Below are 64,807 nucleotides of genomic sequence, written 5' to 3'. Positions count from 1 at the left end.
AGTCTGTCTGCTAATATGTGCAGCTTCTCTGAGAACAGTGGTATAGCGCTGTAGTCCGTTCATGGAAGCTTTTACACTTTTTGTTAAACAGTTTGTGGCAGGATGTGAAGCCCTCAGCTGCTGGAGGTCCTTCATTTTATTACCTCCGCCAAGGCCGAAGGCCTAGGAAGGAGGTTATGTTTTCACCGGCGTTGGTTTGTTGGTTTGTTTGTTTGTTTATTGGTTTGTTTTTTTGTTTGTTTGTTTGTTTATTTGTTTGTTGGTTGGTTTGTTTGTTTGTTGGTTTGTTAATTGGTTTGTTGGTTTGTTTGTCTGTTGGTTTGTTGGTTTGTTAGTTGGTTGGTTTGTTTGTTTGTTGCTTTGTTGGTTTGTTTATTTGTTGGTTTGTTTGTTTGTTGGTTTGTTTGTTTGTTGGTTTGTTAATTTGTTTGTCTGTTGGTTTGTTGGTTTGTTGGTTTGTTAGTTGGTTGGTTTGTTTGTTTGTTGCTTTGTTGGTTTGTTTATTTGTTGGTTTGTTTGTTGGTTTGTTTGTTTGTTGGTTTGTTGGTTTGTTAATTGGTTTGTTGGTTTGTTTGTCTGTTGGTTTGTTGGTTTGTTGGTTTGTTGGTTTGTTGGTTTGTCCATTTGGAGGATTACTCCAAAAGTCCAGGAGGGATTTGAATGAAATGTTTTGGAGGGGTGGGGTGTGGCACAATGAACAATCCATTAGATCTTGGTGGCGATCCAGATCATGATCCAAATTCAGGAATTTTTTTAAGGATTCTGATCAGCCACAACATTAAGACCTCTGGATATAACAGATGCGCAGTGTAACTGTTGCACTGATGATCCTCTTCCTTCAGAGAGAGAGACAGAGAGAGTGGAGGGTGGAGGGAGGGGGGGACAATTATAGAATCAGCATTTTTTCACATTAAACTCTGTGAAATTACAGTTGAGTTGGACCAAAGCACACTTTGTGATTGTTGGAAAGAGTAACGACGACGGTTTAGGTGAGTTTTATTTTGTTTCTGTCCAGTTTGAATGAAGTGTTTTACGATGCTCCGCTACGTACAGCTGATCTCAACATAAACAAAAATACACTGGCCAAAGTTCAGTGTGGATGGTTACTGTTGTACATCCTGAAATGTACATTTAATAAAAAACAAACAAAAAAAAAACATCTCATCACAGATCATCTAGAGAACGAGAAGACAGAGAAATCCCATATTCATCACCTGTTCAGTGAGCGGGACTCCTCCTGACAGCTAATAGATGATCTAAGACTGCCACCTAGTGGCACAACACTGGTGGTAAAACCCTCTGCTCAATAAATAGAATCACATCAGACCCATCCAAACATGCAACCCAGGCAGGAGCTTAGCTGAAGTCTAGCCTCAAGGTCAAAGGTCATCCTGATTCTAAAGTTTAAGTCTCCTAAACCTGAAAACATGTATTGGACTCCTGCTTAGAGCAGACAGACATTTGTGCAGCATTTTTTGACTAATTTACTATTTCACATATTTCAAATGATTTGCGGCGAGAATATTTTCTGCCTGGTGCTTTGAATGTAAAACACTGTGTGCATTATACCCATTATTTCAGTAACAAATAAGCCTATTTAATGCTTTTAGTGCTGTCATTGTCTATTTACAGCCAGTTGTCATATTGAATGGTGTGGTTTGTTCTGCATAAGAAACTTGAAAGGTAAACTTTTAAGATTCACATTCCAATGTGTTTCCAAGTTTTAAGTTAGTTTTATTTACTATAAATCAGGTAGATAAAGCCAGCCAGTCTTTTCTATCTGTTAGTTTCTGTTCAGCTCGCAGACACTGTAAACCTACTGGAGCGGCCATCTAAATATCTTTGAACATCTCAAAGCTACATTTTTTAGTTGCCTGGTAACTCACTTATAATTGCGCATATTGATTGGAAAAGTTGAAATTGTGTGTATTTCTCTGTGTTTCGATACTTTCACAGTATTTATATAGAACTTAAACCTGCTTTATAATATAAAAGCCATGAAAATGTCACTTTTTATAATAAGGGACCTTTAAGTAAGAGTACAAAGTATTTTCAGCTAAATGTACTTAAAGTAGGCGGCCCGGTGGTGCAGTGGTTAGCAGTGTTGGCTCACAGCTTCTAGGCTGGAACCTGCTGGCTGTCGTTTGGCATTTATTGTCATGTCACGAGCTCCCCGACTTCTCCCACGTTAATCTATGAAGGTACCTTCCACATAGAAAATACACTAATAAGTGTTCTAGACCAGTCATTGGACAGTTATGACATTGAATTGAAAAACCCTTGCAACTCCACATATTAGATATCGTTCAACCCTGCCCTCTATGCCCCTTGATAATACTCGATAATGGGTGCTTTTTTTTTTTTTTTTTACAGCTAAACTGTTTGTTTCGGTTCCAATGAATTCTGGTGCTTTACCTGTTTGGTTTGGTTTATATCAGCTGGTGTGAAAGCTGTTAATCAATGGTGTGGAACTGTAAAGGAAGCAATCTGCTTAACTAATCTCTATACTAATTATTATTTGGTAACTATGGTTAGTGTGCTGTTGGAGTGTGAGCATTTTCCCAAATCAAAAGTGTTAAAACGTAGGTGTGTTGCCTGTGTACTACTGCATGTATTTAGCAGTTTCCCATTCAAATGTGAAATAAACGTAGCAACCAATCAGTAATTTTCCCCCCCGGAATATCATGGCAAGAGACCTCTTTAGCGTTTGCCATGACTGATGCTCACAGTGAGTTATTACCTCTGCCTAGGCCAAAGGCTGGTTTGTTTGTTGGTTTGTCCGTTTGGAGGATTACTCCATAAGTTTGCGATGGATTTAAATGAATTCTTTTGGAGGGGTGGGGTGTGGCACAATGAACAATCCATTAGATTTTGGTAGCGATCCAAAATCCAATTTTTTTTTAAGAACTCCGCTCAGCCTGTGCATTAACACCACAGGCTTTAAGACATGCACAGTGTAACTGATGACGCGTTCATGACGCGTCACCCAGCCTCTCTCCTTTTGCCAGCTTTCCTCATCAAACACGGTGACATTACAGGGAGGGGGGGGGGCTGTGTCGTACCTAAAACCTGCCTTGGCGGAGGTCTACGCTCTCCGAGTGCACTTCTAGTTTCGTCATGAGCTCTTCGTGATGTCAGCAAAAATAAATATTGACTCCGGCCCAAGCAGGAAAAGTTAACGGTTTGGTTTGTCCGTTCTGGGCTACTGTAGAAACATGGTGGAGCAAAATGGTACTATGTAGATATAAACGGCTCATTGTAAGCTAATGAAAAACACAGAAATTCTTATTTTCAGGTGATTATTCACTAAAGAAAACATAGTTATTAATATTATATTCCATTACTGCCCATAGATCCCCCTAATTCTTACACACTGGTCCTTTAAGATCTGAGGTTTTCCTCCACCGACGAACAGAGCGCTGCTGATGCACCAGCTTGTGTTGTGACATGTATGTTAGTATAAAACTTCTTTGGCTTTTGATTTTCAAATGTCTTTGCAAGATCTTCAGACTAATCACTTAGATAGAAAATTAATATTTGCTCCATGTTTCAGATCACACGAGACTATGAGAATGTTGTATTACCATATTTACTGTCAAAATCTGTGTTTGTCTCTCGGAAACCTCTCCGTGTTGTGCTGGTACCTGGGACTCACAGATGGTGCAGTCAAATTGTCTTGCAGCGGCTTGCGTCACAATGTTTCCCAAATAAACTCAACTAATTTCCCCATGTGGTGATTAAGTACGTACAATGAAATAATTTGGTGTTCCGTCGCAACCAATTATGTACACTTTGGAGTCGCGAGTGGCAACATGAGAGAGACACAAATTAGCTGCCATTTGTATCATTTATCCTTCCTGGCTATCGGAAGCCAAATCAAAGCAATTATGACCCGAGCGTGTCTACTTTGGAGTTTACCAAGTTCATTACGCAAATTAACTTCCTAATTAGCTTTTGGCTTCACACACACTTCCATCCGTTTTTTTTAGGGTGCTTTTAAGTAATGGCCGGCACACAAGAGCCCAAACAAAGCTGTGTGTAAATACAACAGGGGCAGGAGAATGGGCCACTTACAAATCAGACCTAATCAAAATCCCAGCATGAACCGAGGGACACTTGGCATGTGAGGGCTGAAATACTGTGACAAGACTCCAGGAGGTTTTCCCTCTAACAGAAATGCTGCATGTAATTGACTTCAGGCTCTAATAAACTAAAGAGCTCGGGGAAAAGTGGAGAGAAAAACAATTTTTATTTCAGGTTTTGTTTTGTATTTGCGTCGTGTGTAGGTGCGGCGAGAAGAAATGACCTCCACTTTTAGTAGTTAAGGGGATTGTTCTTCATCAAGAACTCCGCCTGGAACGAGACAAACCAAAAGAGATGAGCATGAACATAATCAAGTGAAGGCAGATGATAAGAATGAGGTAAGAATCGGTGCTGAGGGGTCATACCAGGAAGTCCACGGGGTCCTGAGGTCGGGCTGTGCAGCACTCCATCAGGCCCTGGCTCAGGGTGGGCATGACGTGCTCCATCAGGTAGTTCCTCAAAGGGACTGACTGGGCCTCCAGCAGCTCCTCCTCCTGCTGCCTCACCTCCTCCAGACCCTTTGTCTGACACACACATAATGCATCACACTTCATACACAAACAAGAATCCCATAATAACCTTTCAGCATATTGTAATTCAAGTGTTCTGAGAGACTTCTGCTCCTCCTCATGGCTCTGTTTTCAGGCTTTAGAAAATCTAGTCTGTGACGGGACACTTTGACCAATCACAGGTCATTTCAGAGAGAGAGCGTTCCTATTGGCTGTGCTCCAGCTGGTGGGCGGTGCTTGGTATTTCCTCAACTGATCTCAACATGGCTGCCGGGTTACAAACTTTCTCATTTCACAGCTAAACAGTACACTACAAGATGTTTCTGAGAACATTTGAGAAAATCGGCATTACAGTAACAGAATATTGATTCATATTTGATCAGCGCTGTCTAGTTTGACCGTTTGATCGGAGTTAGCGAGTGATTGACAGCTGCTCAGAGACGGTAAGGCTCCAGATCAGCTCTGATTGGTTGTTTTCCTCCGGTCTGTGAAATCTTGCAGATGCTGTTAGGAGCACCAAGCTCCCAGCTCTCCTCCCAGTACCTACCCACTCCTCCCAGCGTGCAGCCCTGTGTTCGGCCTCCTCTGCCTCCCTCCTCTCCTCCTCAGCTTCCTCCTGGGCCTCTTTACTCATCTTCTCCTCAGCCTTCCTCCTCTCCTCTTCCTCCACCTCCTGGCTTCTGGGGCCGTAGTTCCTGGGCCGGCCCACCGTGTCCAAGATCTTCTGCATCAGCCGCAGGCAGTCAGGTTCATCGCTGCTGGTGATCTCTGGAGAGAACGACAAGGGACACACTGAGGTTTGACCATACGATGAAAAGATCTGTGGGTTTGTCATCTCAAATGTATGCGATCAAATTTCAAGTTGGAGCCAAACTCCTTCGATTCTGGCACCCAGCAACACAGCAAGATGACATGTTTGATGTGTAACCATGTTTGATGTGCCTACTATGAGGTGATTCATATGGCAAGTCGTTTTATCATTTAATAGCTCAGCTTGACTATCCGGAATTAACATTAGAGATATCCACAACTACATTTTGACTAGTCGTAATTACATTGTGACTAGTCAGAATTATTATTCCAGATATCTATAACGTCATTGTGACTAGTCAAAAAAACAGTAAGAGATATCTGTAATTCAGTTCTGACTATCCTAAATAACAGTTACAGATGTCTCAAACCTCATTATGACTAGTCAGAGTTGTTGTCATGACGTTGCTCATCAAGGCTTCCCATTGGATATCGGTTCAACAAAGCATCTGTACAGTGTCAGCAGAAGCTTTTGCTAACTTGGATAGTTCGGTAAAGTATGAAAGATATTCACAGATTCAAACTTCCCGGATCAATAACTCATAAGAAGGTTAAAACACCAATGAGGGCTCTTTCTAACCGTAGTGAGGTAGACAACGAGCTACAAGCTCATTTTAATCACAACGAGCCTTTAGTCCTCCGAGCTGGACACATAACATCGGTCTCTATGTGCAGCCGGCTGTGAGACGAGTAGTCAGGGACAAGATAAGTAGTATAATAATAAGATTTGAAGCGCTCATCATCAAGGAATTTGTGGCGAACAAGCGTTTCGTTCGCTAGAGAGTTGTGGTAGAAATTTACAGCGTGTTGTGGATTTGATGTCTCCAGACACACTTTAAAAACCCATACGGCTGCAGCCATAGTATGCTGGAATAGCTCCATGACAATGAAAATGTAGATATCTACAATTGAGGGAAATTAAAGATATCTGGAACTGGAATTAGGAATAGTCAGAATTGTGGATATCTGTAGTGAGAAACCCCGTACACATGAACGGCAAAAGTAGTTTGAATCGTACTAGTCAAAATGTAATTACAGATATCTAGAATTAGAGTTTTGCCTAGTCAAAACGGAATTAGGGATATCTTGAATTAGACTTTTGACTAGGCAAAATGACATTGCTTGCCATAGATTTGTGTTTGCCTCCAGCTAGCAAGTCATGCTTCACGGATTACCCAGGTACAGAGGGGTGATGTCCAGCTCGTCAAAGTAGTTCACAACAGTTTCATCTTCCGTGTTGTTCTTTCTGTATCTGGCCAGTCGTCGCAGGACGTGATCCTGCTTGTAGTTGTGTTCCTGTACCAGCCTCTCCGGCAGGCTCATCACCCGATCCTTTAGGAAGGCATCTGACGCATCCAGGCACAACACAAACTCTGTGGCACACACAAGGAATCCATTAGATACTGTACAATGCTGTACACTCAGGCCTTTTTATTGATACCCCTATGGATATTTTTTGTGGTTATTGAAAGCTTGTTGCAACTTTCTCTAAATATGTCTAGCTTGTCCTTGTGATTGCTACAAGGCCTACCAGCATGCTTCCATCTCACTGCTGTGGGCTAACATTCAACATGGGGAAAATAGCACTACAGACACCTGGCATATTTGTCTTGCTGTATAAAGAAATCTGGGATGTTCCATCTTCTGATTCATGTTCTTCAGCTAAAACAGAAATAAAAAAGAAAAGTATAGTTGTTAATGTACGTATAGTATGTATCGTGTTATTCGTAGTGTTTGCAGTAGTGCAACAGGAGCTCCGTATGTGTCAGTCTCTCACCACAGAAGAGCTCTTTAGCTTGTTCATATGTCTTGGGAAAGCCGTCGAGAATGAATCCCTGGTTTCTGCACGGGTTAGACATCAGCTTATCCTTCACCACCCTCACCAGCAGCTGGTCATCCAAAAGACCTAATGGACAAAGACATTGATATTATACTTTATTATTAGGGATATTCCAAATGATTTAGTATGGCACTTCCATAAAGAAGGGTCAAAATCAAAGCAGCAGAGTGTGAGATATCCTGACCTTTAGTATGGGCAAAGCTCCAAAAACACGGGCTCCTACACTTCCCATAATGCAACTAATAATATCATAACAGCATCTCTCAATAGAACTTCCTTCCTGGTATATATACAGTATACATACATATAAGATAAGATAAGATAAGATAAGATATTCCTTTATTAGGCCCGCAGTGGGGACATTTGCAGTGTACAGCAGCAAAGGGGACAGTGCAAAAAACAAGAAGCATCAGCTAACACAGTAAAAAAAAAAGAGCTAAACAAAGTGTAACAAAATATGAACCATTTAAATAGAAGGAAGTATAAAAATAGGGGCAGAATATACAGTATTGACAATAAACATAACAGTGGAAAAATGATATTGCACAGTGAGAATGAAAGGAAAATCCTCCTGAAAATATTGCACAGTATGAATTACACCTGAGTAGTAGTAATGATATTGCACAGTCAGTATACAGTATAGTGCACTTATTGTCAGGTTTTGGTGTGTAAGTGGTCTACAGGGAGCAGTGCTGGTTGTGGTCTACTGGGAGCAGTGCTGGTTGTGGTCTATACTGGGAGCAGTGCTGGTTGGGGTCTACTGGGAGCAGTGCTGGTTGTGGTCTACTGGGAGCAGTGCTGGTTGTGGTCTACTGGGAGCAGTGCTGGTTGTGGTCTACAGGGAGCAGTGCTGGTTGTGGTCTACTGGGAGCCATGCTGGTTGTGGTCTACTGGGAGCAGTGCTGGTTGTGGTCTACAGGGAGCAGTGCTGGTTTTGGTCTACTGGGAGCAGTGCTGGTTGTGGTCTACAGGGAGCAGTGCTGGTTGTGGTCTACAGGGAGCAGTGCTGGTTGTGGTCTACTGGGAGCAGTACTGGTTGTGGTCTACAGGGAGCAGTGCTGGTTTTGGTCTACTGGGAGCAGTGCTGGTTGTGGTCTACAGGGAGCAGTGCTGGAGACCTAAACTCCGGTGTCTCCCCTGTTCCTTCTGACCGCGGTCGGCAGGCTGAAGCAGGAAAAGCCAACACTAGGATCAGCATTGATTCATGGAGAGACCTTCGTTTGGTCAGCTAACATTAGAGTGATATTGTGGTTTTAGCTGCTAATGTTGCTAACGTTAATCAACATGATGCCTGTCAATCACGTTCAGTCTTGTGTGTGTCGCCTCACTGTTTTGACCGATGCTCGCTCACGTCTACATAGTGCGAGCACAAGCGTGAGCAACAGTGCGCTGCTTTCATTGACTTAAAGGCCACAGGTGTCACTGTTAACAAGCAATTTCTGATTCTTACAGAGAGTCCCTTTAATAGGAACTATGAGTTGGATATAATCGGATCAGGCTGTGTATCGGCAGATAGCCAAGGTTAAAGGATGTGGATCAAGGCCAAAAAAACTTTGGGACATCACTAGCAGAAACCATGGTTTGTTCAGGGTTTTCCAGTCAAATAAGACTGTTCAGTTCAACTGCACTCTCCATCTGACACTGAAGATAAAGGAAGGGGATTGAATGCTGACGGGAACCAAGGACTAATCAGTGACAACTGCAGACCAAGTGTGTGTTTCTGGGGGTGTATGCCAGTGGTTCCGGGCAGGTAAACAGCTGGTTGTCACAGTGTGTACCTCCGTTCTGCTCCATACTGTTGTTCAGGCTGTTCAGCAGCTCCTTGGCCTCTGCTGTAGAGTCGTCATTCTCTGCGTCTGGATTAGCATTCTTCACAGTTTCTTCCTACAAATGGAATTGTAACGACATTAAAAGACATGTACATGTACTGTATGTCTACTGGTGTTTTGTTAACACTAACCAGTGTTAAAGGTTCAATGTGTCGGATCTGGCGGCATCTAGTGGTGAGGTTGCAGATTGCAACTACAAGGTGGCCGAAGTCAAAACGTGAATGGCCCTATTTAGAGCCAGTGTTTGGTTTGTCTGTTCCGGGCTACTGTAGAAACATGGCGAACTCTGTGAAGCAGACTCGCTCCACAGAACATATATTTCTAAGAAGAGAAAGTCAATTGTTTGTTCCATTGCAACATCAGCGCCCAGCAGCAAGTAAAACAAAATGATTTCTATTTCGTTGTTATAATTTTAATGTCTCTACTGAAACGGCCTGGGTTAAACAGTAAAAATATTTTAAATATTCATACTATTATAACTGCTTACTTACTTATTTATTCATTAAACTTTTTGCCCTGGCTGCTTCCCAGAGGAGCATGAAGTGAGCGATGGACATAAATGGAAGTTAGAAAAATCCAGCACACAGATTTTGAGAGCGATCTCAAACTTTTTTCATGTCAAGGATCCAAAATGGAGTCCAATAGACCAAGGACCATGGATGTAGAAGAGGGTCCAATAGATCAAGGACCATGGATGTAGAAGAGGGTCCAGTAGACCAAGGACCATGGATGTAGAAGAGGGTCCAATAGACCAAGGACCATGGATGTAGAAGAGGGTCCAATAGATCAAGGACCATGGATGTAGAAGAGGGTCCAGTAGACCACAGACCATGGATGTAAAATAGGGTCCACTAGACCACAGACCATGGATGTAGAAGAGGGTCCAATAGACCACAGACCATGGATGTAGAAGAGGGTCCAGTAGACCACAGACCATGTATGCAGAAGAGGGTCCAGTAGACCACAGACCATGGATGTAGAAGAGGGTCCAGTAGACCACAGACCATGGATGTAGAAGAGGGTCCAATAGACCCCAGACCATGGATGTAGAAGAGGGTCCAGTAGACCACAGATCATGGGTGCAGAAGAGGGTCCAATAGACCACAGACCATGGATGTAGAAGACGGTCCAGTAGACCACAGACCATGGATGTAGAAGAGGGTCCAATAGACCACAGACCATGGATGTAGAAGAGGGTCCAATAGACCACAGACCATGGATGTAGAAGAGGGTCCAGTAGACCACAGACCATGTATGCAGAAGAGGGTCCAGTAGACCACAGACCATGGATGTAGAAGAGGGTCCAGTAGACCACAGACCATGGATGTAGAAGAGGGTCCAATAGACCCCAGACCATGGATGTAGAAGAGGGTCCAGTAGACCACAGATCATGGGTGCAGAAGAGGGTCCAATAGACCACAGACCATGGATGTAGAAGACGGTCCAGTAGACCACAGACCATGGATGTAGAAGAGGGTCCAGTAGACCACAGACCATGAATGTAGAAGAGGGTCCAATAGACCACAGACCATGGATGTAGAAGAGGGTCCAATAGACCACAGACCATGGATGTAGAAGAGGGTCCAGTAGACCACAGACCATGAATGTAGAAGAGGGTCCAATAGACCACAGACCATGGATGTAGAAGAGGTTGTGTCCTGGTCTTTTGCACTGCGTGTTAGTAAATAGCCTAAAACTATATTAAATCCTGTTGATGTCATGCTACTAGCACTACTAGTTACTGGCCGATAGCCGGTTGTTTGGGAACAGAGACGTTGATACATCCACCACGGTACAGGCTTACAGCGTACAGCTCATTACTAACAAAGGAAATTTGGCTAAGGACTAAGACTAAATTAAAAAAATAGCTGAAAAAATTAAGAGAGAAATATTTTAACTAAAAGATTAAAGATTAAAATGTAATGACTTTTCGTTGACTAAACTCATCTAAAGACTAAAAGTAGCTGCCAAAATGAACACTGAGTGTCAGAGGCTGAGTGTTTGTGCTTTAGGAGAAGCTCACCAGTTGTGAGATGGTTTCAGAGATGGTCTCCTTCAGGGTGATGTGATGGAGGTGATAATATTCACAGATCTGTTTGGACATTGTGCTCTTCCCCACCGCAGGAGGACCCAACACACACAGACGGATGGGCTGGAGAGAACACACTCACATGGATCATCTAGTACAGCTTCATGAGAATCAAGACGACTGGCATCATATTATCTACAACTTTCAGACATATGGGGAAGTAGCATCTCTAATTCTTTGAAGTTTTGATATAGTTCAACCATTTCATTAGGATTTAAATAGTTGCTATGTTTTTGAACACTAGTGTATTCTTTGGACAGAGACAGCTTTGTGTTTACCAGTAGTCCCCTAGTCTGCTGGTATTCCTCTACCACCAGCTGGATGTTATCCACCAGACCAAACTCACACAACCAGTTGATGGAGAACAGTTCTTTAAGGAGGGCACCCTCCATGCGTAGGTTGACCAGCAAGGAATCAATTTCCATTACCTGTCAAAGGGAAATTAAACATGTCGAGGCTGTCAATAGATTAAAATATTTAATTGAGATTCATCGCCTGATTGTCCATAGTTAATCGCGATCAATCACAAATCAATCGGCCATTTTTTATCCGTTCAAAATGTACCTTAAAGGGAAATTTGTCAAGTATTTAATACTCTTATCAACATGGGAGTGGGTAAATATGCTGCTTTATGCAAATGTATGTATATATTTATTATTGGAAATAAATTAACAACACAAAACAATGACAGATATTGATCCAGAAACCCTCACAGGTACTGCATTTAGCATAAAACAATATGCTCCAATCATAACATGGCAAACTGCAGCCCAACAGGCAACAACAGCTGTCAGTGTGTCAGTGTGCTGACTTGACTATGACTTGCCCAAAACTGCATGTGATTATCATAAAGAGGGCATGGCTAAATAATACTCTGACATGGCCATTTTCAAAGGGGTCCCTTTTGCCATGTTATGATTGGAGCATATTTTTTATGCTACATGCAGTACCTGTGAGGGTTTCTGGACAATATTTGTCATTGTTTTGTGTTGTTAATTGATTTTCGATAATAAATATATACATATATTTGCATAAACAGCACATTTGTCCACTCCCACCTTTGAGGTACATTTTGAACAGATACAAAAATGTGTGATTAATTGCATATAACTATTTTAATCAATTGACAGTCCTTGTTCCAATACAAAAAATATAACTTGTAATTCTTTACATGTCCTTGTGTGTACAGATGAAACAAACCAGATATAATGTGTAAGTAGTAGCTTTAGAGTTGTTGGTGGGTGTATTTTTGAACTTTGGAACAGAGCCTGCATGTTTCCCGTTACCCTTGCTTCAAGTCTTAATGCTAAGCTAAGCTAACCACAGCCCTCCAGCTCCAGCAACACGCAGACATGACGTGTATATATATATATACACATCTTCTCATCTCACTCTCGGAAAGAAAGCAAATGAGTGCATTTCTAGAAATGTTGCACTATTTTTTTAAAGGTCCCATATTGTAAAAAGTGAGATTTTCATGTCTTTCATATTATAAAGCAGGTTTAAGTGATATATAAATACTGTGAAAGTATCAAAACACTCAATCCATGGAGAAATACACACGGCCCGTATTCAGAAACTGTGCGTTTGAAACAAACCGTTAGAATTTCTGTCCATTTGTGATGTCACAAATCTACAATATTTAGACCATTTCACGGTTTTAAACGTAAACATTCTAAATGTGTCCCAGTTTATTTCCTGTTGCAGTGTATGTGAATGACATCAGCTGACAGGAAGTAAACATGGACCCAAGCAGTTTCCTAGCAACGCAATTCCGTTGAAATGCACTAAAACGGAGCGTTTCAGAAAGTTGAATCAGGTATATTCAGACAGAGAGTATGAGGAAAATAATGTGTTTTTTGAACATTAAAGCATGTTAACATGTTCTAGTGGAAACCCAGAATACAAGTATGAACCTGAAAATGAGCATGATATAGGACCTTTAAGGCTTTGTAACATTTTGAGCTGGGCTGAAGTCAGCTTTCATTTCTAGTTCAATAGCAATACTGAAGCAAGATGGTGAATATATCCAGTGTTAGCCCTGACATAAAAACAAACTGTCCTGAGCATTGCAGTGAAATAAGTGTAATTCAAACGGGTACGACATACACTCCAGTCCTGTATGAGGAAGGCTTCCTCACATGGCCTCTTCTGGATCTTCCCAGGTCCAAGAAAAGAGGCAACTGCCTGGTGGAGAAAAAACTCACATATCATTATATCTGTATGTAGGAAGACATATCAAGCATTTCTATATATATAGCCACAAATGTAATAAAACCTGATACATTGTTTTGTTTGTGTAATACAATAAAGTTCTAAATTGGTCAGTTATTCCGTTTTTTACTCAACAGGCTTTATTACATTTTCAATCCATCGACAGGGACATGTGTCTAATTTTTGACAATAGATTTCTTGATCAGTTGCTTCACAGACCTCCACTATGTCCTCCATGGTGTTGCTGGAATCGTCCACAGCTAGCAGGTAATACGGCTCGGGCCGATGTTCAATCACGTTCTGAATCACACTTTAACACAAAGAAATCACATTGTATCAATATTTACTTTATATGTCACCAATTTAAGTCAATATAGGTCAGATTCCCTAAAGCATTTTGCAAAGCAGGGCTCTGTGCAATCTGTAATCATTGTTTAAAGGTCCCATATCGTGCTCATTTTCAGGTTGATACTTGTATTTTGTGTTTCTACTAGAACATGTATACATGCTGTAATGTTAAAAAAAAACTATATTTTCCTCATACTGTCTGCCTGAATATACCTGTATTTACCCTCTGTCTGAAACGCTCCGTTTTAGTGCATTTCAACACAATTGCAACACAATTATGTTGCTAGGCAACAGTTTGGGTCCATGTTTACTTCCTGTCAGCTGATGTTATTTACATACACTGCAACAGAAAATAAACTGGGACATAGTTAGAATGTTTACGTTTAAAACCGTTAAATGGTCTAAATATTGTATATTTGTGACATCACAAATGGACAGAAATCCTAACGGCTTGTTTCAAACGCACAATTTCTGAATACGGGCTGTGCGTATTTCTCCGTATATTGAACGTTTCAATACTTTCACAGTATTTATATAGCACTTAAAACTGCTTTATACTATAACAGACATGACAATCTCACGTTTTACAATATGGGACCTTTAAGGAAGCTATTAAACGCCAATGAATCTGTGGCTATAGATGTATAAAGATACGTCTGTAAATCAGAGGATCTTTTTTTTTTTAGGTAAATTAACTTCCCAGTAGGAACACTTAAATATCCCTCATTTAAATAATGAATTCCTAAAAGTAGTAAAATGAACAAACAGCTGAATCCAGAGTTATTTTCAGACCCATGGGACTGTACCGCCCTGCACGCTCATATGACACATCGGGTTCCACCAGCTTCCTGCTAGCTGTATGCGGCCGTAATAATGGATATATTGGCTGTAATTCATCACTTTTATTATCTTCTAATACACCCATGGGCTGTATGCTGTCAGCCTGTACCGTGGTGGATGTACTAATGTCTCTGTTCCCAAACAACCGGCTATCAGCCAGTAGCTAGTAGCGCTAGTAGCATGACATCAACAGAATTTAATGGAGTTGTAGGCTATTTACTAACACGCAGGGCAAAAGACCAGGACACAACCTCTTCTACATCCATGGTCTGTGGTCTATTGGACCCTCTTCTACACCCGTGGTCTGTGGTCTATTGGACCCTCTTCTACATCCATGGTCTGTGGTCTACTGGACCCTCTTCTACATCCAATGTCTGTGGTCTACTGGACCCTCTTCTACATCCATGGTCTGTGGTCTACTGGACCCTCTTCCACATCCATAGTCTGTGGTCTACTGGACCCTCTTCTACATCCAATGTCTGTGGTCTACTGGACCCTCTTCTACATCCAATGTCTGTGGTCTACTGGACCCTCTTCTACATCCAATGTCTGTGGTCTACTGGACCCTCTTCTACATCAATGGTCTGTGGTCTACTGGACCCTCTTCTACATCCATGGTCTGTGGTCTACTGGACCCTCTTCTACATCCATGGTCTGTGGTCTACTGGACCCTCTTCTACATCAATGGTCTGTGGTCTACTGGACCCTCTTCTACATCCATGGTCTGTGGTCTACTGGACCCTCTTCTACATCCATGGTCTGTGGTCTATTGGACTCCATTTTGGATCCTTGACATGAAAAAGTGTGAGATCGCTCTCAAAATCTGTGAGCTGGATTTTTCTAACTTCCATTTATGTCGATCACTCACTTTATGCTCCTCTGGGAAGCAGCCGGGCAAAACGTTTAATAAATAAGTAAGTAAGTAAATAGTTAATAATAATAATAATAATAATAATAATAATAATAAAAATAGCATGCATGTTTATAATATTTCTATTGTTCAACAAAGGCCATTTCAGTAGAGACATTAAATATGACAACAGAATAGAAATCATTTTGTTATAATTTAGTACGACACTTTGTAGGCGGACGTTTTACTGGCGTCCGGTAGTCGCTTTCAGTCCAAAATAGCGGAGGCGTAGCTCTGCAGCTGGGCGCTGATCTTGCAATGGAACGAACAATTGACTTTCACTTCTTGGCGATATACTGTATGTTCTTTGGCCAAATTGGCTCGACTGCCAAGTGATAAAGTACCAGGATCATCCAGCGATCTTCCGCATCCGTTGGGCCCATAGAGCAGGCGCAGTAGAGTTTCCTTTAACTCCGCCTCCCAGCCCTCGGTCCAGCCTCGGTCTGGGTCTCATTCACATGAACAGAGGAAGGAAAATAACTCTGGATTCAGCAACAACTTTTAGGACCTAAAGATTCAAATAAGGACTATCCAAGTGTTCGTACTGGTGAATTGATTTTCCTTTAAAAAAATGATCCGCTGAGTTACAGAAGTGTTTTTTTGTTCTTTAAATTACGTCACCAAACTCCCGAAGCACTTTCTCTGAGCCTTTATTGACACGTATGGATTTACATTGTAGTTACTTGAAAGCCCTGTGTGTCTCATAGACCCCTTTTCTGTTAGTTAACATGATGACGTATTGTGAGCGGAGCGTTTAGTGAAGGCAGAATAATTCCCTGAATAATTCTCTGAACACGTTAGTTAACACTGGCTAGCAAGTATTGTTTGCTTGTTTTTTTAACAATGGCTGAAGAAAATACAAGTTTCTCTCAACATGTGCTGTCACTCACTCTGCAGGATCACGAGTATTAGTTGAGAAAGTTAACATTAACCAATGGGACCAGATTAGCTGAATTTAATGCTTCATTGGTATGAATGTAATGGACAATATTGCAAAAGAATCAAGTAATAATGAGATTATAAAGACCAAGAACAAGGTACAATTCATAAAATAAGGAAAATATTAGAAAACAATTAACCCCTTGCCGTGCGTGTGTGAGTGTGTGTGTCAAACCTTGCAAGGTCACTGATGTGAATCGTGGGGACGATGCTGTTGCCGTCTCCGAAGACAGGTATTTCATGTTCTTGTCCCAGCCATGACGTCTAATAATACAGATTATTTCAATTAGTTACATGTGTGAAGAAAATTCACATGTTTCACTCTGGGGCTTGGGATTCAGACTCAAAGAAGAAAAGACGGAGGTCGCGGACAGCTCTCCATACGGTAAGAATAATCAATTACAAGATGTAAAAAAGCTATTTTACGTTGGGTATTACAACATGTGTGACCCACCTGCAATAAACACTAGCATCTGGTTGTACACTCTGATCCTTGATATATGTTACGTATATGCACAGCTATAATGGCCACATACATCAGACACACACATACCGGTAGTTCGCAAAAAGTCAAGACCACGCCCCCTTTTGGGAGAAAGAAAATCGAAGATCCCATAAACTTCAATGCAATTTGACATATGTTTGGATTGTAATTTTGACAAGTTTGTATGCATTCACCTCTTGTTCAACAAACATTTGTTTTATACGCATGTCTAATAATTATGTACCAGAGCGTTCGCGATACCTTAATAAATTAAGGTTGACCACCGTCATGTTCCTTCAGTCTTCCCCCGTCCAACACAGTGGCCGGATATTATATAGCTTGGAGCCATAAAGCTCCTCTATTATATATTTTTTAGGACATGGCAGGAACATATCAGAGATCAGCAATTTTGGATTTATTGTTGGTGCAACCAATGACACAGTAGCTCTTCAGCATAGCGTTATTACTGTTACCGGTTTGTTTAAAGTTGAAGTTTGGAGACATGTTTCAACTACTTCTGTTTACTCTGTTACCGTCTATGACCGACACGGGATTGTTTTCCCCCAAAAGGGGAAATAAACCGTGATTTTCCTTTAAAGGTCCCATATTGTAAAAAGTGAGATTTTCAGGTCTTTTATATTATAAAGCAGGTTTAAGTGCTATATAAATACTGTTAAACTATCAAAACACTCAATATACTGAGAAATACACACAGCCCGTATTCAGAAATTGTGCGTTTGAAACAAGCCGTCAGGATTTCTGTCCATTTGTGATGTCACAAATATACAATTACATTGATCATTACATGGTTTTAAACATAAACATTCTAAATGTGTCCCAGTTTATTTCCTGTTGCAGTGTATGTAAATAAAATCAGCTGACAGGAAATAAACATGGACCCAAACTGTTGCCTAGCAACGCAATTCCGTTGAAATGAGCTAAAACTGAGCGTTTCAGACAGAGGGTGAATACAGGTATATTCAGACAGACAGTATGAGGAAAATAAAGGTTTTTTTTTACCTTACAGAATGTAAACATGTTCTAGTATAATCACGAAATACAAGTATGAACCTGGAAATGAGCATGATATGGGACCTTTAATTTTAAAAAATGATGATGATGATGATGATAATACTTTGTTCCAAAAATACACACTCTCCGTGCAACAAACAGAAGCACATGGCTAATTATTATGCAGACTGACGTTGATCAGGATTCTGTCCGAATATTTTTTCCACCACACGAATGTTGCAAGTATTCGTTAGAACCCACAAAATCATTTTTTATAAATTTTCATGCAAATTTTTCGGATGAAAATCTGCGCTTGGTGTGAAACGGCTTAAAAACTAAATGAGACAACCTTTGAAAATGAGAACTATGACAGAATGCATGACAGTTTTTCTCGACGAATAACAACATTGTGAAGGACGAATGAACAAATGAACTGATTAGCTTACTGCTTTAATGGAAAGTCAAAGACCCGCATGCATCCGTGGAATCACACAGCAGCTCAAAAATATCTCCTGTAGGCCTATAGAAGCTGATTTAGCTGCTTCACCTGTTGCACTACAGTTAAGAAGCATCCTGCATTCAGTAATGTCCTGTCTCTGTCTCTTTCCACTAACTGTACAAAACAAAGATGGCTGTAGCCTCAAAATGCTTAGTAGACATTAACATTGAAAATGCATGAGAAAAATGATACCAAAATGTCATTAACGAAAACTAGACTAAAATGTCTGTGTTGACTAAAACTAACAAAAATGAAATGACCGAAACTAAATCAAAATCACTTATCAGTAACACTTGACCTTAAGTATAATGTGGACCAGGCCAGACTCTGGGTTCGAGTTACTAGGAACCACGTGGATCTCCAATTGAGACTTTTGGTTTAAGGGATGAATAGAGAGACACATCTGTATAACGAAAAGATAAAATGACTTTTGTTTATAGCTAAAGCAACAATCTACAGTTGCCTTTAAATCTCACCTTGAAAAAGAAGTGGAAGAGCTGCTCTCCCATCCCGTACTGGAGTCCTGACGCCACCACGTATGTCGACAACAATTTCCTGTTCTAAAATCAACAGCCGTGCAGTCAGAGCCGTACAGTACGTGTCAAACACATGTGTCAAAATGTAAAGCAATATGAAGCTCACAGTTTTGCCGATTTTGACCACCCTCTTCTCCAGGTCAATGTGCTGTCTGAAGTTGGGATGTGCTTTTCTTATCCGGAAAAGCTCATCAGTGAAAGGAGTGTCCTGTTAAACAACAAAGACGACAACAGGGATGCTACTAAATAACTCAAGTATCCCACTTAAACACACACACACCTGATGTGACCAGAGTTGGTGAGGAAACAGCTGGGACATTGTAAAAACAAGGCAGAGGTGAGCATGGCTCACATACTTACAAGCTACAAGGTAGCTTGTCATTAGCTCACCTTCCTCAAGTCCAGGGTGGCTAGAATTTTAGAAATTTTGGGCACCTTGGACTTCTAACCTACAAAAGGCACAACTAGACCACACTGTCAACCATCATACCAAATTAGAAATTCCTAGGTTAAATAGTTTCCGAGTTAAGATAAGATAAGATATTCCTTTATTAGTCCCACAGTGGGGAAATTTGCAAAAAACCTGTTCCCATACCGGGAGTCGAACCCAGGCCGCCTGGGTGATAACCAGGATTCCTAACCGCTAGACCATATGGGACTTCTGCTCCAAAACTTAGTTTTTGGGAAAAATTTAACAATTAGATTTAATAAAATGTTTAATTAATTGAATACATTTAACAACTAGACCACACTGTCAACCATCATACCAAATTTGAAGTTCCTGAGTTAAATAGTTTCCGAGTTCTGCTCCGGAAACGAAACATACTTAAGTTACAGTATATCCGGTGTTATTTTAACCCAAACCGTGATCTTTTCCTAAACCTAAGTAATTTTGTTGCCTAAGCCTAACCAAGTACTTTTATTTTGAAAAGACTGGTGCGGAAATATACACATGCTTCACGTGTTGCTGGACATTCGTAGGAAAAAGCAGAAAAAATACACATGGCTCACATACCCCCGCTCACTGCTTGACCCCTATAAGTAGGGCCAAAGGTTTTGCCTTTTAGGAACTAATGGAATTAGTCTATTGAGCACAATGTTGCTTGTTATTAGCTCACCTTCCTCAAGTCCAGGGTGCCCAACATTTTTAAACTGTGTAGAATAATTAATCAAAATGACACGTAATCAAAATCAAACCAAACGCTAGCTGTTATCTAGTGTGAGGCTTCAGATCAGCTGCTTTTCTCTGTTTCACACTGTATCATTGTAGGTTGAACATGTTTGGGTCTTTTAGCTGTTGGTCAGAAACAAACTGGGAAGGATATGTTTACTACATACGACATGATGGGACTGGAGATAATAGCACAGTTTGAATCAAGGCCTATATTACAATATGCAATGAAAAATAAAAAGGGATTCATGTAACACTAACTGATAGCATGCTAGACTAGCCAGAGGTGTTGTATGTGTCCACTTACAGGCTGGTCTGGCTTGCTGCACGCCCAGGTCATCACCGTGGAGACGAGGATGAACATCTTTGGTCCAGAAAAATGGTCCATTTCCTTGTGGAGAGCTACAAATACAAGAGGAGTCATTACCTGATTACTTCACGATGTGGTGTTATCATATCAAATTATTTTCAACCAATTCATCCTGTTCAGATTTTGCTCATGTGCAGGCTGCAGTCAATCTCTCCGTAACATATAATGCTGAAATTAAATGATAGATATGCAGAGATGTACACTTTATTGGACATTTTCCTTTCTTTTGAGATATTTTTGGTGAAGACGATGTCCAAATAGTACCTCAATGAATCCTTACGGTATATAGATAAAATTCATTTCTGATTGAACGTTAAACACCATCTCTATCAGCCAACAATGCAGTAGACATTCAATAGAACAAGTGTGACCAGCCTGTAACAACCAGCCTTAAAATTGCTGACCTGTAACAGCCCAGAAGGCTTCTTCCACCTGCTCGGCATGCTGGGTAATGTTGTAGATGACGACGTCACAGTCCATCAGCTTTGAAAGTAGCTCATCCCTGTTCAGTTGCTTGCATACAAACAAGACATAAAAGTCAAGTCAAATCAATTATATATTAATTATCAATATATTAGGGCTGTCAAAGTTAATGCAATAATAACGCATTAACACAATAATCAATCTCCCGTAGGTTATACATACATTTGCATAAAGCAGCATATTTGTCCACTCCGATGTGGTTAAAAGTATTAAATACTTGACAAATCTCCCTTTAAGGTATATTTTGAACAGATTAATTTGCGACCTCTAGGATAATCACAGCCTCATGTAACTTCACAGCCACAAACTAGAGACCTAGAGCATTCAGAAGATGGATGGATCAAACTAGAGACCTAGAGCATTCAGAGGATGGATGGCTTTCCTAGCTAGATTGACAATAAGGGGGTTTCTGAGCAGTTTACACAACAGAAGTGCTCGCCATCCAATCGCCGAAAAATGCAATTCTTGCAGAAATCTCCAAATGTCAAAAGTTTTTGATCCCAAATCACAGCATGGCTTTTTCTATGGTGTTCATCAAGGTCTTGGTGTCTTAATGTGGTATTTTGGAGGGATTATTGATAATTTTTATCAATTCTGGAGAGGTAAAAAATGGTTAATTTTAGCACCAAATCTGTGTAACAAATGGTATCAACCCAAAAATTGCTGCAACAAATTTATGAGACATAATAGAGCATTGAGATGAGCATCATATACTTCTATTGTAATGTTCTAAGCCCTTATACACTTTTACAATTTCTTTTAAAGATCTCATATTGTAAAAAGTGAGATTTACATGACTTTTATGTTATAAAGCAGGTTTAAGTGCTTTATAAATACTCAATAAATGGAAAAATACACACAGCCCGTATTCATAAACTGTGCGTTTGAAACAAGCCGTTGGGATTTCTGTCCATTTGTGATGTCACAAATATACAATATTTAGACCATTACACGGTTTTAAACGTAAACATTCTAAATGTGTCCCAGTTTATTTCCTGTTGCAGTGTATGTTAATGACTTCAGCTGACAGGAAGTAAACATGGACCCAAACTGTTGCCTAGCAACGCAATTCCGTTTCAATTCAGTTGAAATGCACTAAAACGGAGCGTTTCAGACAGAGGGTAAATACAGGTATATTCAGGCAGACTGTAGCCTATGAGGAAAATAAAGTTGTTTTTTTACATTAAAGCATGTAAACATGTTCTAGTAGAAACACAAAATACAAGTATGAACATGAAAATGAGCACAATATGGGACCTTTAATTCATTAATGTTTATTTTTGATTAGTGACTAGAAGAGCTTGACACACAGTGCTGAGCTGCATCTCAAATTAATCTTCATGTTCCCAGCTTTCAGATGATGTACACCACTTCTATGTGACATCTACTGTTGACCTGCTTTCTCCCCCTAAACACCCCCTGTACCCCCCTAAAAAAGACTAAAATAGCTCTATGTGGGTCTCAGATGGTTAGTTAACTTAAATAGATCAATAATGTTAATACTCTCAGTGCCGTTACATAACTATTGGACAGCTCTTCACTGATGAAGTCAGTACTTACTCTGTACTCCTCCAGGACGTGTGGTCTGTCCTCGTTGTCAGAGACAGTTCCCACCAGGTGAAAGGATGGAGCTCCGCTGCGGGTTGGTGTGAGTCTCTCCTCCTCTTCATCAGTCTCCGTCCCCCCCACCACACACTCACACAGGAACTACACAGACGTTAACACAGTTTAATAAGACAGTTCAATCCTTCTATTCATGTTGCTGAGTACAGTTGTCCCCCAACGTGTCTCTAGTGTGTGCTGACGCTTATCTGAATGTCCTCATATGGCTACAAACCGGAACAATAACTCAGATATCAGCCGCACTAACTTCATCAGACCTCCACATAGAAACATGTTTACCTTGGCGATCCATTTAGAAGCGTAGCAGTCTAGTCTGTTGATAAAAACTCTTTTAGGAGACACTTTGACTTCCTCCATCCTCGACTCCGCCATATAAAGCCTGTCTTCTTCTTGTTGCTGTCCCGTTGCCATGGAGTTGGCCCTCTGGCGCCAGCCACACGAGCTCCTGCGCGCGACACAGTGCGGAAGTAATTTGGCTAGTTGGGGACAAATTCGGTCCTTGTAATAAAGTTAAAGGACCCATATTGTGCTCATTTTCAGGTTCATGCTTGTATTTTGTGTTTCTACTAGAACATGTTTCCATGCTGTAATGTTCAGAAAACACATTATTGTCCTAGTACTGTCTGCCTGAATCTACCTGTATTCACCCTCTGTCTGAAACGCTTAGTTTTAGTGCATTTCAATGGAATTGAAACGGAATTGCAACAGTTTGGGTCCATGTTTACCTCCTGTTAGCTGATGTCATTCACATACACTGCGACAGGAAATAAACTGGGACACATTAAGAATGTTTACTTTTAAAACCACGTAATGGTCTAAATATCGTATATTTGTGACATCACAAATGGACAGAAATCCTAACGGCTTGTTTCAAACGCACAATTTCTGAATACAGCTGTGTGTATTTCAACCGTATATTGAGCGTTTTGATAGTTTAACAGTATTTATAAAGCACTTAAACCTGCTTTATAATATAAAAGACATGAAAATCTCACTTTTTACAATATGGGACCTTTAAAGAAGTTTCCTTTAACATTTTTGCATCGCATATATCCAACAAATAAAGACATTGGAGAGATTTAAAATTGCTATTGAATATGATTGTACTTTCTGTGAATTAGAAGAAGAGACAATATGTCATTTGTTTTATGGATTTATGTAGACCAGAATATTTTGGGGGGATGCTGAACATTATTTAAGAGGGAAGCTGGGCAAACAATTCAATTTCAGGAAAAGGACATTCTTATGTGTTTTGAAGGTAACAAGAAGGAAAAAGATATCATGTTCTTTGTACTCAATCTATCTATAGTGGTTCTGATGCCTAAAATAAAGTGACACCAGAGCGGTAGTATGTGACGAGTTGGGATGAGAACGTGTTGCAGCTCCAGTCTGTAATACAGAAGACCTGAATACAGTTTGATATGAGGCAGACTAATCTCACAATAAAATGTTTTGACCCCCACTCAGCGTCCTGGGCTCCATCCTACACTCAAACCATTTCTAGACCAGTGACTGTTGAAGCCAAACCAACCTGCTTCATATGCAGTCATGTATTAAAGGCAACCAGATGAAACAATACTAATAGACACTTTTTTTATTTTACTTTTTTTTCATTTCAGCCCTTTTAATCATTACAAAGCAAAAATATAATAAAATCCTTTTATTCCATAAAAAACACGGTGCAAAAATTATTTACAATTATATCAGACAGCAAATGTCAGTGCATTGTTATGTGTCCATGTGTTCTCTTCATTCTTGTGTAAAACCTTTTAAGTATTTATAGAGAAAAAATCAAAATCAATCAATCAATCAATCAATCAAAAATCACCAAATCAAATCTGCATTCAGCACACTGCAGTGTTAATAAATTAAAACTGATCACAATATTCACATCATAGTGGAATTCTATATAGTAGTCTGAGTCATTACTCTGCCACCACAGCAAAGTTATCAAACTGAGCCAGTTCAAATGAGTGTGTCCCTATGGCGGCCCAGCCGTTCTGTGGTGTCAGTACCACGGCGTTCTTCCACAGTGGGTATCCGTTCAGCAGTCCCGACGCATACTGGCCCTACAGGAGAGAGGCATCACAGTGACACGGACCAGGACTACATGCACTTCATCAACTTTATCAGATACTGTATGGCTCTTTATAGACATCCTGATGGTCAGTAACATGCATGATGTGGCTGAGAGGTTCGATTACCTTGTGATTACATTACTATCATTAACACTGCAGGTCCATTCAGTTCCTACAGAGCTGAGCAACCAGCAAAACCTCTACGGAGTCAATCTACGGAGATTAAAGGTCCCATATCATGCTCATTTTCAGGTTCATACTTGAATTATGTGTTTCTACTAGAACATGTTTACATGCTGTAATGTTAAAAAAATATATATTTTCCTCATACTGTCTGCCTGAATATACCTGTATTTACCCTCTGTCTGAAACACTCCGTTTTAGTGCATTTCAACGGAATTAAAACAGAATTGTGTTGCTAGGCAACAGTTTGGGTCCATGTTAATTTCCTGTCAGCTGATGTTATTTACATACACTGCAACAGGAAATAAACTGGGACAAATTTAGAATGTTTATGTTTAAAACCGTGTAATGGTCTATATATTGTATATTTGTGACATCACAAATGGACATAAATCCTAAAGGATCACAAGTGGACAGCTTTAAGTACGTCTGTTCACACCTGGCATTAGAATGCGTCTCGAGTGACCACTTGTGATCGTATCTCTACTTCCCCGCTCTATAAGCAAATAAACACATAGTAAACACATGGCTACTACAGCAGCCGTTGTGATGTAATATTACATGAATGTCAGTTGTAATATCCTACATATTCGTGAATTTGGGTATATTTTATTAACATCAAAATAAAAGGTTATTGTACCAGAGGTCCCCGGGGACCTCTGGTACAATAACCTCCGTTACGCCGTTACACCTCCGTTAGACCTCCGTTAGACCTCCGTTAGACCTCCGTGCCGCCAACACAGCCGCCTTTGCAGGGTAACAGGGGGGGTACAGAGCTTCTGAGCCGGGAATGAGAGCGAGCGGGCGGGTGTCAGCTCCGTGCAAAGCAGCGGAACAAAAACACCGACCCATTTCTGACTAGGGATGCTAATTTAAAAAAATGTCTCAACAGATAACCGACCCTCGTTAACCGATTATTAACCACTAGCCAACATGATTTGTGTGTACCAGCTGCAGTGTGTGAGAACAACAGATAACCGAGTCCCCAGTTCACCCGTCTGGGAGCGTTAACTTAGCATCTACGATGCTGCGTGTAGTGTCGCGGACATGCAGCCACTTTCCCAGTAAAAGTCTCCACCGCACATTTAGTTTAGTTTAGCAGGTTGTCAGCTGTGTGTCTGCCCGGATTAACGATAGCGATTGTCCGACAAAACAGTGTGTGTGTTTGTGCTACGTTAGCATCTGTAGCTCTGCTGGTAGCTTCATGCTCACCGTTGTTACACACGTACAGTCTGTCAGCGCGGCGTAATTTCAGTGAGTTTCCGACAGACCGTGTGTGTGTTGTCGGTGGCGTTCTAGCTTAAGTACGTAGGTGTAGCAGACAGTGTGTGTACACTTTATTTGTCAGTGAATAAATGCTACGAGGCTACAACTCCTCCACTCAAGCGAGCTATAGACGGGAGACAACTTCCTCTATCTGTAACGCCGGCTCAGACTCTCGTAAGGTGGGCTCTTCAGGTGGACCAGCTTTTGTCCTTAAACTGACGAGTTTTTCTCAGCTTTTTAATTAGTTATTAACATTTCTTTGAACCGTTTCAACCAATAGTGTTAATCGGTTAAGATGCTTAATGTTGGTTAACGGCTAAACTGTTAATTATTAACATCCCTATTTCCGACAGTATGATAATAATGCACTTCCTGTGCCAAGTCTGATAAATAAGATATATTTTAATAAAATACAGTTGTACTGAAAGGATACAGTAGAGCACAGAGGCCGTTTCCATGCTGACAAGCCCTCGCGTCTGCCTGTTTATGTACATGAGGAGCGCACAGACCCCATGGATCCCAGCGGGACGTCAGATGAGTAGGTGGTCCAGGATGCATACGTGTACACACTGCTAAAAGAATGTGGCCCGAACCACCTCTGAATGTGGTCTGACCGATCGGATCTCAATGTGCGTTCTCGAGTGCGTTCACACCTGTACTTAAAACTGTCCACTTGTGATCCGATCACCGGGGCACATGTTAATACCGGTTCTGAACAGGGCCATAGTCCTTATGAGCACTCATCGGACTTCTAAGTATTTGGATTCTGTCGAGCTGCTATTCTGGTCTTCAAGACCACATTAATCATTATGTCAAGTTGTCAGAAGCCCAAGGTTTGAATAGGACACATGACGGAGTGTCAGTACAAAACCTCTCCAGACATTAAGAACCTTAAGTGTCCACTTACTTCCACAGTGAGTGATAAGGTGTGCCAACCATACGCCCGGGTACCAGACTGTCCCTCTGCAAGTACAGTCTGTCCAGCTGTTGACAAAAGAAGAGAACAAAACAGTCTAACGCACATTGATAAGAGGTGCAGCAATGACACCTGTTCCATCATGTTCTTTGGTCTGTCTGTACAACATCTTCAAAAATAGGTTTGTTTAAAACGGTTACTTCTTTTATTTCCATTTCCTTTAAAAGGACAAGTCTGGTGATGCTCTGTACGTTTCGTATTGTCAACAAATTCCACGAAAAGACCAAAACCAACAATGAAAAACACCAGTGGAAATCTGCTATCACTCCAGCAGTGATTGACAGGCATTTTAAAGTAAGGACAGGCACTAGACAACAACTTAACACATGGTTGGTTTTGGTCTTTTCCAAAAATCTAATATTTCCACTGAGATATGTCTTCATTTTTGGTCCCCATAATAAAATGTGTAGGGAAGCAGAGGGTGATGCTACTGACCGAGATCATTGGTAACTTTGTATGTGCCATCTGCATACACCCAGAAGAAGACTCCTTTAGCGCTGCGGGTTGACTGGCCTCCTTTATCCACCCTGGCTGCTATGAACACGCCACCGGTCTTAACGCTCTCCATGAAGACATCGCATGACACCGTCAGGTTCTGCCTGTAACAGGACACTGTGTTGTTATGTTGGATAGAAATCTGGCCCGCTCCTGGATTTTAAGACAGTTCAGTTAGCGTGTGGATTAGCCGAGGTATGTTCTCACAAAATGAACACTATGTGGTACTTTAAGGTACCATCACCTCACCACTGATGGTCTCCTATGACGCTGATGGTCTGGTCAGCATCAGCCACCCATGTGACGGGTCTCTGAGTCACAACCTGTCGTAAGGTGAAGACATGAGGTCCGGGGTCAGTCATGTTGATGTAGTACTCAAACACCCCCGTCTGGTCAGCAAAGTGTGGAGCCTCTGAGAAGGGAGGGTTTCCTGCAGGACGTGGTGTACAGGGATACAGAGATGGAGACTATTGAGAAGATGTGAGGACAGAGTACATGGGGAAACACACACTAAAGTTATTTTGAGAAAGCTCATAGTTTCAACTATAACTTAACATGTAATGACTTTTCACAAATAAATCCTTTTCTGAATTAAACTTTGCATCATGAGTTTTATTCTTCCTTTGTTAATACCATTTTTTCCAAAAGGATTCACTTCTCTGGTTTCACTCCAAGAAAGTGTCACCTATTGCACTTAAAGGTGCAGTGTGTAGGATCTGGCGGCATCCAGCAGCAGGGTTGCAGATTGCAACCAACTGAAGCTTCTCCCGTGTGTCAAGCATGTAGGAGAACTACGGTGGCCGACGTGAAAACTAGGGCTGTGAAAGTTAACACCATAATAACGTGTTGACGCAAATTTGTTTTCACGCGACTAATTTATTTTTAATTAACACAACCTGTGGTTTTTAGGTTGTAGCGGGCTCAAAGCTAGAGTGAAGATACTGGCATCATATGAAACAAAAAAAACTAAAGAATCCATCGGTACCAACCATGTCATAGTAGCTTGTCAGAAAGGAGGTTAAATAACGCTCCAAACTTGTGCTAAATTTTGTCGAGGAAAATCTGTCATGGCCATTTTCAAAGGGGTTCCTTGACCTCTGACCTCCAGATATGTGAATGTAAATGGGTTCTATGGGTACCCACGAGTCTCCCCTTTACAGACATGCCCACTTTATGATAATCACATGCAGTTTGGGGCAAGTCATAGTCAAGTCAGCACACTGACACACTGACAGCTGTTGTTGCCTGTTGGGCTGCAGTTTGCCATGTTATGATTGGAGCATATTGTTTTATGTTAAATGCAGTACCTGTGAGAGTTTCTGGACAATAACTGTCATTGTTTTGTGTTGTTAATTGATTTACAGTAATAAATATATACATACATTTGCATAAAGCAGCATATCTGTCCACTCCCATGTTGACAAGAGTATTAAATACTTGATAAATCTCCCTTTAAGGTTCATTTTGAATAGATAAAACAAATGTGTGATTAATCGCGATTAAATACTTTAATCGATTGACAGCCCTAATTGCAACCGACTGAAACTTCTCCCGTGTGCCAAGTGTATAGGAGAACTACGGCGGCTGACGCTAAAAACGTGAATGTCCCTCTGTAGAGCCGGTGTTTGGTTTGTCCGTTCTTGGCTACTGTAGAAACGTGGCGGCCGTCTCCATGAAGAGGACCCTCTACATATGTAGATATAAACGGCTCATTCCAATAGATCCCCCTAAATGCTACACACCGGTCCTTTAACTTAGGTTGAGCCAGCATAATTTGGGTTGTGTGTATAAGCCGTACTTACGAACATCAAAGTTGTCCTTGTAGGCTTTAGGGAAGGGAGCAGAGGGGGGTGGAGCAGGGTAACTGCCTTTCTGTCCTGTTGTAATTGTGGTTAATGTGTAAACCTCATCTTCAGCCAGGTGTAGGGTGAATGATCCATCTAAAAGCTGAAATCATCATAAACATGTAAAAAAGTTGCTTGGTGCCAACATTTCCTGTAGGAAGAATCGTTGCGAGCTGCTCTTTTACCTTCAGTGGAGTTAGTTTCTCAAAGAAAGAGGGCTTCTTGGTTTTAATGTTAAACTGGGACCGCCATAACTGGAGCTTCTTAATGGAGGCCTAGGAAAAAAGTAAATAAAGCTAGAATAAGACAAAGGAATCATTTTAAACAGTGTGATGAAGACCCTCAGAGGAACTTACAAAGGATCCCTTCAGCTGGAATGTTGCATTCTGGGATGTCACGTTGAAGGGAAGGAGTGGAGGTCTTATGCAGACTGAATGATTGTGAGTCTGTAAAGGTAAATGGGGAAGAAAACGTTCATGTATGTCAAGAGGAGTTTTAGTCTAACCGTATTGTTAGCATATGTAACAAAAAGCATACAAGAGGCTCCACAACAGCTCAAAGCTGGAGCTGTGTTGTTTTAATATTCTATACGGCTACACCCTTAAAGCTGAAGGAGGAGAGATTTGAGCAAATATGATTAAAAAACAGTTATTTTTATAAAACGGTCGCTATATCGTGACAGTAGTGCATGAGATAGGTAACCAGAAACAAATCATGTGCATCTGTGTCCTCCGGTGCTCCTAACGGCATCTGCAAAATTTCACAGACCGGAGGAAAACAAGCAGTAAGAGCTGATCTGAGGTCTGCTGTCTGAACTCCGACCAAACGGTCAACCTAGGCAGCGCTGATCAAATATGAATCAATATTCTGTTACATTAATGTCTATTTCTCTCCTCAGATGTTCTCAGAATCATCTTGTAGTGCATGGTTTAGCTGTAAAATGAGATGAATGTGAACCAGCAGCCATGTTGATATCTCTTGAAGGAACGGCAAGTACCGGTCACATGACCAGAGCAGCCGATAGGAACGCTCTCTCAATGAAATGACCTGTGATTGGTCAAAGTCTCCCGTCACGGGCTAGATGTTCTAAAGCAGGGGTCTCAAACTCGCGGCCCGCGGGCCAATTGCGGCCCGCAAGACGATATTTTGTGGCCCCCACCTTGATATGAAAGTTTAATGTTAGTGCGGCCCGCAAATTTTTTTTTTTTTTATAAAGTTTTTTATAAAGTTTTTTTTGGGGGCATTTTTTCATTTTTATTGACAGGACAGTGGATAGAGTCTTGGAAAGGGGGGAGAGAGAGAGTGGATGCGGAAAGGGCCACAGGCCGGATTCGAACCCGGGCCGCCGCGGTCAGGACCAAGTCTTGTTACATGGGCGCCCGCTCTACCAACTGAGCTAACCAGGCGCCCTCGGCCCGCGAGTTTTATGTGAATGGCAGTTTGCCGTTGAAGGTCCCTTTGTTGCGCGAGCCCGAGCTGAACGAACCTACCAATCACAGTGGGGTATATGGCTCCCGGGGACGGGCAATCGGCCGGGCTTGATGCAAGCAGAGAAACATTTCACAACAACTGTGGCGGCGCCCGTGTAACATCGCATAAGCTTGATTAAAGCTTGATTTATACTTCTGCGTTGAATCGACGCCGTAGCCTGACGTGCACCTCTCCAGAAATGTAACTACACGTCGCGGCGACGCAGACCGCAACAGCTGTGATTGGTCCAGTCTCTCAGCGATGCTGAGCGGCCAGGACCCCGGACAACCACAGAAAGTTCTACTTCTCTCTGCCTCCATCTTTTCAATGTTTGTTCACACAAATCCACTCAGATATATTTTCTCTTTTCGGCGTTGCAGTAATGTCAGTAAAAGTTCTGTGGTTCAACAGTTATTAGCTCCAACTCCGCTCAGTTTCTGTTTGTAGTACAAGAAGAAGAAGGAAACTCATAGAGACGCCGCCGCCAACTAGCGGTTTGGTGGTGTAATTGCAGAGCAACACAAACACAGCAGGCACAACTTTATTGCGGAGTGACACCAAGTGGAATGAATATATATCTTGTCTTTTTCAAAGCCTGCAGTGAAGAGAAAGGTTGGTGACGAGCACAGACAATTTCAGGAAAAGTGGGAGACGCAATAGAGGCCATGTTCAGAAGAACCGTTCATGTTCTTCAATGTTCCATTCATGTTCAGGACAGTTCATGTTCAGAAGAACCCATTCAAGTTAAAGAACTGTTAATAATGACGTTTGAGAAGATTGTTTTTTTTTTTTAACAAAGCTTTTTTTGTGGAATACCTGATGCGGCCCAGCCTCACCCAGACTCTGCCTCCAGCGGCCCCCAGGTAAATTGAGTTTGAGACCACTGTTCTAAAGCCTGAAAACAGAGCCATGAGGAGGAGCAGAAGTCTAGTTTTCTCTCAGAACACTTGAATTACAATATGCTTAAAGATTATTATGGAATTTTTGCCCAATGATGCCAAAAATATACTGACTACTGAAGGTTTAACAACCTTACAAGATCAGTTTTAAATTATTATTACAAATCACAGAACCAGAAGATAAAGACATCGGATGCAAAAAAGTCAAAATCAAAATAGGTCAGCCTGACTTGCCATGGTTTCTATGACAACCGTGAGGTTTCCTTTCCTGTCAGTCAGGGCTACGTAACTTCCACCTTGTGCCAGATGTCCAACAGTTTGCAGGTAGGTCCATCCTGGCTGGGTGAACTGAGTGGTGTGGGCTATGAGGGAAAGAATACCATGCAAAATTAGAACATTTATCTATTTAACCGTTTCACATAACAAAGAGTTTAAAACTAGAACTACAGCCTCGCTGTTGTATGCCTCCACCAACAAGTCAAGTTGTAGTTTACATCCATGTCGGTTGAAAATATCATCACTTCATCATTTCATCCTATTATTTTGGAATAATTAGCATATGAATTCTAGAGTTATGGCCAAAAAATGTGTTTTGTGAGACCACAGTGACCTGATCAGTTCATCCTTGAGTCAAAGTGGACGTTTGTGCCAAATTTGAAGGACTTCCCTCAATGCGTTCCTGAGATATCACGTTCACAAGAATGGAAGGACAACCCGAAAACATAACACCTTCGACCACGGCTGTCGCCAGCGTGGAGGCATAAAAAACAGCACATGTTCAACATTTTGAACATGAGTAGTCGGAGATGCTCTATAACTGTCCACTATCAAACTAAATCACACATGAACGTGACAAAATAATCTAAACTCAAGAGTTACCCTTTTCTTGTCACTTCTTTATAGGGTTCAATTTAATGAGCCAGACTAACTTTTTATATTGATTGCACTGGTGCGCCTATCTTTGTCATTTGGGTGCCTTTTGGCGCTACAATAATACATTTCAGGCGTTACCTCTATTGTCAGTTCCCATGCATGTTGGTCATTTCTTAACACATTATGTAAATGATTGTTAACAGGAATAAAGGTGCAGATAAATATGTTTTGACTCAGATGAGGCCATCTCCGCTGAAGACGCTGGGTTAGAAGGGGGCTGGAAGTAGGGGTCCCATGGCCAATGGGACTCTTAGCCCCCCAACCCAACCCCCCCCCCCCCCCCCCCCCCCCCCCCCCCACACACACACACTTTATGCCCCTGTCCCGCATTACGAACGAGAGTAGATGAAGAATTCGACTTGTAAAATGCCAAGCGCAAGCTTTGATGCTCGCAGTACTACCGTGTGATAATAGCCAAGGCCGGGTTTAAGCGCAATCCACATGTTCACATATGTGAAAAAAAAATAGATGTGTTTCACCCTAAAGACAACTCTGAAAGAAAGAGACTGGAGTGGATACAAGAGGACATCTTAGTGGATGAATGGGGTATAATATGTTCAAAGGCAACACACACAAACCATCAACACACGACTAAGATTGATTCAACACAACTGGATAATGACAACGTACATCACCCCTGTAATGTTAAACAAATCTGATCCTAATATCTCTGACCAATGCTATAAGTGTAATATTCATCAAGGTACTTTATATCATTGCTTGTGGGAATGTGAGGATGATCAACGATTTTGGTCTTCTGTGGTACGTTATATCTCTCAAATTAGCTCTTCTCCAATACCTTTAAGTCCTGTACAGTGTTTTAAATGTATAAAATCAATAAATATTATTATTAGGATTAAAAAAAAGTGCTTCACCTGTGATCCAGATTGGAGACTCCACCACATAGTTGCCGCTCCAGGGCTCCTCGGCTGTCATCAGCCCGTCTCTGCCGAATGGCAGATCGTCGTAGTAGCTGGACACCAGGTTCCAGGAGATGGTGCTGGAAAGAGAATCACAGTCATCAACCAGACAGTCGCACACTGGGGCTTAACCCAGGCTGACCCTGAAAAGTTACAGTCACTCCTAACCTCACTAAGATGTCGGATTCTGGATTTTTTGATGATTTTTACACCTTAAAGCCCCGACACACCAACCCGACGGTCGGCTGTCGGACGGTTTGGGGCCATCGGTGAGCGTCTGTCTGCCTAGTTTTAGCGGCGTGTCCCGCACCGTCGGCTCTAGTCTGCCTGTGTCAGAGTTTTTTTTGGCCGATTCAGCATGTTGAATAAATATATAAAACATTGAACCATTTATTTTTATTCTCTTCCAAAAGATAAAAATAAATGGATGGATAACTTAAACTAATTACCTAAAAGCAAACATTTCAGGTTAAAGAAATAAATCATTTGAGGAAATTCCATAATCTACTTACTTAAAGGTCACATATTATACTCCATTTAAACTAGTTATTATAGGTCTCAGACACCTCCAAACCATGTCTCTGAAGTTTTTTTTTCAAAAAAAAAAATCAGATCATGCATTCCAGCATGTCTCTATAACCTCTGTTTCAGCCCATTTCCAAAAGTGCTGATTTCTGTGTCTGTAGCCTCTGTCTCCTCCCACTCTGCTCTGATTGGTCAGCGTTTTCTGTCAATCAAACGTCCTCAACAACACAGCGTCACCCTCCCCGCCCCCCTCGCGGCCTGAGAGCAGGGAGAGAGAGGAGCTAGAATAGAGCTTATAAACCACTTTAAAGTTTAGAAACCAGAAACTTCACCCAGCGCACGTTACCGGAGGAATCTGATCAGAAATCGGCGACACATGATGAACATCTGCGGTCCAGATTCCAGGTTTTCCTGACGGTTTCTGTCAGGTAAATAATACTATTTATATCTCTGTTAGTTAGCTCAGTGTTTACCTCATGCATCAACTCTGTAAACCGTAAACATACACTCTGTTTTACGTCTGTCTTTACAGATCCATCTGTGAGAAATGACCGACAGAATCATCCCAGAGGAGAGCAGACAGCTGAGAGCAGACAGCTGTGGGCAGATGGGAGATACAGAGCTAACCCGTTAGCATGTAGCTACATGCTAACGGGTTAGCTACATGCTACCGCTATGACACGGTGTGTAAACACAGCGACCATCAGGGTGGAAAATAGAAGATGTGAAACAGTAGTCAGTTCATTATTTCTGCTAAAAGATAAATGTATGGAAGATCAGAGTAATGGTATATTATTTACAGTAGTAGCTGTCTCTGTGTTACCATGACTACAGACCACCGGAGCTTAGCTTACCATAGTTTACCAGAGCTGAAGACTTTCTCCTGTACCATGTTAACATAACTGCAGGTGAGATGATTACAAATGCTGTGAATAATTAATATTGTCATCTGTCTACTCAAATAAAGTTTGACTGTGAAACAGAAATGTGTTGTGTTGCTTACAAGTCACTATTTACTACCTGTAATCTGCTACATGCATGACATCAAATATATATAATATATAAATATCATCTGTTTAAACAGTGTAATTACATAAAGCCTTTGTGAAAGAACATGTTATATTTAGATGATGGGAGTACATGAAGCCTGTTCTGCTGGTTCTTGCAGACTAACTGTAGGAGCTACTTTGCTCAAGTTAGGTTGAGGAGGAGAGACAGTGACGCGCTGTGGGGCGGGGTCAGCTACTGAAGGTTCTGCTCTGGTTCGACCAGGAAACCCTCACGTGGCTTGCATTCTCTAATGACGTCAGAATACAAGGAAAAAAGCGAATTTTTTTTCTGCACCCATTTCCGGACAAACGGAGGAGGAGAAAAAGAGAGAGGATGGTCTTTTATGATACTATGGTGGCCTGTAGACACACTGGGGACAGATATTGATGTTTAAAAGACATGGAAAAGTGCATTTTGCATAATAGGTGACCTTTAATACTTAATTTACCACAAAGAACTGCTTGTGTATTTACTCACGCAGTCATGAGTCCGTTGACGTAGTTCTGGTTGAGGATGCGAGCCCAGCAGCCTCCTCCCACCTCGTCGTTGAACGTGCTGTAGTCCTCAGACGACCACAGCTTCTTCTGGGTCTTCAGGGCCTCCTTCACTGTGGTGGTGCCGGGGTAGTGGGCCCTGGATGTCACACACACACACACATGACACACAAGGTCAGGGTCAGTACAAGAAGATCTGACATGTGGCTGTCAAATATTGCTAACGGAAGATCTGAGCTCACACACAAGCACACACAAGCACACACAGACACACACACAAGCACACACAAGAAATGACTACAAATGTGCCATACCAATACAGTCCATTTACCATTTCCTACTCTGCTAAGCTAGTTAGTTTTAGCAGGAAATACGGAAATACTCAGATGTCAGTTCATCCAAATGGATATTTTTACAGATAACACCTGGGTAAAATCATTAAGTCAGTTTAGCTTTAGCAAAGGCTAGCAAAGGCTAGCCATCGCTACCTCAACAGCCAGCTTCACATTAATACATCTCCCTGGCTTTAGCTGCCTGTTCCTCTGTGACAGAGAGCAGTACACATGACTGCTGCTAATAGATTTAGTTTTTAATAATTTAATGGCAAGGCTTTTTTTTTTTTTAAAGTCTAAACTCAACTCTTACCAGATATGTAATTACAAGGGAGCGTTGGTAGATAAACCAACCAACAAAGAATAATACATGCTATATAAGTAGGATTCAAATTCATATTCCATAAAACATCTGGCACTCAAAGTTCATGTTTCAAACTGTTGAATTTCAAAGTTTATACTCGTAAATTACAGCCTGTTAAATACAAAGGGAAAAACAACTTCTCACTGCTGAAGGGAACACACTGTTTGAGTTAACACCTCAGTGACCAAGCACATACTGTACTGCACATGTAATCAGATGGTTTAAATTAGGGCTGTCAATCGATTCCAATATTTAATCGCGATTGATCGCATGATTGTCCGTAGTTAATCAAGATTAATCGCACATTTTTTATCTGTTCAAAATGTACCTTAAAAGGGACTCCATGTAAGAATCATAAATGTCTTGTTAACAGTGAAACCCGTGGCCGTTAAGTCAACGAAAGTCAGCGTCCTGTTGCTCGCGCTCGCTCTACATAAACATGAACAAGCATTGCTCAAAACAGTGAGGCGACACACGTCAGCTAAAAGCACAATATCCCTCTATATTTCAGCTGCTTGGCAGTAATGTTAGCTGACCAGACGAAGGTCTCTCCATGAATCAATGCTGATCCTAGTGTTGGCTTTTCCTGCCTCAGCCTCCCGACCGCGGCCGGAGGGAACAGGGGAGACACCGGAGTTTTGGTCGGAGACGGTAACGTTTCTCTCTGCGGAGCCCCGTCACTTCACAAGACACGGGAAACCTCTGTTGGTCTGGAGGAGCTGCAGCAGTTATTTCTGCACAAACGTCCACTGTACATTCACTAGATATTCTCAGAGCTAAACTAACTCTTCTGCAGTGTGGAGTGTGCGCGCATGCACGTGAGAGGTGGAGCGAGAACGAGCGCGGTGTGTGAGTGAAGGCAGGCAGAGGAGCAGAGTACAGCAGAGACTCCAGTCCTGGAGACCAAAGCTACGGTCTCCCTCGCGTGTTCTGGCAGCGGTCGGGGGGCCAAAGCAGGAAGAGTTGACACTGTTTTGCAAGACAGGCTTCACTAGATAGAACTTTAAGGTTTTGGTGCTTCCGTGTAGTTTGTGTTGGAGTCTGAGTCTGAACAGCGTAGCCACACGCGAGCGCGCATGGGACACCGACCCACAATGATTTATACGTGTAGGAAGTTACAAACAGTACCTTAAAGGGAGATTTGTCAAGTCTTTAATACTCTTATCAACATGGGAAGGGGAAAATATGCTGCTTTATGCAAATATATGTTTATATTTATTATTGGAAATCAATTAACAACACAAAACAATGACAGATATTGTCCAGAAACCCTCACAGGTACTGCATTTAGCATAAAACAATATGCTCCAATCATAACATGGCAAACTGCAGCCCAACAGGCAACAACAGCTGTCAGTGTATCAGTGTGCTGACTTGACTATAACTTACCCCAAACGTCATGTGATTATCATAAAGTGGGCATGTCTGTAAAGGGGAGACTCGTGGGTACCCATAGAACCCATTTACATTCACATATATGGAGGTCAAAGGTCAAAGTCAGTTTTTCCTCACAAAATTTAGCGTGAGTTTGGAGCGTTATTTAACCTCCTTCTCGACAAGCTAGTATTACATGGTTGGTACCGATGGTTTTCTTGGGTTTTCTAGTTTCATATGATGCCCTCTTCACTCTAGCTTTAAAACTGAGCCCGCTTAAACCTCCAAAAAATCGAATAGCGGCCGCGCCCAATGGCGGCCCATCGGATTTTTAAGAGGTTAATTAAAAATCGCAAGTTAAAGAAATGATTAGTGTTAAAACTAATTTGAGTTAACGTGTTGCTATCGCATTAACTTTGACAGCCCTGAAAGTTTGATTTAGCCAAGTGCATCTTTTGATAAATTTAGACAGCTGTCTCTTAACATAAATAAGCATTTATGATCAGGATCCCTTAAATGTGGTTACTAAAGAATCCTGATCCAGATAGTGAGCAGGACATTTATACAGGTGAAAAATAAACTCTCAGTTGGACAAACTATGTAATGGAGACAGTGTTTCTACACCATCTCAAACATACAGACGTAGGCAGAGTTGTTGGTAACGTTCCGTTAAGAGAGAAAAACCCACAATGGTCACTGAAATAACTTGAAACTGACAAAATTAATAATAAATAAAAATGTACTGAAAATGAACTAATGAAAATCAGATATTGTTTTTGAATTGTGGTTCAACAGAATCATTTTAAAAAACAAACTAATGAAACTGGCCAGGACAAAAATGATGGTACCCCTAGAAAAGATGTAAAATAATGTGACCATAGGGACATGTTAAACTAAGGTGTGTCCTGTAAATAGCATCACAGGTATCTTCAAACTTGTAATCAGTCAGTCTGCCTATTTAAAGGGTGAAAAGTAGTCACTGTGCTGTTTGGCATCATGGTGTGTACCACACTGAACATGGACCACAGAAAGCTAAGGAGAGAGTTGTCTCAGGAGATTAGAAAGAACATTATAGACCTTCATGTTAAAGGTAAAGGCTATAAGACCATCTCCAAGCAGCTTGATGTTCCTGTGACTACAGTTGCACATATTATTCAGAAGTTTAAGGTCCATGGGACTGTAGCCAACCTCCCTGGACGAGGCCGCAAGAGGAAAATTGATGACATATTGAAGAGACGGATAATACGAATGGTAACCAAAGAGCCCAGAACAACTTCCAAAGAGATTAGAGGTGAACTCCAAGGTCAAGGTACATCAGTGTCAGATCGCACCATCCGTCACTGTTTGAGCCAAAGTGGACTTAATGGAAGACAACCGAGGAGGACACCAAATCATAAAAAAGCGAGACTGGAATTTTCCAAAATGCATATTGAAAAGCCACAAAGCTTCCGGGAGAATGTCCTTTGGACAGATGAGACAAAACTGGAGCTTTTTGGCAAGTCACATCAGCTCTATGTTCACAGACGAAGAGATGAAGCATCCAAAGAAAAGAACACTGTACCTAATGTGAAACATGAAGGAGGCTCGGTTATGTTCTGGGGCTGCTTTGTTGCATCTGGCACAGGGTGTCTTGAATCTGTGCAGGGTGCAATGAAATCTCAAGACTATCAAGGCATTCTGGAGCGAAATGTGCTGCCCAGTGTCAGAAAGCTTGGTCTCAGTTGCAGGTCATGGATCCTCAAACAGGATAATGACCCAAAACACAGCTAAAAACACCCAAGAATGGCTAAGAACAAAACATTGGACTATTCTGAAGTGGCCTTCTATGAGCCCTGATCTAAATCCTATTGAACATCTGTGGAAGGAGCTGAAACATGCAGTCTGGAGAAGGCACCCTTCAAACCTGAGACAGCTGGAGCAGTTTGCTCACGAGGAGTGGGCCAACATACCTGTCAACAGGTGCAGAAGTCTCATTGAGAGTTACAGAAATCACTTGATTGCAGTGATTGCCTCAAAAGGTTGTGCAACTAAATATTAAGTTAATGTTACCATAATTTTTGTCTAGGCCAGTTTCATTAGTTTGTTTTTTTAAATGATTCTGCTGAACCATAATTCAAAAACAATATCTGATTTTCATTAGTTAATTTTCAGTGAATTTTTATTTATTATTACTTTTGTCAGTTTCAAGTTATTTCAGTGACCATTGTGGATTTTTCTCTCTTTAACGGAACGTTACCAACAACTTTGCCTACGTCTGTATTTGTGATATTTTGGTACTGACATAATGGCTTGACTTGGCTTAAAAATACGCTGTACAAAGATGCTCATGCACATGCACACAAAACAGAAATGGTTGTGACCACAGGCATAATGTTATTGTTAGTACTGTATATACCATACCATGCAGGTAAAGACGATATTCTCAACCTCTTTAAAGATGAGCACACATTCAGCACTTGCATGTATCACATTTTAATAGCTGAGTATTTTCATCAAGTTAGAGACAGACTCTCACAACAAGCTGCAGTTACGCAAAACAGGCAGCAGAAGCTGTGCATGCGAACGTCATCCTACCCTATCACGTCTACGGCTCTGCTGAGCTCGGGATCTAGCAGCAGAGACAGGGTAATGGGCTCCCACAGGTTGTCACTGGCTATGATCCTGACACTCTCCAGACCACTCTTATCCAGAGTGTACCGCAGCAGCTGGTGCAGCCAGTGACAGGCACACAGGAAGACAGAGAGAGCAGAGGAAGACACAGGCTTTACACAGGGGTGCAAACCATGGATGTATTAAGAGAACTGGATACAGCGTTGGAGGCGGGGCCCCGGTCATTCCTATGAGAGATGCTCAGTGGCCGCATGAAGCCTAAATGGCTCGACTTCCGTCTGGAAGTTTCAATGCATCACAATGTTTAGTGGTAAAAAATGGCATGCTTCATAGGAAAACACGTTCCCGTGCATATGGGTGTACTATACAGGAGCATGCACATCAAGCTGCTGCAGCTTATCAAGTCAGTCTATGATTGAACTGTCTCTTTTCACTCTTCAAGTCCAACAGAAAAACAGCCACAAACATTCAGCTTTGATCCGGCACGGCAGATAGATTTATAGAGAAGAAGAAGAAGAAGAAATGATCGGATGAAGGATGTTCAGTTGGACGTTACACCACCTGTGCATCACGTGTTTAGTCAATCAGTTGTCAGGGACTAGCAGACAGTGAACTCAGCACATGGTTGAAACCCCACTCCTTTCCATTGTAAATGCACTGCCATTGGGTCAAATCAGTAATTATGCAGTAAGAAATGTTGTATGGTTCCATCTCTGAGTGTGACATCAAGCCAACTGTACTCACCCAATGGCCTCAACAGACTCATTAAGGTACGGGTCAACGATCATAGCTTTGGCGATGCTCCAATCGCCGTCTGCTGCGATGATGCCGACACCAGTTAGACCGACTTTATCCAGCGTGTTCCGGAGCACCTTGGCAACAAAGACATGCTCTCAGAGGAACTCGGCTAAAACTGGACATCATCTCAACTACTGAGAGTCAAACTGCACCTCTACACGTGGGACACGACTCAATGTTGGTGGCTGTTTTTCTCCTTTCATTTACAGTTTGAGCTAAGCTTACCCATAATGCACATCAAATCAATAGCAGGACATTGAAAGAAAGGAGGTCAGGATTACCTTGATGTACTTGCTGTCGTAGTTTCGTTCGTTCCAAATCTAAACGGATGAAAAGTCAATTTTAGTTGCACGGCAAACCTGGAATCTGCTGCTGGAACAACTCCTCAAGCATCACATGCTTGTTCATGCAAAAAAGGGTGACATGTGACTGAACTTTGTTAGAGTTGCATTGTGCAACAGCATCGACACTTATCTGGAATATTGTCACCAAGTTGGTTGTAATTAGGGCTGGGCGATACATCGAATATGGTCGATGTATCGCGGCTTGTCCTACACGCGGTGTATAAAATGACTATATCGCGAACATCGACTACAAATTGTCATGTAATGATTGAAGGTTTGGGCAGATGTGATATGAAAGGCAGTTCTACTCCGCATAGCATGGTGCTTGAACAGGAATGAGATTCAAAGTAAATGAGTACACACCCCGACATACTGAATGTCCAGGTCATGGTACTGCTTAGCACCCAGGATCCAGTTCACCACGTATGCTGCAGTGATGTCTGGGAAGTCATAGGGCCAGTTCTTACCGTGGCCCACCCAACCAGGAAACGCCCAGGGCAAACCTGGAACAACACACCAGTTAAGACCACATTTCCTACTGCAAGTATTAGGCTTGCTTAGATGGTAAAAAAGGCATTAAAAAGCCTGTATGGTACATCCAACCAGGTGCTCTTGATATCATTTACAGACATAATGAAGTCATATTTTGATCGTTAACTGATGTCAGTTTTAACAGCTGTACGTTCTTACTGATCAGTGTGATATTTGGGTTCCTCTTCTTGGCCTCTTTCATCAGCCACCACTCGTACCCTCGGAAGTAGTTCTCATCATTCTCGTAGTGCATGTGTGACGGCTCCGTTCCATCTTGAAAAAGATAAGAAGTCCAATGTAATGTCAAAACTGTGAGATAGCATAACGCTAAATAAACTTCATTATGTCATCTATGGATCCGAGGTTTCTCTAGAGTTCATCCATGGCCCTGATTCAAAACACTTTGTCTACTCTCTCTACAGGAATATCAAAACAGTCACGATATACTAGATGTCATATACTATATGACATCTAGGGACGCACTGATTGTGAAATTCTGGGCTGATATCGATGTTTAAAATAACAATTTGGCCGATACAGATGTTTTAGTTGTTTATTTTGTTTTGCTGTTATTTATTCCCCTTTTGTGCAGGGAAGACCTCTTCATTATAAAAGAATAATAACTGAGCTGTTTTAAAGTCATTCATCATTACACTGTCTTTGAATGAGCACAAATTCAATCATACACATTTATGAAACAACCTTTAATATAACCTTCTTTCACATGAAAAAGATTATTTAAAAAAAAAAATAACTGCTTCAAAAGTCTTTTCAGCTGCTATACATCTACCTACTCAATGAGAAGAATGTTTCAGTACCTACACAGCCCAACAAAACTATTTGTTTTGTGAAACATAAATTAAATGTAAAGGTGATTAGAAACATAAGCAGTGTTTCTCATACATAGATATTACTTATTAAGTAAATTTGGTGAACCATTTTAGCATTTTTCATTTACATTTTTTCATACGTCTGAGAGAACGACACCATACGTGATCAATGACTAGAAACTAGAGGACTAGAAGCGGCAGAATGCCACCAGGGAGCGGATGAAGATCTCTGCTCTGCTGGAGCAGCCTCCTGCCTCGCTGCCTCAGCTGTCTGGGATGGACACAGGGCGCGACTACGGTGCGGCGACCCGACGTGATGCTGCACCCCGCTCACCCAGCATGGGCGACGGACTGCTGCACGGCATGGATGACGTTCCCACTGTAACATACTCGGTGCTGCGTCAGCCCTCGTTGGACTGACGGGCTTCTAGTGACACATTACGCACACACCAGGTTCATTCATCCTGACTGCAGTGAGTGGTTTTATAAATCTTTTACCACTTCATTTTTCGTGGAACATAACGTCAGTGTAATACCTCCACATTGCCGACTTTTACTTTTACTTTCACTTTTATTTGTAAACAAACCACAAGTGCACACGCCGCCCGTCAGCATGCCAGAGTCGTATCCATCCTGGCTTCACTAACCCTAACAAACGAGATCCCGCTAAGCGGTCCTACAACGCTGGTTATCAACTCGGTAAATCAACCCAGGGTTTCTCAGTCTGGCTATGAGCGCGTTCACATGAAGGGGACGGGGTTTGCAGCATCTGACCAATCACAGACATGGACAAGCCTACTGTCAGCAGAGTGGCACATTTTACAAAGGAAGAGTGAACTATAATATATTAGACAAATACGAAGAAGTTAAACAGACTAAAAGTAACACAGTTTAAACTGAAAAATACAGGAAGAACAGCTAGCGACTGTGTGAATGTGTAAATGAACAGACTTATAATATCACTGCCCCATCTAGAGCATGGGTAGATCTGACTATAATTACATGTGTGTATTCCTTTAAGTTAATGTGTTGCTTACATGTGTTCTTACAGAATCGAAGATACTTTATTTCATCCCCTTAGGGAAATTGTGGCCTTAGCCCTATTCTTTTAGCTGCAACCCTGGCAGTGTGAAACAGACTTGGGAGCAGAAATAAATAAAACTAGAAGTTCACTTGGAGAAGGCAGACCTCCGCTAAGGCAGGTTTCATGTACGTCGCTGCCTTGGCTGAGATAAAAATAAGCTCGTTGGAGAGGAGCCAGGCCGGCGCAGAATTGATCACCGGCGATCGCCGCGCAATGCATGCCGGTTAGATTTGTGTCCGACTTGATGCCGACTTGCTCTGACGTCATGCACACGTGGGCACCGATAACCTCACTAGATCGAGGCGGCCGCTGTTTTCAGAGCCAGGCGCCGCAGTTGCTCTCCACCGCCTGCAAGACCCAGGGCATTATGAGAAACACCTGGCTCGCGCCTGATCAAAGAGCTGATTGGCTCTCAGCTTTGACAGCAAACAGCACGTGTTGTAGAAAGTCACAACTTTCTGTGTAATTGTAATATTTAACACTAGATTGTAGGATATTAGTCTCATGTTGTGCAATGAAGGTTTCATCTGTTAACAAACACATCTTGTGTGGATGATGATAATAATTAGAATAATAATGAAGGTTATCTATATATAACATTTATCAAAACGAGTGCTCATTACAAAGTTCTTTACAAGGCTGACATAAAAATAATAAAGGATAGAATCTAATGCCAGACACATGCACATTTCCACATAGATTTACAAACAAATATAAATAAATCCCAACGTGGTCTGAAAACTTGAAGTGGCCTACAGATCGGATCTAACAGGAAGTCACTTTTTCTGTGACTTCCTGTAAATTCTTTGAAGGCTGCTTGAAACGGCTGGAAAGTGTCCGACTTGACCGCAGCTTTCAGTCACCGCCCCCTGCTGCTGCTGCCGCCTGATCTCATCTACTGTACTTTCCAGGCGAGACGCAGTTCATCTCCAACGAGCCTATTGTAACAACTAGGGCTGTCGAAGTTAACGCGATAACACGTTAACGCAAATTCAATTCAACATCCATGATTTCTCCAACGCATTGATGACGCCTAGATGGGGCAGTGATATCAGAAGCCTATTCATTCATGCATTCACACAGTCTGCCATTTCTTTGCCAGCGGTGTTTGCTTTTAGTCTGGATTATGACTTTAACTTCCTCATATTTGTGTAATATATATCACTAGATGTTCCACGCACCGAGCTCTTATTGGTCAGTAGGCGGTGCTTTTATACGAGTTGATCTCTTATCTGGAACATGAACCTGCTGCGGAACAGGTTAGGTGTTCAGCAAGTTACCATGGCGATCTATTCCGGTAGGAAAGGAACTGAAAACCAAGGGTTAAACCTACCAAATCCTGCTTTATAGTACAGGCCTCTGGTCCACATAGTACATGTAGATATAATAGACCCGAACGGCATGACATAACCCCGCATTGTTTACATTTCATCACTTTATTATTATTACATTACCATGGTTATATGAATATTTTGTCTTTTGTTTTTTACTTTTGCAATTTTCAACCCATTTTGGGATACATTTGGGAACACAGCAGGTTAATACCACTAAATGATGGTGCTGACACAACTTAGTCAATCTATCAGTCAAGTCACAGAAAGTTAATCAACAGATTTTTAATCATGGTTTAATCGTCAAACTTTCAGCTTCCACCTGCTTAAACGGGAGCTTTGACACTCCTGTAACTTTAAATGAAATACCTTTGGGTGTGGGGCATTTTCTACTATTGTATGGTAATTAATAGGTTGAAATATGAATCAATTAGTCATATTTCCCTGTTGTAGAGTTACTAACTATCACTCACCAGTAGTTTGAGCGTCTCCTCCAATCTCCACCTTCAGGATGTGCAAAGAGGCTCCAAAGTTTGGCTGAAGACAGCAAACACAAGAACAACAGTTGGTTTCTACTGGAGGACTTTACACTGAAGTGTATGAATGACATTGATCATATCAAACCTTAAACAGGTAGTCTAATATGTGAGTACTTTACACTGAAGTGTATGAATGACATTGATCATATCAAACCTTAAACAGGTAGTCTAATATGTGAGTACTTTACACTGAAGTGTATGAATGACATTGATCATATCAAACCTTAAACAGGTAGTCTAATATGCGGCTGCGGTGAGGCTCAGCATAGTTGACCAGTAGACGAGACGTCGCCTAAAGGAACCAGGAGATTAGATGTTCCATGAGGAAAACAAGAATGTTAACAGAAATGTTCAGGCAGCTAACTAACGTGACGTCCTCCTGTGAACACTGGGATCATGACGTGACTACCAGGAAGTAAATAAACTCACCCCTCCGCCGCTCAAACCTCCAATTCCATCAAAAGTTCTCCCCAGACCTTCTTTATCGTCCAGGACGTAAGACTGAGAGGAGCAGAGACTCACTGACAAACACAGAACTACAACCAGCACCAGCAGCACCGCCATCTCTCTCACACTGCCGGCTGGACGCTGCACGCGGCCGCGCTATGCGCGCTCACGCCTTCTGTACGTCACATGACAGCGCGGCTGAGCAGTCACGTGCACTTTTTTCTTTCTTTTTTTTTAACTAGTTCACTTTTTTCTAAATAGATAACATCATGGGTCACGTGCTTTTTTTTTTTTTTTTTTCAAACGACTGCATATATATGTTATGGTATTATTAGTATTATTAGTATATTAGTCTATGATATGAAGGCATACAGCTGTTTTAGATTAATGTTTATATTGATTCAAAAAACCTTAATTTATTACAATATTCACAACTTTATTGTTATAAAATGGTAGAAACGTGGACTATTATTTTAATGTCAGAAGCCTTGATAAGAGTTCTGTGAGTTCTCTGCAGCTCTGCAGGGGATGATATTATTGTGTGGCTCACATGTGGCTGATTGCTCATTTGACCACTAGATGACGACATATTTCTTTTTCTTTTGTCAGTGACAGGTTGTTGAAAGTTTTAACTTGAGATGTGACACATTGCTCATTTTATATGAGGCCAAAAATGGAAGTAAAATTATTAAAATATTGCACTTTTTTAAAGTTTTTTTTCTAAAAGGCTTATTTTACAGTGTATTAAAGGGACTGTTTGTAACTTAATATTTATCATATATTCCTTTGTTTTGTGATGTGAATGGGCTGATTAACTGAATGGACAACAGGTGTGCCTGACTGCGGGCGCGAGAGACGCTGATTTTGAGAGACAAAAGGCAGTCGAAACAGGGGAGTCGAGGTTGGAGCATCTGTTAATGGCGGCTTGGCACTCTGAAGGCGGGAGGGTGTCGTTCGTAGCTGTTTAGAGCTGCCGGCGATGAAGACAGCCAGAATAGGGGGTTAGTGGTTTCAGTGTGAGGAGGGGAGGTTTGTTGCCTCCTGTAGAAAGTCAGGGCCGGGCCATAGAGAGTGCAGTAGCAGCCATCGCTCCCTGTGCTGACCCACGGAAGCAGCACCGACGCCCAGCAGCCATCCCCTCTCTTGTGCGGGCTCACCACAGCGACGACAACGCCAGCCGTGTTCCGTACACGTCGTTCAACGCAGCCGCTCCCCGGGGAGTTTGACGGCGTCCCAAGCGTAGACCCCGTGGGAGGGTCTCGCCGACCAGGCGAGCTAAGTACATTATTAGATAGTTATTGTGTTCTATGTTTAGAAGTGTTTTAATAGAGTGGGGAGGGACAGCAGCTGGGGAGATGAGCTACGACCCTGAGTAGGGAGCTCTTACCTTAAAGTGGTGACTTGGTGATGTGTATTGCCGTGAGCGTGCAGTGTGGGTTGACCAGCGTTAGGTTGAAGTGCCTCCAGTAGAGGGTGATAGCGTGCTGTGTCCGAGTGGTGTGCCTTAAGCTAGTAGTCTAGCCCTGTGTTAACTGTGTGATTTCACATCTGTAAGAGCTTTGGACTCTCAGTGGACGTACAGGTCTCTCCGCGTATCCCTCCAACCTTTTTATGAATTGTTAGGTTTTTGATAATAAAGATTGACTATATTTTGTATACATCTGTATTCTGTGGTTATTTGAAGGTTCTGACTTAGTGGCAGTGTTTTCCTGCCACATCCAAACGAAACACATATTTATTACAGTTGATTGGTAATGAAGTGATGTTTTTCTCCGGTTGTCCTTGTTAGGTCAGATAATTCTTTATTATCTGTTGATAAAGTGTTCCAGCAGCAGGAGGACCTGTGGTATCTCTCTTTCACACGGGGTGAAGCAGCCTGTCACTGAAGGAGATATTTAACAACGCACGGGGGAAGCGGCGCCTTTTCAAATGCAGATCAGCACCCTGGAAGAAGCACCGGAAATCCCAGCTGAAGAAGTACATACCTCGGAGGAACTAAAACACAAGCGAAACGTCGAGGAAAGGGAAGAACTAAGGCTGTTAAATCAACTCTGAAGACGAAACAGAAGTCTGGAGCTGCAGTAGGAAAGCTGATGAAGTCGGTCAAAGGAGCCAGAGGGCCACAGAAGAAAGTCGAGGAGCACGAGTCCGTCCACGTCACAGCAGGCGGCCTCCTCACAGGGCAGAGGGCGAGCTGCTATAACTGCATGTGATGCTGGAGAGGAGGCACAAAACCCCCTTCTGAGGAGATGAACGCTGAAGATTTCACTGATGCTTAACTTCCAACAATGGGATTCTTATTTAAGTGTATGTTGTATGTAATATTTAAGAATTTACATCAGCTATTATATTTATGATACAAAATTAAAATGTAACTTTCATAAGACTGGATTCACATCTGAGTGTTGCATGATAATAATTTTGATGTCAAGGTTAAGGTGTACAATAATGTCAGAATATGACATATAAATTACTAGGCCTGTCAATCGATTAAAAGATTTAATTGCATGATTGTCCACGAGTAGTCGCAAATTAATCACACATTTTTTGTATCTGTTCAAAATGTACCTTAAAGAGAGATTTGTCAAGTATTTAACATGGGAGTGGGCAGATATGCTGCTTTATGCAAATGTACGGTATGTATATATTTATACAATTTGACTGGTATCAGCTCATTAAATGTGCGTTGTCAGTCGTTATAAGCCTCATAGATGTGGGTCAGTAGGGGCCTGCTACACCTACTACATTGTAAAAGTGAAACTTTCTAACTCGTAAAACTGAATGAAACGTGTTTTGTACACAAGCAAAACAGCTTTTGTAGTTTTAGGTAACAAAACCACATGGTTAAGTTTAGGGAAAAATATTGAATCATGATTAATCGCAAATTAATCACACACATGTTCAAAAAGTACCTTTAAAGGGAGATTTGTCAGGTATTTAATACTCTTATCAACATGAGAGTGGAAAAATATGCTGCTTTATACAAATGTCTGTATATATTTATTATTGGAAATCAATTAACAACATAAAACAATGACAGATATTGTCCAGAAACCCTCACAGGTACTGCATTTAGCATAAACAATATGCTCAAATCATAACATGGCAAACTGCAGCCCAACAGGCAACAACAGCTGTCTGATTTAAAGATAGACGGGGTATTTTATTGTTGTAGCTGTTTGAGGCAAAGCTAATTTAAATTAATGTATAATCTGTTGGGTAGTTTAAGGCATAATATAGTTTTAAACATGTTAATATTTTATGACAATCATATTTTTTTAATGTGAAATCTAAATCTGCAGAGTAACTACATCTGTCAAATAATGGTACAGTATAATTAAAGTATAATATATGCCTCTAAAATGCAGTAAAAGTATGAAATAACACAAAATGGCCTCAAATTGTACTTAAGTACAGTACAGTAAGCGTACTTTGTTACTTTCCACCACCGTCCTCATGTATTTCATTATATTGTTAATTCAAAGATACTGTAGTCAAATCAGTTAATTTCTGCTAGTTGCAGTCTACTAGTAGTAATATTTTATGTAAAAAGTGCAATTAGTTAAAGTGTATTTGATACAAGGATAGGTTCATTATAAATAATACATCTTTGCCACATTTTTTTTCCATTGTTAATTTCTTATGTTATTTTATTTTTCTGGTTTCAATATCTTTTTAAAAAAACAAAAAAGAAATGTTGATACACTGTAAAATAAGCCTTTTGCTTGTTTACTTTGCTTTCACTGCTTCGTAAAGGCCTGTACTACAAAGCGAGTTCAACAAACCCAGGATATCTTCTCGTTATCTGGCTTAACTAACCCTAACAAACGAGATCTCGCTAAACGGTACTACGAAGCTGGTTATCAACTCGGTAAGTCAACCCAAAGTTTCTCAGTCTGGATATGAGCACGTTCACATGAACAGGGCGGTGTTTGCAGCATCTGACCAATCACAGACATGGACAATACTACTGACTGACAGGCAGAGTGGCACATTTAACGAAGGAAGAAACTATATTAGACAAATACGAAGAAGTTAAACACATAATCCAGACTAAAAGTAACACAGTTGAAGCTGCTAAATGCAAGAAGAACAGCTAGCGAAAGAAAAAACTCCCGATGTGTGAATGCGTAAATTAACAGATTTATTAATTTAACGGAACACTCAAAAGTGAAATATACTCGTCTAAATATAAATAGCGTTTAAGGGTGTAATAGATGAATGGATTACTCATGTTTTTACCCTGCGAGTATGTTGTCGAGTATATGACTATTTAAACATCCTTTCACCTGCTTCTCCCCTCTGTGGCGGTGTGAAACGGACTCAAGAGCAAGTAAAAATATATATATATAAAAATATATATATAAAAAACATAATTCAAAGCGGTAAACACCCACAGCATAAAGTCAGCTGTCTCCCCTGTTCCCTCCGGCCGCGGTCGGGAGGTTGAGGCAGGAAAAGCCAACACTAGGATCAGCAGTGATTCATGGAGAGACCTCCGTCTGGTCAGCTAACATTACTGCCAAGCAGCTGAAATATAGTGTGATATTGTGCTTTTAGCTGACGTGTGTCTCCTCACTGTTTTGAGCGATGCTCGTTCATGTCTATGTAGAGCGAGCACAAGCGCGAGCAACAGGACGCTGACTTTCTTTGACTTAACAGCCACAGGTGTCGCTGTTAACAAGACATTTCTGATTCTTACAAACAGTCCCTTTAAAAAGCCTAGCAAGCATCTGATTTATATATTATTTACAACATGTTAGGTTTCCTCACTGCACATACGTTTAGTACTTTATAAATAAACACAATATAAACACAATCCATAGATCAAGGAAGTTAACCTCATTAGTATTACGATTCTGTTAGTTTTGGTTTAGTTTGTTGTTTTCTTGTGTTTGCTCTCCTGCTGTCCTCTCTTTTTCTCCTGGCAGGTCATGTGAGTGGTAGAGGGCGTGGCTGGCTCCTCCCAGGGCAGCAACAAGGCACACCAGGTCTTCATTCTATGATCAACCCCTCCATAAAAGCCTGGTCTGGACTCAACTACGCTGCCAGATAATTCCGTCTCGTTTGGTAGTGCACCGTGTACCTTCTCTAGTGTTTATGCATCTCACTATTTTTACTAGTGTCTCTCGTGACATTGTAATTTCCCCTTCATTTTTCCTGTACTCAGGTTCCCTGGTGCCTTGTTGCTGCATTTGTTTAATTGATTCCTGGTAAAAAGGGAAATACATTTGTTTAATTGTTTCGTTGTTAAAAAGGGACATACATTTGTTTAATGGTTTCCCCTGCCTGGAAATAAATTGTTACTGAATTACCTTTTTTTCATGCTCCAATTTCTCCACCTCCAGTTTCGCTTTTTTTATGAGGATCTTTTTGTGCAGGATTTCGAGTTGCTTAATCTCTATATCTAATTCCAGGGTCCTTTTGTACAAGGCCCTCACATTGTCTGCTCCAATCTGAAACACAAAGCACATAACATGAGTTGCTTTAACATTTAAGCAGTCCCTTTGCAAGGCTCACTTAAAGAAAGGTGCACATGTTGCATTGACTACAAATACTTTAAAATAAGGTTAATTCATTACCACTTGTGACCGTCTTGGCCTAGATGTGGAGGCCACAGGCTCAGGGAGAGGAGGATTTCCCTCTTCCTGCTAAATTATCAAAGCAATTGATTCATTTTAAGATAGAGAGCATTTATTAGTCCCATGTGCAGACCACCACCATTTGCAGTTAATTTAAGATAAATCTATTGAACTTTATTTAAGCCATCTGTGTTAACCACTTAACACAGATGGTGAGTGTCCACACTTGTGTTAAGATGGGCAAACTGAAAACTGCATAAAAGTGGTAACAGAAGACTAAAGTGTACCCCAAAAGCTCTCTCTGAGCACACTGACAGTGTCTCATCATCCAGGGCCTCCACCTGAGGAAATAAAACAAGTAAATTAACTATTTAATCCATGATCAGCAAACACAGATGACATGCCAGTGTATACCACAGGTTGCTTTAATTGTTAACTCTGTATGAGACAGTGTGTATGTAGGTGGTGGCAGCAACACCAGCGTCTCCCCATCAAATGCAGGGCAAGTAAATACATGTTAGTATATTATATTTCTGTTTTATTAACAACCCAGTAGTTTTACTTAGTTTCATGTACTTATTGACACATACCCTGTAACAATGTGGCCTGTTGGGAGTTTCCACCACCAGGGTCCGAAGAGACACCCCCTTCCACCCCTTCCATTAAGGGACGACCCTCATTATTGCTGAGGGTCAGCGGGCCAGGGGCCCCCTCCTGTCTTTCGCATATCGTTTTTTTTCCTGTTGGCTGCAAGCAAAGTCAAAGCATTTCATAGTTCTTTTGGCCATCTTTATCATTCTACAACTGACACTGATTGAATCACTAAAGCCTCCTACTTGTTGTACTTATGAAGATATGAAAGTAAACCTGCTTACCGCTTTGAATGATGTCTTTATATTTATTCTTTATTTGCTCCCAAGTCCGTTTCACACGGCCGGGGTTACAGCTGAAAAAAAAAAAGAATCACACTAAAATTGTCATACAGGCCATGAATAAAACGCCCTCATTAGACATCCAAGCATCACATTCATTTAATGGAATACACTAATGTAATTATAGTCGGATCTACTTGTGTCCTGTAAACTGCTTGTGTTTGTCTTATAAGACAAACAATGTTTGTCTTATAATACAACTGCCGTGGTCCTGATACACCGGTGGAGAGCGTGCTGCTGATGCTTTACATCAGTACAGTGATATTATAGTCTGTTAACTTACGCATTCACACAGTCAGCGATTTTTTGCCAGCTCTCCTTCCTGCATTTGGCAGCTGCAGCTGTGTTACTTTTAGCCTGGATTATGTGTTTAACTTCTTCGTATTTGTCTAATATTATAGTTTGCTCTTCGTTTGTAAAATATGCCGCTCTGCTGCAAGTAGACTTGTCCATGTCTGTGATTGGTCAGATGCTGCAAACACTGCCCCATTTATTTGCACGCGCTCATAACGAGATTGGAAAAACCTGGGTTGACTTACCGAGTTGATAACCAGCTTCGTAGTACCGTTTAGCGAGATCTCGTTTGTTAGGGTAAGTGAAGCCAGATAACGAGAAGATACCCTGGGTATGTTGAACTCGCTTCGTAGTACAGGCCTCTGGTTGGAAAATAAACTCTGTTTTTATTTGTACTTACCTGAGTCTGTCTCTGCTTCTGGGGTCCAAACAAAACTTAAATCAACATATATATTATTTACAACATGTTAGGTTTCCTTACTGCACATACGTTGAGTACTTTATAAATAAACACAATCCATAAAGCAAGAAAGTTAACCTCATGTTAGAAAACCGATTCTTTAATAATAATATATTATAATAACAAATTATAACAACATATATATAAACATTATTGTGGTCAGAGAACAAAGAAAATAAAAAATATATATTATAATTCTTACGAACAAAAGCCCCCCCCCACACACACAGACACACACACACACACACACACACACACAAAAAAACATACAAATTAATTACGAACAAACGTCCCCAAAAATAATACCCCCCCTCCCTTCCTATTCCTCTTCCCTAATAACATCTCTGAACAGTGAAATGATTTCCCCCATCCCCGTTAATTCAAAATGTTTCTCCGTAAATTCTTGCTCCCTACATTTAGGGCACCTTGCCTGGTTTATGGCCCACTGGGCTACACAAGTTCTACAGCCGATAAGGCTGCTGCAGCTTGACGTTGCCACCGGATTTGTCATCACATCTGCAAGATTCATAATAATTGTAGATCAGAACAACAATTTGATCAGTATCTTCATCTCAATGTTCATCTCAATCCTGTTCAATTTAGTAGAATAGAGCTCTGTGCATGGTCCATAGAGAAAACAGAAAACTAATGTTTTATCAAACCCACTCAAACTTACTAAACAAAATCACACAAGGCGTGTGGCTATATTATACTGTAACTTGCTTACATTTAAAGTCCAACAGAATTGATATTGGATCCACAATTTTTCTCACAAGTATGGTATTTGGCTGTATTGTATTTCATACGAATGAAAAACATCTTTAAAAATCATATATTTTGGAGAATGTTTGTGGAAAAAGTCCTAGTACAGAGCTACTAAATAACGGTGTAATTGGGTGAACCTTGTAAACGATGAAATTATTTGATAAATCTTGAATATTTAATTAAGTGAAGTCATATGAGAGCTCACACAAATTCCAGTTTCCTTCTGGGTAGGGTTGTCCATAATTAACCGTTAACCGACATAAAGCATTTGAACCGATTAACGCTATCGGTTAAAACGGTTAAAAGAAATGTTACTAATTAACTCAAAAGCTGAGCGGCTCAGAGGAGCGGCTCGTCTCTGAAAAAGCTGGTCCACCTGACAGGAAGTTGGCTCCGGTCTCTTCAGCTCGCTTGAGCGGAGCGGAGGAGTTGTAGTTTCGTAGCATTTATTCACCGACAAATAAACTGTCCACACACTGCTACACCTACGATCACAGCTAGAACGCCACCAACAACCTCACACTCACCGCCAACACACACACGGTCTGTTGGCAACTCGCTAAAGTTACGCAGACTACGTGTGCGGCGGCGAACACGAAGCCTCCGGCCATGCTAGAGCTGCTAACGTAGCACAAACACACACACTGTTTGACACTCGCTAAAGTTACACCGGGCAGACACACAGCTGACAACCTGCTAAACTAAACTAAATGTGCGGTGGAGACTTTTACTGGGAAAGTGTCTGCATGTCCGCGACACTACACGCAGCATCGTAGCTGCTAAGTTAACGCTCCCGGACGGTGAACTGGAGACTCCCGTCAACCAATATCTGTTGTGCTCCTGCAGCTGGTACACCGCTGCATGCGAGGCACAAATCTTGTCGGTTAACGGTTAATAATCGATTAATGAGGGTCGGTTATCGGTTAAGAAATCTTTTTCAAAATGAGCATCCCTAGTTCTGGGATCTCAATATTTGTTTGAGCTTCTACACTCCAATGAGCTTCATTTTAGATTTATGCTTACTGTCTTAACCTGAAACTGTAGCTCATTATTTGTGTGTAAAAGATCAAACAAATATTGTATGAGTCCATAAAGTTAAAGTATTGTTTATGTAGAAATGCTGTCATGATCACAGTTTTGCGTGTGCTAACTATTTTCTCTTGTTTCTGGCTCCCATTGAGAACTGGGAGTTTGTTCGTTCACAGCCTGTTATCAACCTACAGAAACTCTAAACAGTGTATTTGCAAACAGGATTTATGCAATAGATTTTACACGTAGCTTTCAAACCTCTGCAAATGATGCACCTGAAGGTGGTCTTAACAGAGGCGATCTGTGCCTCCGTCAAGGTCACAGTAGAAACCCGGTTGCGGGCGTATACTCGCCGAGGTCCCTCAGAGCCTGAGTTATAATGGGCAGCTCCTCTGCTGCCAGCACCAGGTTGTCGACGTTCTCTCTAATGTCCTCCTCAAAGAGGCTAGGGGGAATAAGGACATAAACAAAAATTAAAAAGTTAATTAAGACAATATGCCCTTGACTCTACAAATTTCACTTGCGGATAAGTCATGAGTAGAAAACCAAACATCCATTGTATTTTGATTACTGGCTTGAAGTTTGAACATACAATTTATTTAAATGATAAGTTTAACTTATTGTGAGCTATTTACACGATTCACATCTTTTACTTATTTGTATCAAGACCAAAAAGCACCAAAACCTCTTGGTTGTATCTAGTGAAGCCCGTTTGTTAAACAGTGTTGGCCCGCGGTCGGAGGACGCGGGGGAGACCGTAGCTTTGGTCTCCAGAGGCGGAGTCTCAACCATATCCCAAAATAGAAGACTGATTAAGTCCATTATTCTTCTTATGATTTTGTCATTAAATCAAATCAAAACATTTAATAACAGTTTGTAATTGCTATATGAATGTCAGGGGCTGTTAGTCCTTGCACTCAGAGCTCAGCCTATTAACTTGTGAGTTTTTAAGTTATCCCCCCTCCCCCCATCCCTCTGATCATTTTCACAAATTGTTAGAAAAAGAATTGAACCCTGAATTAAGATTCAAATCCCTCAACAAAAAAGAAAACTTTCAAAACTGCTAGGCATTCAGCTAAGCCACAGGAATTGACCAACTTTGTAAATACTATAACGTCCCAGTTGTCCCGCTGGCGTCTACCAGCTTGTTGCCATGTGCGTCGCACAGGACAATGTCCTCCTCCTTCCGCAATTCTGCTTTTACTTTTGCAGTCATGAGGGGGACGGTTGCGTCCTGCTGGCTGAATTCAACAAACAGTGTTGCCCCATCCAGCAGGAGGTTTCCCCTCTCCACCCTTCCTATTGCTATGTTCCCTTCAAGACATAGAGAAAAATACAGGGGGATGGGGTGGATAGAGAGAGAGAGAGATATTTCCAAGTGAAGAGTTTGTACAAATCAAAAATCAACAACATTTTCTCTCTTATTTATTTAAGCAAGGTATGCTAATATTTAGTGAATTAGGTGTCATTAATCATCTGTAAATTCCCTGTGTTGACGATATTGCTTTTATTAATCTCCTGGCGGCACATCCAGACATATTTTGCAACTTTTAACGTTGTTTCTCTGCATGATATCAGTTTGGAAAGGCCTTTATTCAAACGGGAAAGACTTGTAATGAAACCATTTAAACGGGAGCAGCACGGATGTGCATTTAAACTTATTCTTTTGTATTTACTGGTTGGTCATATAAGAAACAAGCCATTCACACCCTTGTAATAACTCTTTTTTTAGCCAAATATGAACTGGTTTCATACCTTGTGAACAATCGCGCTGCTCGTGGGGGTGGAGGTCAAGCATGGCCAGCGGAACATTCAGGCCTCGCCTGAAACTGAAAAGTTGCCGGCTGTCTTGCGGGTACAGCTGCAAAGATAAATCTATCAGTTGTCAACTTTTAAATACATTACCAACTATTTTGAAAATCGATCAATTACTGAGTTAGTTTTTAAGAAAAAAGTAAAACATCTCTGATTTCAGCTTCTTAAATGTGAATATTTTGTGGTTTCTTTACTCCTCTTCTGAATAGCTGTTAAATGAGGAACAAAAAAAGACATTTGAGGACATCATCTTGGGCTTTGATCAACATTTTTCACCATTTAATATTTTATTTTTCATTTCATAGACCAAACAACTAATCGATTTATCAAGACAATAATCGTCAGATTAATCAGCAATGAAAATGTTTGTTAGTTGCAGACCTATTTGCAGGTGCCTGGGATGCAGGGCCCTCCTCCTCCCCGCAGACCTCGTATCTGCTGCCTGGCCTGCATTGATACCATCAGTGTAGCCAGCAGAGCCATATCCCCACCGTCAGCCACAAAATATATTGACGATGGGATCAGCTGAAATTAAATATTTTTAAAGGTTTGGCATTTTTCATGTATTTACTTTCTGTCTTTCTCTGTCACACACACACACACACACACACACACACACACACACACACACACACACACACACACACATACTCGTGTTTCCTGCATGTGGGGCCCGGTTTATTTTACCCAATTGTGGGGCCCACCCTTTCCTGTGGTTCTACACTTCTGTAAAAAATTAGGCGAGATAAAAAAAAAAAATCCTAATCATAAATAGCACTTGAATTTAACAATTAAAAAAAAAATTCCACGCTAGTTTTTTGGCCACTTGTGGGGCCTTGTTTCTAGCATTCAATACTTGTGAGGTCCACTTTCACACACACATACAGATTTCTAGTTTTTATATCTTAGTGGGGCATGAAGTTATTATCTGGAGACATTAACGATTTCCATGATTTGTCCTTGATTACCAAAGAAACTGCAGGATTGCATCAGGGATTTACATTCTAATTCTAACTGGTTTCATACCCTGTGAACAATCGCTTTGCTCGTGGGGTTGGAGGTCCAGCATTGTTAGCATTGTTGAATTGTGGTGTGATTCTGGCATGTGTACCCAGTAATAGACCGAAATCATTACGGAGGAATATAAACACAGTGGGGCATCAGTCTTGCTCTGACTGGATCTCAGTCACTCTCAAGAGCGGAGAAACTTTATTGACACATGTCAGTTGACATACACACGCCTCTTCTTGACACTACCTGCATTTCCTGTTCTGACAACATACAAAATAAAAGCTCACTCTCACAATTGAGAATACGTCTTTTACATATGTCAATAAGCATGGTCAGCGGAACATTCAGGCCTCGCCTGGAACTGAAAAGCTCCCGGCTGTCTTGCTGGTATAGCTGCAAAGATAAATCGATTAGTTGTCAACTATTAGAAACATTACCAACTATTTTGAAAATCGATCAATTACCGAGTTAGTTTTTAAGAAAAAAGTAAAACATCTCTGATTTCAGCTTCTTAAATGTGAATATTGTCTGGTTTCTTTACTCCTCTACTGAATATTTTTGAGTTGTGGACAAAAAAAGACATTTCAGGACGTCATCTTGGGCTTTCATCAGCATTTTTCACCATTTTATATTGTATTTTTAATTTCATAGACCAAACAACTAATCGATTTATCAAGACAATAATCGTCAGATTAACCAGCAATGAAAATATTTGTCAGTTGCAGCTCTACTTGCAGGTGCCTAGGATGCAGGGCCCTCCTCCTCCCCGCAGACCTCGTATCTGCTGCCTGCATTGATACCATCAGTGCTGCCAGCGGAGCCGGGCAGCACCATATCCCCGCTGTCAGCCACAATATATATTATCAATGGAATCAGCTGAAAGAACAGGGTAGAAAATACCTTAAAGGTTTGTGTCATTTTCATGTATTTACTTTCTGTCTTTCTCTGTCACACACACACACAAACACACACACACATCTCACACCTGGTCCCACTAACTTTACTCTCCTTCACTCCGATACACACAGACCTCACAGACTGACTTTGCTCTGACTTTGCAGGTCAGACTACACCATATTTTTGACGGTTACGATGGTCACTAATGGTATGTGTCCACAGCCTCCATCCTTTCCACGCTACCCATTCATTGTCTATGTAAGCAGCCGTGCAATGCATTCGGGTAGCGTTCGAGAAACGGAGCGTCACGACGCCCACTCCTTATTTGCATAAAGTTGAGGCCTAGACTACTTTATGTAAATCGCGTCCGACGGGACTCCCCGCCTCTCGAAACTCCCGAGAATCTTTTAAAATAAACTTTGTCGATCCAAAATAAAGACAGATTCAACAACTGCATGGATTATTTATTATTTATGGCCAATGCGCTGCTCACGCGGCAGCGAAGGTAGCTGTCACGCGCTGCTCACGCAGGCATGCGACCCGAAGGCCCAAGACATACCTTAACATTGTAACCTATTAATGGAAGTAACGCTATCAGAAAATATGACAAAAGAAGTAACGTTCAGCTCATTAACTTTTGTTTTTTACAAAAAATGAAGTAGGTGAAGGCCCTACATCTATTTTCGTTGATTATACTCAGATTACTACAGGTTTAAATCTCGATTGTGCTATAATTACAGTACAAAATAGAATTAGTACAAACCTTGAAAATCCTTGCCACATTAGATGTGTTGAGGTCCACCTCCCGAATGTTAAAACTCCTTTCCCCACGCCAAAGGGTCAGTTTGTCTTGTCCTTGCTGCAGCATTTTCAACTATAGACCCCTGCCCAAGAGGATGACCCCTGACCTCTCTTCTAGCACCACAGTCAGATTAGAATTCCCTTTTGACTAACAATTTGATCTATGATAGCGTATCTATATGTGGACATTCATTCTCCTTAGACCAGGGGTCTGCAACCTGCGGCTCCGGAGCCACATGCGTTTCTTTAGCCCCTCTCCAGTGGCATCCTGTGGATTTTTAAAAATGGAAATTAATAACTGTTTTTTCTTTACATTTTCATTTGTATTTATCATTGTTGTAGGTCTACGGTACGACGGAGTATTAGGTAAAAAATAAATCTGAGATTTTGAGAATAAAGTCATAATATTATATGAATAAAGTCATAATATTAAAAAGCAGTAATTTTCCGTTATTTTATTTTTTTCTCGTAATATTTTGACTTTATTGTTGAAATCTCAAATTTGTTTTCCCCTTCAATGTGGCCCTAATACTCCGTAGTACATTTGCACTTTGGCCCTCACTGCATCAGACTTATATACTATATACTTAGACTATAAACTGTGTTACCTTCATCACAATGATCAAATGTTTTGCGGCTCCAGACAGATTTTTTTTTTGTTGCCTAAAATGGCTCTTTTGATAGTGAAGGTTGCTGACCCCTGGTCTAGAGGATGAGTCCTGTTGTGTGACCTTGACGTTTCCTCTTACAGCACCATCACGTCGCACACACAATATATATTTCACATTATATATTCACATCCATCCATCCATTTTCTTCCACTTATCTGGGCCGGGTCATGGGGGCAACAGACGTGGAGGAGCAGCAGCTCTACTCCGAGCTCCGAACTCCTAATGTATAATGAAATGTGATATAAATATGTTAATGCATCTGTAGTGTTATTTACAAATAGGTTCAACACTTTATTTTTAATCCTACTACTCCTTGGAGCAGAGTGTTGAACGGGCAGACAGGGTGACCTGACATCATTATTATACTACCACCAGCAGGAGAAAAGCTAGTTTGCACATCTAAACACTGTAAACTTACACTATGCACATTACTTTTTCATGGATAAAATAGTTACAAGTAGGCTCAACTAGGGGTGGAACGGTTCACAAAATTCACTGTTGGGTTCATATCACGGTTTTAGGGTCACGTTTTTCGGTTCGGTTCGGTACATTTATGTTACAGCGAGGAGGTCATGTTCTGATTTCAACATGCTTTTCATTTATTTGGCAAAAATAAGTTAACAAATGTTTGCCTTAACAAAAATATGGCTTCCATAAGGAACATAAACACTTCTTCATTGTCAAATCTTAATTGAAAGAATAAGACTTCTAGAGTAATTAGTGCAAACAAAAAATGCAGCTTTGTTATTTTCATATAGATGTGATGTAATTATAGACTAAAGCCATCAACATAAATTGAAGCAGCAGCTCAACCAGAACTATACTAAAAAAAAAAAGAATAGTAAAACATATGTCTCAATTCCCTGATTATCACCTCTTAATTGAAAGATTATTTTTTCATCTCAGAAAGTGCAGTATTGGAGGAATACGGTTGGATTTCTGTACCATTGTGTTACTTAAAAATAGTTAATAAACATAAAACACATAACAGGGATTGCGCTGCTGGAATTACTTTGTTGTTTAAGTGTCGACGAGGGGGATTATTATAGCGCGGCTCAAGTAACATTAACGTTAATCATATGCTGAAATCCAGCGTCCTCCACGACTGCATAAGGCTGCATATCTTTCACTATAAACCTCCCCGATGCTGTAGTTGTGTTTTACCCTGTCTGAGTCTGCATGTAGAGGCTGTTTAAATGCTGCGGGAAGGAGTTGCTCTTTCCTACCCGACTCTCTCCTCCTTGCTCTAACGACGGACACACCGGAGTGTTGCCGATGCCATAAACCAGACGTGTTGCACAGTGCTCACACAGTCGCCGTTTTATCCACCACTTTTTTTCCGTAATTTTCATGGTAACACTAAATCCGTAATACTCCCATACAGCAGAGCCAAACGATGCTGGTGGATCCTCTAACTGGACTTTAACGTGTCCACTCGCCATTTCCATATCTGAGTGACAGCCGCACTCTGCACTTCATCGGTGCACTCGCCGAAATTGAGCAAATAGCAACGTGTAGCTGAGTCAATATGTTGGTTATGTTGTTTTTATTATTTTTAATTTTTTAGTGAACATTCTCAAAACCGGTGTGTTATACTTTCTTTTGTCATCAATATCAGCCAAATGATCTGTATTGTAACTTTACTTGTGTTGACTTTGTATTGAATGAATGAAACAGGTGTGTTTTCATGGTTCCGGGTTACCTGTTGTAGCAGGGGGGCTTTAATTGTTGACGCACAAAACACACATAGGCAAAGCATGGACAGCTTGTGCACTGGTAAGATGTGTTGTGAGGCTCTTCCTCCTCTGGTTAAACTAACATGTTTAAAAGTCGTGTATTCTGGCTTAAACTGTATGCAAATGCAATGATGCATCGTTATCAATATGTTTCTGAGGTTGTCATTTGGTTTTGAACGGCCAAAATACGACTTTTACTTCTGTTAACTACGTCGGAGTTTTTTTCGCTCATTTGCATATTGTCTGACTGCTGCAGGGGACTGAGAACGAGCCTGCCACTGAGTGTGTGTGTGTTAACTCATATTGTCTGACTGCTGCAGGGGACTGAGAACGAGCCTGCCACTGAGTGTGTGTGTGTTAACTCATATTGTCTGACTGCTGCAGGGGCCTGAGAACGAGCCTGCCACTGAGTGTGTGTGTGTTAACTCATATTGTCTGACTGCTGCAGGGGACTGAGAGAGAGCCTGCCACTGAGTGTGTGTTGACTGTGCCCTGTGCGGCTCCTTATAGGTGCGTTATGGTGTTAAATTGTTGTTTGTATATTTTTCCTGTGTAGTTAGGAAGGACTGCATTAGTTGAGTAGCGTAATATGAAGATAAGTTGATTATTTACAGTGCACTTTTATTTTATTTTATGAAGGAATGCTTCTATTTACATGTAAATTGGCGAGTTAGAAAGCTAGTAAAAGTATTACATTTAATTTCAGGTGCTATACATTTTATTTATTGACTTTTGTTGTATTTACTGATTTAAATACACTTGTAGCTTCTGTATTTTTTTATGTGCACATATTTTATTTATAACTGTATTTTGTTATATGTGTATACCGCATAAAACACACATAGGCAAAGCATGGACAGCTTGTGCACTGGGGACTGAAGAAGAGCCTGCCACTGAGTGTGTGTGTTGACTGTGCCCTGTGCTGCTCCTTATAGGAAAATAAATGTGCAGATCCTGATTCCTGGTCTGAGTGGTGTCTTTCAATCTACGAGCAACCATTCTACAGCTGCTACAAACGCACGACCGCAGCTTCACTTACACTGCGCATGTGTTATACCCCGTACCTCAAGACCCATGTCCAGCCGTGTCCCAGCCTCCTTCCATAGGCCTTGATTTGTAGTTTGACAATAAACGGGAGCCTAACTCTACATGAAAAAAATACACAATCGGCCTCATAACTTGTTTCAAATGAACCGAACAATTCATACATGACCCGAACCGAACGGTTCAGATTTTTTACCTGAACCGTTCTTTCCCTAATACATACACATGTATACATAGACATGCACACATAGACATGTACACATAGACATTTAGACATAGACAGACGGTATGTATGCTCAGAAACATCTTTAATCGATATTGATCTGTTGATTGACAGCCAGATGAACCAATCAGTTGGTGTACCAGCCTCACTGAAACAGTGGGCGGGACTGAATCAAATATTCACAGCTTCAGATCAATTTCAAAATAAAAGGCAGAGACTGAAACATGAGCCGACAGAGCCACGAAATATGAGTTGATTTGAATAAAGAAAGCAGCAGAGCTGAAGACATCCTGCAGCTTTCTGAAGGACTCATTCAAGTGAAACAACACAGAAACATGATGTCAGTGAACCGAGTGAGACACAGTCAGATAAAACAAGCAGCAGTTAACAAGGAGACGACACACTGAAACACTAAAATATCATCCAGCACCATTTATGATCAGCATTTTCCTGCATTGTTCCTTCCTCAGTGATTGATTACTTGAATAACAGAATGGACAGATTCATCAACTATTGATATAATGGTTAGTTGCAGCTGTAGTTCAGTCTCCTCTGAACGACTCTGCTGAGGTTAACACATTTACCTGGAAATGATAAGAACACTCTGACAGCATTAATCTGAGAGGAACATCTCAGCCTGCCCTGGTTGTCACGGTACCAGAAACCACAGTCTTAGAATCAGTGATCTGTCAGCAGCTTCTTATCAAAATATCAGTTTAACAGAGATGCAGTTCAGAGGGGTATAAATATCATGTGTAAAACTAAAGAGAAGTAAATGATGAGTAAAGATGCAGCTCTTCCAGTGAGGACAGCACACACAGAGCAGACAGAGGGTCTACCTGGATGTCATGGATCACCTGTTGCTGCTGCTGCTGCTGCTGCTGCTGCTGTGGAGCTCAGGTAGGACTAAACATGATGTGTTATTATTCACACATTTGTAATGATCTTTAAATCAGAGAACAAACTGATCACACACACACCAAGGCTGTATTCTAACCCTCATATTACAGTATACTATACTAGTAGTACAACCTCGTACTATACTAGTAGTACAACCTCATACTATACTAGTAGTACAACCTCGTACTATACTAGTAGTACAACCTCATACTATACTAGTAGTACAACCTCGTACTATACTAGTAGTACAACCTCATACTATACCAAGGCTGACCCCCATATGAGAACTATGAAGACTTTAAGAACTTTAAACATGCACTATCTGCCTTTAAACATGCACTA

General features: G+C 41.1%; 3 protein-coding genes and 1 non-coding gene across 8 annotated transcripts in view; 1 reads left to right on the top strand and 3 right to left on the bottom strand.

Annotated features, from left to right (window-relative positions):
* Positions 1-4,232: 4,232 nt before the first annotated feature.
* Positions 4,233-23,027, bottom strand: ak7b (adenylate kinase 7b). 3 transcript variants are annotated; one of them, XM_074660686.1, is made up of 18 exons: positions 22,868-23,027; positions 22,526-22,672; positions 20,887-20,995; positions 20,420-20,514; positions 19,048-19,149; positions 18,882-18,965; positions 16,587-16,675; positions 13,594-13,684; positions 13,270-13,347; positions 11,439-11,588; positions 11,095-11,223; positions 9,021-9,126; positions 7,180-7,308; positions 6,999-7,064; positions 6,578-6,775; positions 5,140-5,360; positions 4,449-4,607; positions 4,233-4,353 (listed from the first exon to the last, which is right to left on the bottom strand). In XM_074660686.1, exons 1-18 carry the CDS (start codon positions 22,997-22,999, stop codon positions 4,315-4,317), a joined length of 2,124 nt encoding a protein of 707 aa, XP_074516787.1. In that variant the 5' UTR covers positions 23,000-23,027; the 3' UTR covers positions 4,233-4,314. The 3 variants fall into 3 exon arrangements, with proteins under 3 accessions (XP_074516787.1, XP_074516788.1, XP_074516789.1); XM_074660687.1 differs by lacking the exon at positions 11,439-11,588; XM_074660688.1 differs by lacking the exons at positions 11,095-11,223; positions 11,439-11,588.
* Positions 19,528-19,599, bottom strand: trnad-auc (transfer RNA aspartic acid (anticodon AUC)). Its single transcript has one exon. It is a non-coding gene; the product is annotated as a tRNA-Asp (tRNA).
* A 1,140-nt stretch (positions 23,028-24,167) lies between the features above and the next one.
* Positions 24,168-46,479, bottom strand: galcb (galactosylceramidase b). Of its 3 annotated transcripts, none has more exons than XM_074660692.1 (17): positions 46,288-46,479; positions 46,082-46,150; positions 45,793-45,856; positions 42,234-42,347; positions 41,907-42,046; positions 41,481-41,519; positions 41,146-41,273; positions 35,705-35,860; positions 33,608-33,732; positions 32,034-32,161; positions 29,787-29,876; positions 29,616-29,705; positions 29,389-29,533; positions 27,836-28,016; positions 27,527-27,690; positions 27,023-27,099; positions 24,168-24,657 (listed from the first exon to the last, which is right to left on the bottom strand). In XM_074660692.1, exons 1-17 carry the CDS (start codon positions 46,420-46,422, stop codon positions 24,514-24,516), a joined length of 1,989 nt encoding a protein of 662 aa, XP_074516793.1. In that variant the 5' UTR covers positions 46,423-46,479; the 3' UTR covers positions 24,168-24,513. The 3 variants fall into 3 exon arrangements, with proteins under 3 accessions (XP_074516793.1, XP_074516792.1, XP_074516794.1); XM_074660691.1 differs by lacking the exon at positions 41,146-41,273 and adding an exon at positions 40,366-40,496 and having other exon boundaries at positions 46,288-46,477; XM_074660693.1 differs by lacking the exons at positions 41,146-41,273; positions 46,082-46,150; positions 46,288-46,479 and adding exons at positions 40,366-40,496; positions 45,944-45,959.
* Positions 46,480-64,413: 17,934 nt separating this feature from the next.
* The window catches only part of LOC141784032 (uncharacterized), a 21,831-nt gene continuing 21,437 nt past the window's right edge, over positions 64,414-64,807 (top strand). The window contains exon 1 of the mRNA XM_074661714.1: positions 64,414-64,465. Within this exon, the coding sequence (XP_074517815.1) occupies positions 64,414-64,465 (52 nt within the window). The remainder of the gene's footprint in view (positions 64,466-64,807) is intronic.

This window comes from Sebastes fasciatus, chromosome 15 (genome assembly GCF_043250625.1).
Source record: "Sebastes fasciatus isolate fSebFas1 chromosome 15, fSebFas1.pri, whole genome shotgun sequence".
Lineage (NCBI taxonomy): Eukaryota > Metazoa > Chordata > Actinopteri > Perciformes > Sebastidae > Sebastes > Sebastes fasciatus.
Note: the sequence above shows the minus strand (reverse complement) of the source record. Positions and strands in the feature narration are given on the sequence as shown.

What these genes read in the sequence shown, in the direction of transcription:
- ak7b (XM_074660686.1), bottom strand. Translation starts at nt 22,999, where the DNA reads ATGGCAACGGGACAGCAACAAGAAGAAGACAGGCTTTATATGGCGGAG. An exon ending in AGCCTTCTGGGCTGTTACAG is followed by an intron (nt 20,515 to 20,886) that starts GTCAGCAATTTT and finishes TTGTATTTGTAG; the next exon opens with CTCTCCACAAGGAAATGGAC. An exon ending in CCATGGAGGACATAGTGGAG is followed by an intron (nt 13,348 to 13,593) that starts GTCTGTGAAGCA and finishes TTTCTCCACCAG; the next exon opens with GCAGTTGCCTCTTTTCTTGG.
- galcb (XM_074660691.1), bottom strand. Translation starts at nt 46,422, where the DNA reads ATGGCGGTGCTGCTGGTGCTGGTTGTAGTTCTGTGTTTGTCAGTGAGT. An exon ending in GTCAACGGACTCATGACTGC is followed by an intron (nt 33,733 to 35,704) that starts GTGAGTAAATAC and finishes TTCTCTTTCCAG; the next exon opens with CACCATCTCCTGGAACCTGG. An exon ending in GTCTCCAATCTGGATCACAG is followed by an intron (nt 32,162 to 33,607) that starts GTGAAGCACTTT and finishes TTTCCCTCATAG; the next exon opens with CCCACACCACTCAGTTCACC.